This window comes from Castanea sativa, chromosome 3, assembly GCF_040712315.1.
Source record: "Castanea sativa cultivar Marrone di Chiusa Pesio chromosome 3, ASM4071231v1".
Taxonomy (NCBI): Eukaryota; Viridiplantae; Streptophyta; class Magnoliopsida; order Fagales; family Fagaceae; genus Castanea; species Castanea sativa.
Genome location: NC_134015.1, coordinates 40,258,106 through 40,328,757, shown reverse-complemented (window position 1 = coordinate 40,328,757; position 70,652 = coordinate 40,258,106). Strand labels below are relative to the sequence as shown.

The 70,652-nt window shown below is 36.6% G+C and overlaps 9 protein-coding genes and 1 non-coding gene across 11 annotated transcripts; 5 read left to right on the top strand and 5 right to left on the bottom strand.

Annotated features, from left to right (window-relative positions):
• Positions 1-7,494: 7,494 nt before the first annotated feature.
• LOC142627457 (uncharacterized) lies at positions 7,495-8,346 on the bottom strand. Its single transcript, XM_075801322.1, has one exon. It carries the CDS (start codon positions 7,979-7,981, stop codon positions 7,688-7,690), a length of 294 nt encoding a protein of 97 aa, XP_075657437.1. The 5' UTR covers positions 7,982-8,346; the 3' UTR covers positions 7,495-7,687.
• A 4,472-nt stretch (positions 8,347-12,818) lies between these two features.
• LOC142628947 (uncharacterized) lies at positions 12,819-13,403 on the top strand. The gene has a single exon (XM_075802967.1). It carries the CDS (start codon positions 12,819-12,821, stop codon positions 13,401-13,403), a length of 585 nt encoding a protein of 194 aa, XP_075659082.1.
• A 1,443-nt stretch (positions 13,404-14,846) lies between these two features.
• LOC142628945 (putative mitochondrial protein AtMg00310) lies at positions 14,847-15,401 on the top strand. Its single transcript, XM_075802966.1, has one exon. The coding sequence runs from the start codon at positions 14,847-14,849 to the stop codon at positions 15,399-15,401; it is 555 nt and encodes a 184-aa protein (XP_075659081.1).
• Positions 15,402-15,759: 358 nt separating this feature from the next.
• On the top strand, positions 15,760-16,708 carry LOC142628944 (uncharacterized). Its single transcript, XM_075802965.1, has 2 exons — positions 15,760-15,813; positions 15,968-16,708. The coding sequence occupies exons 1-2, from the start codon at positions 15,760-15,762 to the stop codon at positions 16,706-16,708; spliced, it is 795 nt and encodes a 264-aa protein (XP_075659080.1).
• A 9,240-nt stretch (positions 16,709-25,948) lies between these two features.
• On the bottom strand, positions 25,949-26,437 carry LOC142628943 (uncharacterized). The gene has a single exon (XM_075802964.1). It carries the CDS (start codon positions 26,435-26,437, stop codon positions 25,949-25,951), a length of 489 nt encoding a protein of 162 aa, XP_075659079.1.
• A 2,345-nt stretch (positions 26,438-28,782) lies between these two features.
• On the bottom strand, positions 28,783-29,538 carry LOC142628942 (uncharacterized). The gene is made up of 2 exons (XM_075802963.1): positions 29,137-29,538; positions 28,783-29,082 (listed from the first exon to the last, which is right to left on the bottom strand). The coding sequence occupies exons 1-2, from the start codon at positions 29,536-29,538 to the stop codon at positions 28,783-28,785; spliced, it is 702 nt and encodes a 233-aa protein (XP_075659078.1).
• A 4,368-nt stretch (positions 29,539-33,906) lies between these two features.
• TRNAL-AAG (transfer RNA leucine (anticodon AAG)) lies at positions 33,907-33,987 on the top strand. The gene has a single exon. It is a non-coding gene; the product is annotated as a tRNA-Leu (tRNA).
• A 605-nt stretch (positions 33,988-34,592) lies between these two features.
• LOC142627254 (DNA N(6)-methyladenine demethylase ALKBH1A) lies at positions 34,593-38,837 on the bottom strand. The gene is made up of 7 exons (XM_075801071.1): positions 38,574-38,837; positions 38,341-38,492; positions 37,268-37,626; positions 36,425-36,563; positions 36,262-36,328; positions 36,056-36,177; positions 34,593-35,170 (listed from the first exon to the last, which is right to left on the bottom strand). The coding sequence occupies exons 1-7, from the start codon at positions 38,678-38,680 to the stop codon at positions 35,031-35,033; spliced, it is 1,086 nt and encodes a 361-aa protein (XP_075657186.1). The 5' UTR covers positions 38,681-38,837; the 3' UTR covers positions 34,593-35,030.
• Positions 38,838-48,543: 9,706 nt separating this feature from the next.
• Positions 48,544-50,201, bottom strand: LOC142628941 (uncharacterized). Its single transcript, XM_075802962.1, has 3 exons — positions 49,763-50,201; positions 49,236-49,576; positions 48,544-49,131 (listed from the first exon to the last, which is right to left on the bottom strand). Exons 1-3 carry the CDS (start codon positions 50,199-50,201, stop codon positions 48,544-48,546), a joined length of 1,368 nt encoding a protein of 455 aa, XP_075659077.1.
• Positions 50,202-56,737: 6,536 nt separating this feature from the next.
• On the top strand, positions 56,738-65,452 carry LOC142627388 (uncharacterized). Of its 2 annotated transcripts, none has more exons than XM_075801235.1 (5): positions 56,738-57,078; positions 57,348-57,454; positions 58,030-58,143; positions 64,887-64,970; positions 65,201-65,452. In XM_075801235.1, exons 1-5 carry the CDS (start codon positions 56,817-56,819, stop codon positions 65,255-65,257), a joined length of 624 nt encoding a protein of 207 aa, XP_075657350.1. In that variant the 5' UTR covers positions 56,738-56,816; the 3' UTR covers positions 65,258-65,452. The 2 variants fall into 2 exon arrangements, with proteins under 2 accessions (XP_075657350.1, XP_075657351.1); XM_075801236.1 differs by having other exon boundaries at positions 56,739-57,078; positions 57,351-57,454.
• Positions 65,453-70,652: the final 5,200 nt, after the last annotated feature.

Below are 70,652 nucleotides of genomic sequence, written 5' to 3'. Positions count from 1 at the left end.
ATGCCTTCCCACCGAATAACACTTCCTATACTATGGTTGTAAATGTATTAAATGCCGTTCATAAATAACTTGATAATTTGAGCTTGACTCAATAAAAATATTTATTGAGTTATAGATTGACCCCAGTAGATCAATTACTCAAATTGATTAATTAGTCAAATTTCATGCAATTCAAATTAAGACATAATTAAATCACCAAACTAAATTAAGTGCATTGGAAATAAGTTTGACAAGGCAATTCGATCATAATGGGGAAAACCCTCGCAACCAAAACCCTACTGAGTGAATTTCAGGTCATCACTCTCAAAGAATCCACTAATAAGAAAAAGTGGTGACAAGTACAAGGAATCTTACCTTCAATAAAACCTACTGACTTGTATCAGTATTAGCTCCAATCTCCAATTGAACTTGATCTTGTAGAAAAATTCTTATTTGCACCAATCTCCCTATCTGTGACTGACTCTATAACAACCTTTTAATTGTTGTAGTTTTGCAAAGTTCTTCAATCCATGCTTGGATGAACCGGAAGTAGCTTAGTACAAAACCCTGGGCACACAAACATCACAGCAACTCTTGTTATGCGTGTTACTCTTTGTCTCTATGATGACAGGTGTAAAATATGTCTTTTATATGATATAGAACCCTAATGCATGAATTCCTAAAAAGCCAAGTTATCATAGGCTAAAAACATAACTTAACATTCAGTTTTCCCGAAGCTTGATAGATCAAGAGGTTTTGAGCTAGGTATCGAGGTTCATTAAATTTCAATAGATTAGCAAGTATTGAGACCTATAGAAGCAGTTTTTCTTGAGCAGTTTCTTGAGCAATCTTGTGTCTTGAAACATACCACTTGCTTACAACTTTAAGGTCTTCTTGAACATACTAGAAACTAAGACTCAATTACACATAAAGTGCGTTTTGTTGAAGCATATGCCAATTACATTGAAAACATGACCATCTCATTCATGTTTGTTTATAAACAAACCAAGCTTGAGCCTTAAGTTTAGATTTGTTTAATAAATGAGTTGAGCCCAAGCCAAAAAAAAAAGTTTATGAACAAGCTTATGAACAATAAGGCTCAATAAAATAAATAAATAAATAAAACAAAAAGCAAGTTGAGCTTAGGATTTATGAGATTAGTAATAAGATTGATATGGGATTGAAAAATAAACTAATATCTTACTAAGCCTTTAATTAATTAGGCATTGGGACCACATGTCTAAATCAAATTTGCTTGATATTATGCTTAATATGGGCTTGATAATGTGCTTATATTGTATCTTGAGCTCTACTTGACTAATAAATCAAGCCAAATTTAAGCTTTTGGACTATCTAACAAGCTCAAGCTCATACATAGTTTGTAGGCTTGGTTCAAGCTCAAGCTTGTTAGGAACTTAGAGGTTTCTAATGAGGATGGGTATGAATTGTGAGGGAATTGATGGGAATGGCGGGAAAATTGACTTAATTCAAGGTAGTCACCCTCCATAGAGAAAGAAAGAGATTAAGAGAGAGAGATGCACTAATACACTAAGAAATTAGTTTATTCTTCAATTCATATCTAACGTTGAATTATAATTTTGTATTTATAGGAGACTAGCTCTAATGTCATTGGCTCACATGGCTCAAAATAATTGGCTAGTTAATTCAACATGTACTCTATGAATTAAGTCATGTGTTAAATGTGCTACATGTGCTCAAATCCTAACTAACTTATCCTATTCTCAACCAACTACCAAACTAAAGAGATTACAAAAATTATTTCATATTACTAACAAAGCTAAGCTTGAAAATTTTATATTTATTGTCAAGATGAGCTTAAATATTGAAAACTTGACAAAGATCGACTCATTTATAGGCCTACCTCCTACTTTCCCATGCAACCAAGTTGTTTCATACCATCAAATTGTGCCATTTGCGGCCCCCATTTCAGCCAAAAGATAGAGTTTAGGTAGGAAACATTTGAGATGACAAGAACATGAAGTAAAATAGAAGAGAAATAAGGCAATTCCGGTGCAAGAAAAAACCTATTCAATTCATGCCTAACAAATTATGGTTTCATATTTAACAAAGTAATGATTTCATAGCTTTATTTCTCCTTGGTTATCTTGTCTTTGTTATGTGATGAAAATTTCATTCCGTTGTTGACTATTCTTGATGGTATTTCATTAATTCAAGTGGCTGCAACTTCAATTTTTTAGAGCCCTCAAGTAAATTTCGATTTGCATATGCTTCAAAACATGAATATGATTTTGGATGGGATTCTAGTCTTTATTTGAGCTCTCGGTGATGGATTCTCTACATGTTTTATTCTTTACAGCCATGGTATTTGAATTTCTCAAGTGTTCCTTGAATAATGTTTCAAATTCATTAACATGTTTCCAACTCGTTTCATTGGTTTGCCATGTAAGTGACAGGTTGTGAATTGAATGACCTTTGTAAGCTGTCTTTGTCATGTACATTGTTCCTGATGCTATGACCAGCACCTTAACCTCTTAGTATTGACCATCTTGAGTGTCTTTATCTATGCTAATGTAATCCTCAACAGCCTTAAGTCCTGTAAATGAGTCATTATAACAACTTTTGCTAGGATGTGGTGGTCATGGCTTTAGATTTCAATTGCATCATCCTGCTATGGCCTAAAACATGTGGTCACTTTATATCAAGCAAGTTCTTAAGGCCAAGTATGTTCTTTATGACCTATGGAATCCCTAAATAATGCATGTACCTTAAGATCAATGGACTGGTACAAATACGCTTAAAGTAACAATCTTGAAATTCAATTGTAGTCCTTGATTTTAATTGATGTTTTGAGGTTGATAGTTTACTGCCATATGGTTTTCCAGTCCTTAAATTTACATATTTGAGTATGTTAATGAATGCATGAAACTCAAGTAAAAAGGCTCCTTAAGGCCATATCATTTGGCCAATGAACAAAAGCTCATTTTTGGTATAATTTTTCAGTTTTGCTTTCCTAGACAAGTTGTAATTCCTAATGGATTCTTGGAATAATGAACTTGACTTTAATGTGTTTCTGATGTGCCCTTTTTGAATCTAAGAATCTCAATCTCAATGCATGCATTGTTGCTCCTAATCTCAAGTATATTGAGAATTGATTTTGGCTCTGTTTGATATGATATGATACGAATAAAAATATGATGGTTTCTCTTTGCTTATGTGTATTGTGTTGTTTGATGTAGGCTTGTCCCAGGTCGGTTTGGGTGATAGAAAATCTAACCCACCGCCAACCACTAGAAAACACAGTTTAGTTTGTTTTCAGGTCCGCTGGATAGCGTCGGTTTCGATTGAAACTGATGGAGCAGCACCAGAGACGAGAACTGGCCGGATCTCAACAAAATCTCGTCAAGATCAAGCCAGATCTCAACAGATCTCATCGAGAACTGGCTGGATCTCGTTGAGATCTGGCTGGATCTCGACAGATCTCATCGAGATTTGGCTGGATCTCACCGGATCTCGCCAGATTTGTGTCTGCGAGTGGTGGATCTCGGTCAAATCGGTTGGGTTTGGTTTTTCATGTGAAGACCCACCAACCGACCCGCTGGATTCAGTTTCTGGACATGTAGACCCACCATTGACTGTCGCCAGAGTCAAGTCGGACGATTTTCGATTCGGGCCAGGGCAATTTGGTCAGGTTGGCCCGGTGTGGGTCAGCTTGGACACCCTTTTTTTTATGTGTGAATGATATATTTTGGGAACTTTCTTGACGTGGAATTAGAATTTCCTTGATTTTGAGAGTTAAATTATGAGTGTATCTATAAATTTATACTAAAATATAGTTGATAATAATAAGTTTTGATCTTTTGAGAGTCTTATAAATTGACCACCATTTAGTAGATTGGATAAAATATCTTCAAACCAATTTAGAGCTAAACGTTATCCATCAACATATGTATCAGTGTTGTTACCCGGTCAGGCTAATTAAAAAATTGTTGACTAGGATGAGAAATTATTACACCACCGCTGGGGACCTAATAGTTTCTCTTAAAAGAGTTTTTAGACTGCAAATGTAAATATTATTGAACCACTTTGCATACTTTCCGCTGGATTTTTTTTTTTTTTTTGCCCTTTCTTTCTGTCTTGGCAATCAGACCAGCAAACCAAGTGCCCAGTTAAAGTTATATAATAATCTTGTCAATTGTGATTAACCCGAGCATAAGTGACTAATAGTCTAATATAAAGGAAAATAAAGAAGTGACTAGTAAATAAATATTGTAAAAATCAAACTCAATTTAGAGGAAAATTTATTCAATTCGCGATGATTTTTTTTTCTTCTTTTGTGCGTAAAAGGGAAATTTTATTGAAGGGAACTCAACTAACATACACGTAACAGAGTTTGAACAGCAAAGCAAGAGTGACTACTGACTAGACTCTTAATTTAAGGTACATACCAAACTGAAAAGAAATAAACACGCAACAAAATACTAACAATAGCTAACCAACAAGCTGGCCAGCCTGGCCAAGAGACTATAGACATAACCTTAAATTCGTGATGATTGATAAAATTGTATGTATACTTATAGTCACATAACATATAAGAAATTCTACCTCCACAACGATTTCACAATAATTTTACAACAAGTTTTGAATAGCAAACTATTAATGGTAAATAAAAAATTGAATTTAGTGTTGATCCCAAATAAAAATCAATAACATATTATCACCTAAGTGTTTTTGTGAAATTATTTTGGAACATGGCACTTCTCCATAATATATTTAATAAGTAATGTGACTTATTTAAATAATATTTGTATGGACCGAGAATAATAGGTCTACCCCCTGGACTGTGTCAGGCCCCACATCCATTGGGACAACTTCGACCCAACACAGGTCCATATAGCCAAGTAGTTAGAGAAGTAACCGAGTAGTTAGGGAAGTATTTAAGATATATCAAGAACAAGAGATAATGCTTTAGGGGAATCTACCTGCCTGGCAACAAAAACCTAGCATTAGGCACAAGTTACTAGGGGTCACCTCAACAGCAGGAAGTGGATCCCCCTACTCAGACACATGATACGATATGGAAGGACTCAATGACACGCCGAATATTCCCCCATCATGACTACCCTACTCAAAGAAGGGTATAAATAAGGAGGAAGGGATAAGAATAAGAGGTTGGAACAAAAAGAGGGGGGAAACACACAAGAGAGAGAAACTTGTCTTGGAGAGAAGTAAGTCTGGCTCGGACTTACCAAAGGGAGCTTAGTAGTTAGATAACCTCCATGGCCGAGCTGAAATTAAAGCAATTCAGTGATTAGGTGCCACCGTAGGATCATCACTGACATCGTCTACTTCCTCCTTGGACCTCCCATTGTCGGATAAGCACAACTCATGATACAAATAAATTTGGGGTTTGGGCACAATCAATCCGAGGTCATTGGGAACAGATCACCACAATATTATAATACACATAGAAGACCACATGATGGGTAAAAGAAAATTCGACTAAAGTTTAAACTAATTTAGATTTAAGCTTTGTCCGATTAATATTTGCTAGAGAAAGATGGGGAAAATAAAATAAAATAAAGCACCATTCAAACAATAGTCAAACAGAGCTGATTTATTTATTTTTTTAAAGCATTTTTTAAGTTTCGGTTTTCTTTTTCACCTCAAAGTGATTCCTACGTTTGACGTTTGAGGTCACTAAGGGTCCGTTTGGATACAGTTTATTGCTGAAAACTGAAAACTGAAAACTAAAAATACTGTACCAAAATAATTTTTAAATGTGTGAATAGTGCCGTGGGTCCCATTTTTAATTTTAAAAAATCTGAAAAGTGAAGTTTGTGGGTCCCGTGAACAGTACACAGAACCCACAAATGAGTTGAAAAGTCAGCAAAAGCGGGCTACTGTTCATGCACAGTGTATGAACAGTAGCCGCTGTCCCCCTGACCCGTGCATCAGCCGAAGAGAAAAAAAAAAAAAAAAAAATATGCAGAAATTTTTTATCAAAACGCAAACGCCAAGTTATCCAAACACACGCTAAGGCTGAGTTTGGATACGGATGAAAAATGAAAGCGTCTGCGTTCAGCGTTTTTTTTTTTTTTTTTTTTTTTTTTTGCCCTTCTGCTTCACGCGTTTCATAGGAGAAGCGGCTACTGTTCATGCTACTGTGCATGAACAGTAGCCGATTTTGTTGACTTTCAGCAAATTTGTGGGTCCCGTGTACTGTTCACGGGACCCACAAACTTCACTTTTCAGAATTTTTAAAATTAAAAATGGGATCCACGGCACTATTTACACATTTAAAAATTATTTTGATACAGTGTTTTCAGTTTTCAGTTTTCAATTTTCAGCAATAAGCTGTATCCAGCTGACATGCATTAGATACAACCACAGAAAGGTGGATTGCACACAAAAACACAAACAAAAACAAAAACTCAGTCAAGTGGATTCACTTGAGATCGGAGGCATACCATTGTGTATCTCGATCTTTAACAAATAACAATCATATACCGACATAAAACAAAAGGAAAAATAAATAAAAGTGAGACATATTACATAGATTCTGAAATTGGAGTTGAATTTAATATTCACGTGCCAACTATATCACATTTGGAGCCAAAAAACAAGAGGTAAACGCGAAAGTAAAATACCGATGAGAAAAATGTTTGATGACATCCGAATCCCATGACACATGACTGGTTACAGTCTCCTCAAACTAATTATTTTCTTGTTGCTCAGCTGAGTAAGTTCTTTCTGAAAAAATTACTTCTATGATGCTTACGCAAAGCCTTACACGCTAAGTTTTAGGTCCATTGCTCCAAAGAATTAGAGAGTTCTGGTGCATGAGTCAAAATTTCAATGTGGCACTAACAAAATTGCTTCAATTCTAAGTTTTGGGTTAACCAATTAAGCATAGCTTACTTTTGTGGTATTCACACTGAGTTGCCCTAAATAAACATTTCCGTACACAAAAAAGTTTCTGGAACAAACTGAATTTGAAAAGTACACGAAACTTCATGTTCATGAATCTATCTTTTCTCATTTTCTGGCCAGAAAATATCTATTTTCTATTTTTTATAATTAAAAAAAAAGCAGCATATTCGTATAATTGAGTGTTTGTTCCATTTTCTAAAAAATTTATTATTTTTTTAAAAATTATCCCCCTTTTCTATGTATGATAACAACCTTAAAATAAATTAAATAATTATTTGTTGACTTTTCTCATTTATTTTTACGTGAGATAAAGTTATTTTTCTTATTTAATTTTCCATAAAATTTAGTTTTTTTTTTTTTTTCCCAAAAAATTTAGGCGAAAACAACTTTATTTTTTATTCTACCAGACAGGAAAATGCTGCAAGCTTTTCTATTGAAACAAACAGCTAATCAAGATTTCAATTATAATATCTGCAAAGTAAGCAGCACTACATCATAGAACCAAAATCAACCTGAAGCAAATGGTAATTTTCGATTCAAATAACTCAATTAAGTGAACCAAGCTACAATAAGCAAGCAATTTGTCAATAACTAAACAGAAACTAGCTTATAAACTTATCCCACTTTATAAGAATTTCAATACCGTAAAGGTCATTACAATTAGTACCTATAATAATCTCCCATCTCTCTCTATCTCTCACTTAAAGTATCAAAGACTTTATATTACAATAATTTAATTTGAAGAAAAAATATATATAAGAGAGGACAAGCCTGAAGCCTATATTACACGAACCGATTAAGAAGGACGGTTCGGAGTCCGTACAGACAGTTGGGCCGGTAAGGGCCGACCCGTTCCGCTCCCACCACAGCTACTGCAAGCCATTCGACCCGACCCGGAACAAGTCCGACACCCAGTATCACCATCGGACCAACGGGAACAAAGGCACGAGACCCGACCCGTTCCGTTACAACTTGGGCACCTCGGAAATGGGCCAGCCATGGTCTTCTGGTCCATGACCGATTTGACCAGGGCCGCTCCGGCCAACACACCCAGACCCGTTGCCAGCTGAGTCAAAACGATCGGACTCATTTTCGATCTATTGGACCACGAACCAGAGTTTGAGAGAGAAGAAGAAGAAGAAGAGGCACAGAGATTTTTTTATTTTTTGGGTGGCGTTAAAATTGTTTATGTTTTTTTGGAGATTTAGTATGTTATTGTTTTTTTTTTTTATACGAGAAGGGAAATAAAAGTGGTATTGGAATTGAACACGTAGTCGGTTTGTGTTTGGTGGTTTTAAGAAGGTTGAGCGTAGGAGATTTTTGGAGTTTAGTGAAGATGTTTTTCCCTGGTGGGCTGTGTTTGTTGCTTCTACCTAGAGACTGTATACTTTTGTCTTTTGGATGTAGTAAGAATGGGTCTTTGCTTGCACTGTTGAATTTCTTTGTGTACTGTCATGTTGTTTATGCTATTGATACTCAACCAACCTTTGGAAATATCCCTTTGATTGAGTTATATTGTTCAACATTTTTCTCCAACTTAATTTGAAAGAGATCTTAGAATGGATACTCCCAAAAAATAAAGAAAATGAGTTATCTCAGAATGAGTTTTTATGAGTTTATTTTAATTGGTTACTTTTATTTAAAAATTCATTAAAAAGTTTACTTTTATATAAAAATAAATACTATAAAAGTATGATTATACCCACACACAAAAAAAAAAAAAAACACACACAAAAAAAAAACACATCCAATCAATCCAAAAAAAAAAATTATAAGATTAGTTGGACACATTTTTTGTCCAAATAATTGTTACAAGTTACAACAAATGGGAGAGAAAGAATTTGAACCTTAGCTATACGTTTGAATAAAGAACTTTAAGGCCAAATTTTTCTCCCCGACATAATTTTAAGGTTCTAACAAAAATATTTCTTTGATTGGATGAAGCATCGAAAGGAAATTAAAACTCAAGAGGAACTTATAGCTAGGATTGAATGGCTAAAAATTCCACCAACAAATCCTTCCCATCCATGTGTTATTTCTAAATTTCCTACAACATGTTTAGTCATGTGCTTTAATTTCTAGTCGAGAACCTAGCATCTTCTCTAATATACCCACCACAATCATCAACTAAGAGACCACAAAAGTTTAGAGCATTCACATCGAGAATGTAAAAACATACTTATTTTACATCCTCAAATAATACTTTATCAAATTTACCAAGCCATTTAACAATACACTCAATATCTCAATTTTTATTTTTACATACAACCCAATAAAATAATATAAATTACTCTTCTCTTTTTCCTCTCTATCTCTCTCTTAATTGTAAACCGAAAACCAATCACCACCAAATCACCACCACCACCATTGAACCACCGAACCAGCCAACCAAATCACAAATCAATTTTGAAACCAACCCACGACCCACAACCCATTCAAACTCGATGCAATCACCAAAACAACATCACCGACCAACAAAACACACCACCAACCATCAAAACAACACCATCAAAACTTTGAAACCAACCCAAAACTTACAATCCATTCAAACCCAAGCCTCAAAAATCCACGCCCACCAAAACCTAGAAATGATCCATCTTCAAGCCACCACCACTGTCACCTTCAAGCCTCCACCACACCAAACCACTACCTCCAAACCACTACCTCCAGCACTTCACCGTAACGGATTTGTATCCCACGCCACCACGCCACCACGACCCACCACCACCACCTTATAACCCACACCACCACCCTATGGCCCACCAACAACCCACAACCCATAAAACCCAAAATCGAAGTCAAAACCCACTACACCTCCACCATTGAAAATGCTAATCCGAAGCCACCCACCCAAGGCCAATCTACATCCACCCCAAACAGCCAACCAAAATCTTGAGTGAGAGAAAGGAAGAGAGGAGAGAGAGTGGGAGAAGGAGAGAAGAGAAAGAAAGAAGAGAGAGAGAGAGTTTGAAAGTGAGAGGAATAGAAAAGAGAGAGAGTTTGAGATTTTTATGAGTACAAAAAGAGAGTGATGAAAATATATCTATTTTTATGTTTACAACTCATGAATAGTAGGTTGTATAAACACAAACTTACTGTTCGTGATTGCTAAAATTTTTTAGCAACACACACCCAGGTAAAGCTCAATTTGAGCAAGTGGATTGCTAAAATAGCAATTGGGGTGGGGGGCGGTGGTTGTAATGCACTTAGCAACTTTATCCAATGTGAGACTCCCCAAACTCAACAACTCCATAGTTTCACTCAGCTTCAACATGTCACTAAATGATATGCTAGAGAACACAAAAATGAAAAATGTTGTTGACATGAACGATGTCATTATGGGAACCTCAAAGTCTTGCATCGATAGGCTACTGTAGCAATAGCTTGGACATCTTGGGGTGAGCTAGAAGCAATACATTAATGTCATGGGTCTAGGCCTCCCATTTTTGGGCTGACAAGGATCTAGCCAAATCAATCTCTCTCTCTCTCTCTCTCTCTCTCTCTCTCTCTCTCTCTCTCTCTCTCTCTCTCTCTCTCGTAGACCCCCAGTAAATTGAATTTTTTTAGCCAAGTGAATTTAAGCTTAAAATAGTTGAATCAATTCAAAATCTTATTTGAGCTTTCCCATAAAGATGAATAATAATGATATATCAATGTGGATGATTTTTTTAAGGGGTTGCTATGAAATTTAGGTGTAGATAAATAAATTTTCTATATTTTAATCTAAATAATGAAATTAATAATTGCAAGGATTTCAAATAACTACTACGTAACCCCTTTTATTCATAATTTTTTGCTTGGGTAATTATCAATTTCTTCATCCAAAGTCCAAACACATGATAATTCTCTTTATAAGAGAGATCACACAATACTACTAAACTATAAAACTCTTGAATCTTGATGCCAAAAAGAATCTTTAATTATTTGATAATACTAATCATATATATATAACTTTAATTTCTTAAATAGTACTCTAAGTTACATGAAGTAATTAGATACTAATAAACATTAATTTGCACAATCTATTTTATAGTCAGGTAAATATTAATTAAATTATTTGATAAAAAATTCACCACCCTCTTAATTATCACCTGTTCAAGAATAGTTCATTTATAGTGGGAGTTTAATTAGCTTATTTGCAATTGGCTGTTTAAAATTATATTTTATTTCACATTTAGGTAAAAAAGTTAACAACAAATAAGCTCAATACGGTGCAAGTCTTTTCTCTCCCATAGTTCAACCATAGGAGACCTCCCTTGGACTACTCTTCCCACGGAAGGCCATAGAATGGAACAAGGGATTATTGAAATCTTGTAGAGCCTACAACTCACGAAGGAAGAAGAAGAAGATATCACTATATCAACCATAGGTAGACAAGAGTTGTTTGAGGAATGTTCACTGAGCCTATTTAGGCAACTGCTTTCAGCTCGGCAACAAAATCTACGTGATCTCAAGTGTATGTTGAGAATGGCATGGAAGATGGGCTCAGATTTAAGAATTGTAGAGGTGGGGAATAACATCCTCCAATTCAAGTTCAGCTTAAGGTACCAAATGGAATGGGTAGAAAAAAGTGGGCCCTAGAATTTTGACAGCAACCTCCTTCTACTTTGTCGATGGAGAAAGGGCCTAACATTAGCCAACATTAGCTTCACTCATGCTCCTTTCTGGATTCAAGTATGGGGTTTACCATTTAAGAGTATGATTGAAGAAGTTGGGAGGGAGATTGGCAATAAAGTTGGTCAAACGATTGAGGTGGATAAGCAGTCTTGGCAAGATGGCCAAGCCAAGTTTATGAGAATAAAAGTAGACCTAGCCATTGACAAACCTCTAAGAAAAGGGGGCCATATTGCTAATGTGGAAGGGGAAAGGTCGTGGGTCACATTCAAGTACGAATGACTACCCACTTTTTGCTTTATCTATGGAATTATGGGGCATGACAACAAGCACTGCCAAGTGAATCCAGATCGGCAACATGCAAACCTTCAATATGGCGAATGGCTTAGAGCAGGGAGTGCAAACAAGGGAGGAATAGACAGAATAAGACCATCAATAAGCAAAAGCCATGAGTCCATTGAAGATAAGAGTACCAGGTAAAGGTCTAGGGTGGAGCCGGAGAGGATCCGAATCCCATTTCAAACCAAAGGCGATGAAACTGAAGTGCGAAAGGAAAGTCAAAACTTTGGAAGTGCAGATACGAAAAATGTTAGATACAACTGTGGATAATTCGAAAAGATGGGATAGTGGAGAAAAAGAAAAGCGAGAATCGAGGAAAGGAAATGAACTGTGTGAAGTAGAAAAGGAAACCAAACAGGAACCAGTCAGAGAATTGTTCAAAAGGAACGATAATGCCTTGTCAAGTGTGGGCCAAGCTCAAAAGCCCAGGGAAGAAACGCAGGAAGTCACTAGCTTAATTAAGAGTAAGTCAAAAACTGAAGAAAGTAAGGTAAGTGATATATCCCAAGTGGGCTTAGGAAAAGAAAAAAAAAAGGCCCAAGGTAGAGGAAAGTTGAAAAAGGTGGCAAGGGAAAAGAGAACGGCCCAAAATTTAAATATATTAGCCCAATCCCCTTTAGTGGACATGAAAAGAAGGGGAAAGACTTAAGGAATTCGAAAATGAAAATGAAAGGCCCTACAAACGTGCATGTGAAGTGCATACCCTTTGTGATAACCAAATTGATGTTTTATTGGCAGTGGCTACGATGCAGCACCGCCGGGAACAATGAGAGCCTTGAGCTAGAACTGTCGGGGGCTTGGGAACCTCCAGACAATTAACGCGCTGCATGAAATGAAGTAGCATTGGGATCCCGATGTAGTCTTCTTAATGGAGACGAAATTACATAAAAAAAGGCAAGGAATGTTCAAAAGAGAGGGTTGGGTTTGTCTTTGGTTTAATTGTTCCTAAGTCTGAGAATTGTGGAGGAATAACGATGCTGTGGAAGAAGGAGCTTAAATTGGAGATCATGGGATATACTGGAAATGTTATTGATGCAATCATAATTGATGAGTTATCTGAATTCAAGTGGAGAATTACTGGATTCTATGGGCAATCCGAAACGCATAAAAGGAAGGAGTCATGGGACCAATTAAAAGCACTGAATAGAAAGTTTCATCTACCATGGCTATGCCTTAGGGATTTTAATGAGATACTATCAGCAGATGAAAAAATTGGAGGAGTGCGAAGAACCCAAAAACAAATGGAAGGTTTCAGATCAGCAGTCAATACTTGTGGTTTCAAAGACTTGCATTTCACCGGCCCACGTTTCATTTGGTGTAATATGCAAGAAGGGGAGGACAGTGTTTACCTAAGGTTAGATAGAGCTCTTGCAACACAAAACTGGATTGATAACTACAAAGAAGTTAGAGTTCACCATATAGTGGATTCAACCTCTGATCATTTGGCTTTGTTAATTTCGGATTCCATTTCTCCCCAACCACCGAGGAAGCTTCAATTACACTTTAAGGCAATGTGGACAAAAAAGAAAGAATGCAGGGATATAATAGAAGCTGCTTAGAGAAACAGTACAAGCCAAAATACCCCTAGTGGTAGGGCGACGAGACTAAATCAGTGCGCAAAAGAACTTAATAAGTGGAATATATCTACATTTGGATGAGTCCTAAAGCAGATCTGAGTCAAAAGAGTAGCCCTCAGTGACATGGTAGCAAGAGATAGAGATAGGGGAATGGGAGGAGAAATCAATAAGTTAAGGAAAAAGATCAATGATCTCTTGGATAGTGAGGAAATAATGTGGCAACAAAGAGCTAAAGTTCAATGGTTTGGACTAGGAGATAAAAATACGAAGTATTTCCACTTCAAAGCATCAAAAAGGTAAAAGAATAATACAATCCTCGGCTTAAAGGATGAGGAGGGCAATTGGTGAAATTCCAAGGTTGGCATCGTAGGCATTGTTGTGTCATACTTCGAAAAGCTCTACGCCACTTCTTACCCAAGCAGAATAGCAGAAGTTATTACCACAATACCTACAAGGGTAACAAGTGAGATGAACCAGAGCCTTATCAAAGAATTCACAAAAGAGGAGGTTGAGGAAGCCCTCAAGCAAATGCACCACACAAAAGCTTCTGGACTAGATGGTATGTCAACTATTTTCTTTCAAAAATATTGGGATGTCGTGGGTAATGATGTTACATGCATGGTTTTGAATGTCCTAAATTCTAACATGTCTATGACTGAGATAAATAGGACTAATATTACCCTGATCCCAAAAATCAAAAACCCCACCAAAATGACAAACTTTAGACCTATAAGTCTAAGTAATGTCATCTATAAGCTCATATCTAAGGTCCTAGCTAATCGACTCAAATCCATTCTTCCTCATATCATCTCTGAAAATCAAAGTGCCTTCCTCTCTGAGCGGCTTATCATTGACAATGTGTTAGTCGCTTTTGAGCTTATGCACTATTTGGACCATAAAAGATATGGGAAAGAGTGTTTAATGGCTGTCAAGCTCAATATAAGCAAAGCATATGACAGGGTTGAGTGGGGTTTCATCAAGAAAGTGATGGAGCAATTGGGTTTTCATGAAAGATGGGTCAACCTTATAATGCATTGCATTACAACTGTAACTTACTCTGTCCTGACTAATGGAGTAGCCCACGGATGCATTGTCCCCTAAAGGGGGCTCTGGCAAGGAGATCCCCTATCATCTTACTTGTTTCTTCTTTGCGCAGATGGTTTCTCATCTCTTATATATGATGCAGCTAGAAACAATATGCTTAGTGGGGTCACCATAAATAGAGGCTGCCCCACGGTCACCCATCTATTCTTCGTCGATGACAGTCTTCTTTTCTACAAAGCAAGCATACAAGAATGTTAGGAGTTAAGGGCAATCCTTGATCTCTATAAAGCAGCTTCTAGACAAAAAATCAATGCAGATAAGTCCTCAATTTTCTTTAGCCATAACACTCTACTTGAGCTTAAAAATGAGTTGCTGGAAGTAATGGGACCAATGCAAGACTTAAAACATAACAAGTTCCTTGGGCTGCCTTCTATCATTGGTAAATCTAAATCAGCAGTGTTTGCAGACATAAAGGAAAGAGTTGCTAAGAAATTGTCTAGTTGGAAAGAAAAATTGATTTCCATGGGTGGAAGAGAAGTTCTCATAAAGGCAGTAGCTCAAGCCATACCCACCTACACCATGAGTTGTTTCTTACTTCCTAAGGGTCTTTGTGATGATATTGAAGGAATGATGAGAAGGTTTTGGTGGGGACAAAGAGATCAAGAATCAAAAATAGCATGGGTTAGTTGGCAGAAGCTATGCAAGTCTAAGCTAGAAGGAGGCATAGGTTTTAGGAACCTTCAAGCATTCAACCTTGCTATGCTAGCAAAGCAAGGTTGGCGACCACTCTCTAATCCTTATTCTCTAATTGCTCGAATTTACAAAGCAAGATACTACCCTCATGGTGATGTGCTCAATTCAAAGCCTCAATGCAACCCATCGTATGCTTGGCGTAGCATCTTTCAAGCCTTGGAAGCAATAAGAAAAGGCACCTGATGGAGAGTGGGAAATGGGCGACCAATCCACATATGGGAAGACAAATGGCTTCCCGCCCCCTCAACCTACAAGGTAATAACTCCCCCTAGGCCCTTCAATGATTTCCAATGGTCTCGATATTGATTGACTCTGAAACTAGAAGATGGAAATCTGATGTAATTAGAATTGTCTTCCTTCCTTTGGAGGTAAACACAATCCTTAATATTCCATTGAGTTATAACTTACCAGAAGATAAGCTCATATGGATTGGAAATAGGAAAGGGGAGTTCATGGTTAAGAGTGCCTATTATGTTGCTCTTAATCTGGTGGAAGCCGATGAAAGAGGAGAATGCTCATCTGGAGACTTGAGAACCCCCTTATGGAGGAAATTGTGGCATCTAAAGATTCTAGCAAAAATCAGAATCTTCGCTTGGTGAGCTTGCATGAATGGACTACCAACCAGATTGAATCTTAATAAAAGAGGGGTGAACATTAATCCCAAGTGCCCAATCTGTGAGAAAGAAACAGAAACCATCATCCATATATTCCTTCAATGTGATCTAGCTAAATAAGTCTGGAACAAGTAGGAAGGATGTCCTATAAACCTGACAGCAAGTCATTTTGACTTCACTGATATTGCCATGCAATTTCTGAATAACGGAGCTGTAGATGAGCTTGAAACTTTCTTTGTAACTTCTTGGGCGATATGGTATAATCGGAATCAAAAAGTTTTTGAGAATGCATGCCTTTCCCCTGACCAGGTATGGTATTCTGCTAACACAATCAGATCAAACTACAAAGAAGCTGATGCTCTATGCAGTCATTCCCAAAGTTATGAAGCAAGCAAATGGGAAGCTCCTCCCACGGGTGTATACAAAGTTAATGTGGATGGAGCTACATCAGGAGACGGACGATCCTTTGTGGCAGGAGTAGTGATAAGAAACAGCAAGGGAGAGTCTATAGCTGCACTCTGTAAGCCCCTTCCAAGGCAATTTTCAAGTCTGGAAATAGAAGTCCTTGCTCTTGAACATGAAATTCTTCTTGCGCAGGAAATGGAGCTCTCCCACGTAATCCTTGAATCAGATGCCCTCACAGTGGTCCAAGACATTCAAGCAAAGGAATTCAATGGCAACTTTGGCCATTTATATCAAGGCATTTTGTCCCTTTTTGAGTCTTTTAGCAACTGGAAAATCAGTCACTTGAAAAGGGAATACAACAAAGTAGCTCATGCCCTTGCTCAGTATGTGAAATGTAATGGTGTTGATCAAGGTTGGAAAAGCTGTAGCCCTCCAATGGTTCAGCATCTTATCCAACTTGACTACTCTTAGAACATTGTAATTCCTTCGTGCTTTGTTGTACACCTTTTCAATTTCAATGAAGATCTTTTCTTATCAAACAAATAAATAAATAAATAAGCTCAATGAATCTTTTTCTCAAAAAAAACAAAAAAAAAAACAAAAAAGCTCAATGATTTGCCCAATATGTGAGGGAAATAAGCAAAGAAGAGAATTAAAATTATAAATAACATAATAAGGTTAAAAATATTATAAAACAATTCTTTAAATATATATTTTATTTTTTAATAGCTATGATGGATTTCAACCTCATTTGTATTCCAAATTTAACACGAATCCAAATCTATTTTGTGCCATCCCGAGTTCCTAACATGCATGCATGTTTTTCAGTGTTATCCTATCAACCTCCTATCCAAATAACGGTATACAATATTTTATTTTATTTTATTTTATGAGAAATGTTAATAGATATCTTTAGAGTATTAGTTAATAATCTATTTAAAGAAAAATTTTATGAAAAAAGAAAAAAAGAAATTAATATTTTCACAGCTTCTTTCATTTCTTATAAAAATTGTATCAAAACTTTTTTAAAATAGAGGAAATTATTGTGTACTCCTGAAATACCATAAATGCGTACTCTCTTTTCTCACATAAATGGTGAGTTCCACTAATTAAATTTATGGTAGTACCCAAGATTTATGTGAGAAGAAAGAGTACACATTTATAATACTCTAAGAGTACCTAATAATTTTTCCTTAAATAAATGGCTAACTAATACTCTAACAAAGACATCCAACAATACTTTCCTTATTTTATTTATAACAAGGGAATACACTAATATATGTCATTTCTGCCGTCAGATTTAAATACAACATGTCGTTTATGCCGTCCGTTGAAACGTGTACTAGACGGTGTGGACTGTGGACTGTGGACTGTGGACTGTAGAATGTAGACCGTGTGGTACTTTCTTCGATTTCTTCGGCGTATTGTCGTTCTCACCGTTTTATGACTTTATCAACATCTTAACTTTCACATGCTTGATGCTTGACATGAAATCGTCTTTACTATCAACTATGCTTGCTTTTGGTGCTTCAAATCGTTTGTTCCCACGATTTAAAAATTTTGCATGCCTACGTTTGAGTTCTTTTCAGAATGTTTTAGAAAAGTACTCAATCAAGATTGAAAATTCAATTCACACGCATGGAATTGGAAGTAATCATCATGTGGTTCACGGTACAGTACCGTGTCTCCTAAAGATTTACGTGTTCTTTACTTAGAGTTAGGAACAGAGCTAAGATTTGAAATTAGAAGCGACTCTGTTGCTTGCTCTATGTTGTTACTCTAGCCACTAATTTTACTTACTAATTGTAAGTGCACAATTGCACCTAGCCCCAAAAACAGTTACGGGCTCAGGCCCAATGAAATTTTAAACAATATGACCAGAAATGAGCATTAAACCCGCGTTAGAATGTCAAGGATTAAACAACAAGTCAAAGATCAAACACTTGAAAACAATAAGAAATATTGTAAATCAACCCACTTCTGACGTAGTTCTAGAATGTTCTTATATTATCTCTTTCTCTTTTTCCTTTTTCTTTTTAGATTACAAAAAGGGGCCCCTTATCCCCGCTCCGTCGCTCCTTAAATACTCTTCTTTTCGACGTACACGCGTTGCCCCCACTCCCTTAGCCTAGATATTTCTTTTCTCGCACTTTGAATAAGAACCAAGTGTTTCTCTTCCAGCGTGTCACTTCCCCATTAACGCGGCCAGCAAGTGTGAAGGGTCTTTAATGCGGAGGTGGCACTTTATCTTTGGTATTTCTCGACATCGGCGCTTCTAGGACATTCATGGTTCCTCTTTAACCATCGGCTTGACCGTGTCATTCCCTAACCTTTACCATGAAGTCCCGGTTCTCCGACCGTCCGAAGGGAAATTCACCATTCGGCTAGATCCCTGGATCCTCGCGTACTGGGCCGACCCGTAAGATTAACAAGTTCTAAACCCAAGAGCAGGTCGGCCTTCCTTAGCATGGCCCAAAGACCCACATTCCCATCAGGGTCTTTTTACTCCCCACACTAATGATTTTTTTGTTTTTGTGTCTTTGTTGTTCACGTGCTCGATAAGGAAAGAATTATTAAAATTATTTTGTTTAAAACTTTTTAAAGGATAAGGTTGTTTATTTTGGATAAAATAGGATGATTGAGCTTAATTTTTTTTAGTTTTACTATTAGAAATTTTTGTTTTTTAGCTAATTTTTTTGGACTTGTATATTTTATTTTAAATTTAATCTATTAAATTTTTTTTTATTGCCTTTAAAAGGTAGAAAATGCAAAAACTACAAAAATTTTACAAATTGCAAATGTTATTGATAAATAAAAAGTGATGTAAGTATGCGAACCAATAAGGATTTGTTAACTTAACAATTTGTAAAAATGTTGTAAAAAAATTTGTGGCTATAATATTACTCTTAAAAAAATCGATGACATTGTTAAGGGGGTAAAGTATAATTTTATTGAACAAAATTATTAAAATTAGTACTTATTAATATACTAATTTTTTTTTTTTTAAATTAGGGGTCATTGCCCCAAGCCCATATCTAGCTCCGTCCCCAGCCTAGAGTCTACTATAGTAGTAGTTCGGTGCGTGAAACAACTTTTTTTTTTTTAATACATTTATTTCCTTCAAACATTATATAAAATGCTACTATTTTTAGATTTCTGATTTCTTCTCACCATCCAAAATTGAATGGATTTGAAATTTTTTTAGTAAGTGATCCAGTCAGCCCAATCATTAGTATTTTTATTTTTTTATTTTTTTTGCTGAATCATTAGTATGTTTAATTTGACAAATAATTATTTGACATGGTCATCCTAAGGACCCATTTGTAATTAACTTTTTGAGTCTTCCATCCTAGCTACTTGACTGGTAGTGGAAGGCAAATCTACGTACTTTCGCCACTGATTTTTCAAAAGCTTTCCATCATTTTCTTCCGCGCGCCGCCTATACCAAGTCTAATGCTATGACGCGATGTTGCCCCACAACCAGCCACTAAACGGCCTAGACTTTTACAATTAATGGTAGGTAAACGAGTTAATCAATTGTGTGATAAGAATATTATTATATTTGCAGTATTAGAGTATTACTATAAGTGTGTCTAAAATTTTTTGTTTATATTTGCAAAAACACTCATATTAAATTATTTATTATACACTATTCTCTTTTCTTGAAATAATAATTTTTTATTCTTTTTATTATTATTATTCCATCTACCCACATTAAAACACACACACTTCCTCTCTTTTTATTTTTTCTAAACAATACTCTCTCTCTCTCTCTAATGGTGCCATCCATTTTTGAAATTTCTCTCCTCTATCCATCATTTTTTCGGATATGTTTAAGTTGATATTCTTTCTTCTTCTTCCTTCTTATTCTGTAGAGTGAAGAGAGTTAGGGGAATAGAGAGAGTCAAGAGAAGAGAGAGTAAGGACGAGGGTAAGAGAGGAGAGAAAAAAAAAATTTAAATAATTAAATAGAAAGTTACAAAGAGCATCCACACCAATCCGCCTAAAATTTTCTGTCTATTTTGGCATAACAACTTACTCTTTCTATTTTACACAATTATTTTTCCAAAACATTCACATTAGACTATCTATTATGCACTCTAATTTATTTAAATAATATTTATTATTATTTTATTAATATCTATCTTTTAATTAATACATATTTATCTCATCTCAACCTCATCTCAATCGTCTCTCTATCTCTCTCTCAATTCTTATGTGCCTCTAGTACTCACTCAACTTTCTTCTTCTCTCATGTCTTAAACCAACACGTTTGGTACTTTCTAAACTCTCTTCCTCTGTCATATATCAAACCCAAAACTCACACAAGGCAGAAGATTCGACAGTAGAAGCAAGCAAATTCGACAGCAGAAGCAAGCAAATTCGACAACAGTTGCAAGGTAGATCTGGTGACAGCAACGACGGCAAATCCAGCTGATTTCCGTTGGGTTTTTCATATGGGTTTTATGTTGGATTTTTCATATAGGTTTTCTGTTAGATTCAGTTTTTATTAATTTTAAATTGGGTTTGGGATGATTTATCCAAAGGGTTTAGTTTGATTATGACTTAGGTTTTTCGGTGGGTTTGGATTGATTTTAAGTTGGGTTTTCTAATGGTTTGGTTTGATTTTCTGTTGATTTTGGGTCAATTTTGTGGTGGATTATCAACTATTGAAATGGGTTGCAGTGGTGCTGGGTTGGGGGTTGGGGGTTGGGTGTTTCTCCTCCTCTTATTTTCTTGTTCTTTTGCTGGGTTGCTGTGTCTGTTGGGAAAGAGAAGGAATCTAAATGGTAAGAGAGAAAAAAGAAAAATATATCATTATACACAACTACAATACTGTGGAAGCCCAGCCCAACCCAAAGTACTCAATGACCTTTGAGATTGGGCTCTCAATTTATTTGTTTAGAGTGGGTAAAGAATTTCATACAACGTGTGAGTCCTTTTGAGGTTAAGTTAACAGCCTAAATGAAGGAGTTTTCAACCTAGCTTGAATCTTATTCCCTCTCTTTGTCTATTTCCTAGGGAGTCTCGGGCTACATATTGAGCTTCCTTCCCACGGACTGTTTCTCTCTTCTTCTCTCTCATGTATCACACACTCTCTCTCTCCACCCAAATTTTCTAACTTCCTTCTCATACCATCTCTTCTTCTTTTTATAGCCTTCCCTTAATGGGTTTGTCATCATAAGTGGAAGTTTTTCCCAAAGAGGTGGACCCTATTTGACCTATATTCCTGATCGGATGGGTCTCGTTGCACATTTATGAATTCACTCCATTAGAACTTGTGCCAACCTCCAAATCTATGCTTGGCAGGCGACTATCCCTAAGGCATTATGTAACGTTCTAGGTGATGCCTTGGGTCAGTTTGTACTATACCATGCTCGGACCCTCCATCACTTGTTCGGTATGACTTGGTTGGGCCTGACCTACGTGGCCTAGGCCTTAGGCCAATATTTGATTTATGGATCGTACAGTGGTGGAGCACGTGGCTTTTAACCACGTGGTCGTGAGTTCGATTCCCATAAACAGTGCCAATTGTGGAAACTCAACTCAAAGTACTCAATGGTCTTTGAGATTGGGTTCTCAATTTATTTTTTTACAGTGGATAAAGAGTTTTCTACAATAGGTGAGTCCTTTTAAGGCTAAGTTTACAACCCAAATGAAGGATTTTCGACCCAACTTGAATCTTCTTTGGTCTCGAGACAAGGCCCTTGAACGATTACCTCCAGGACCTACCGATCCCTCTCCTGCATATAGCTCATCCATCTTGGGCAATGATAAACTAGCTCTGAATCTTTAGCTAAGTAGGAGATTCCCACAGAAAACGCCAATTGTGGATGCCAGCCCAAGGTACTCAGTGGCCTTTGAGATTGGGCTCACAATTTATTTTTTTAGAGTGGGTAAAGAGTTTCCTACAACAAGTGAGTCCCTTTGAGGCTAAGTTAATAGCCCAAATGAAGGAGTTTTCGACCCAACTTAAATCTTATTCCCCCTCTTTGTCTATTTCCAAGGGAGTCTCGGGCTATATACTGAGCTTCCTTCCTATTAATTGTTTCTCTCTTCTTCTCTTTCATGTATCACTCTTTTTCTCCCCCCCCCCCCCCAAAATTTTCCAACCCCTTTCTCATATCATCTCTTCCCCTTTTTATAGCCTTCCCTTAGTGGATTTGTCATCATGAGTGGCGGTTTTTCCTAAAGAGGTGGGCCCCCATTTTGATCTATATTCCTAATCAAATGGGACCTGTTGCACATTTCTAAATTGACTCCATTAGAACTTGTGCCAACCTCCAAATCTATGCTTGGCAGGCGGATATCCCCAAGGCATTATGTAATGTTCTCGGTGATGCTTTGGGTCAGTTTTTTCTATACCATGCTCAAACCCTCCATCACTTGTTTGGTATGACTTGGTTGGGCCTGACCTACATGGGCCTAGGCCTTGGGCTGATATTTGATTTATGGACCATACAATAACCGTATATATTTACACAGTTACTGTAACAAGTGTGTAAATATACACATTTTTACACCAACTGATGTTGGTAGTTCTGGAGAAAATTTATGTAAATTTTGACACTTTTTGTATTTTAGAGGCATTGGTGTGGATGTTTTAATCGTGTATATACTTACATGACTACTATAGCAATTTTGTATATGCATAGTATTATAGACCCATTGATGTGGGTAGTTTTTGAGAAAAAAAAAATGTAAAATTAACAACTATTTTTTTCTATTTTACACTAACTGATGCAATTGCTCTTATAGTGACTTTTATAATGATTGAAGCTCCCTACCACTTAATAGACGGGATAAATGACACAATCAATTTTTTGATACATATTATGTTTGTATCATATTGAATGTATTGGCCTATTGGCTATAAGCTAAGTCATTTAATAATCACTGTCCTTTAAGATCATTTGAGAAAAAATGAATTACTTTCCTCTCGGGGCACCTTACCCCTTCCCTATTAACGTGTTCTTGAGTTTTTCCCCCAACTTCCGTGAGTTTGTTTCATCATTTGTGTTCTTTGCTCATTATCATTGGGTGTACATTCTTATATAGTTTGACATCATTGGATGGACTCAACATCACTATGTGGATCAAGTGCCACTAAGACGTATTAAAAGCAATTCAAAGGATAGTCCCTTGTTAGGTAGTTTCTAGCATAACAGAAAAGGGATCTAGGCACTTAAGTATAGGACTAAGAAGGTGGACCTAGGCCATCTAGACATGTGATAAAAGATCCTACCATATATAAGCATCTTGGCCTAATCATGGACAAGGATCATGGCGTATACTTCCTATGATTAGGCATGGTGTGTTTAGGGAATAACATAGGGCAGTGTCTTGGAGGGATTATGGAGATAAGGATATGTAGCCTAATAGATATACACCTAATAAAAATCATTGGCACATAAAAAGGGAAAACTATTGTATACTCCCTCCCCTCTCACAAAGGGTGGGCCCCATCCTCTATGAAAGGGAGGGAGTATACTCTCGAAGTTTGCAATAACAACCCCCTAATAAGCCAATAAAAGAATGATCTATGTGTGGTGTGACACATGGTTTTTTAGATCTAATGACATCTGCCAGTAGATCTTTAAGAAGTGGACTTATGTTTCCAAACTGTTCATGCCTATAAATAGAAGTAAATTATTTTATCTTGGCAAGATTGAAGGAAAGAAAGAAGAAAAAAACATAAAATAATGATAAAAGGAGTTTTATCAGGAGGGAAAAAAAAACTTAGGGAATAAAGGTGAAAATGTTCATTAATCCCTGAGTAGACTTTGTGTCACACTAGACTTCTAGCCCAGCTTAATGCTTGAAGCTTAGTTCACATCTCACATTGGTCTTGTTTGGCTTTACTTGCCTTGTTTCTCTCCTCTACGCCATCCTCATGGAATGCCTTTACTAATTCATAATGCAACGCAGACATACTCTTTGTCTAGCAACATTCATTTATTGGGCCTTTCCAAATCTGTACCGGTATTCATTTGTTACTCACCACTTATTGTGCCCTTATGGTTCATGAGTAAAAGTTGTTTGATTGTCAATCAATCTGGCAAGATCTATAGACTTTTTTAGTAAATTGAGTCTTCGACTATGATTCTACTCCTTGCTATTTTTCTTCTCTCTTTAACTCTTCTTGTGATAATGGAAGCTCATTAGCATATCTCAATGGCGAACTATGCCTAATATTCTCCATTAATCATGGAGGTCCAATTTAATTTAAAGAAGGATAAAATCTACATACTTTGTGTCCCCTTCAGTCTATCTTCACCATAATTCAAAAGTCTTGTATGCTTGGTATGTACATACAACTCATTTTGCAACCTTTGTTTAACCTCATTCTAAGGACAAAATAGTCTTTCCACAATGTAAGGGCATAATTGTAATTTTGATCATTTGATCTTCCCATTCTTCATTTTAAAAAAATTTATAAGCTCTAATGATCAAAATGATATATCGTGTGCTTGAATAATACCATCAGATTAAAAGTTATAACCAAATATTTCAATAATTAATGCGCATCCTCACGATTTGATTGTCAATCAATCCGACAAGATCTGTAAACTTGTTTAGTAGATTGAGACTTCGAATATGCTTATGCTCCTTGCTATTTTTCTTCTCTCTTTAACTCTTCTTGTGTTAATGGAAGCTCATCAGTACATCTCAGTGACAAACTATGCCTAATATTCTCCATTAATCATGGAGGTCCAATTTAATTTAAAGAAGGATAAAATCTACATACTTTGTGTCCCCTTTAGTCTATCTTCACCATAATTCAAAAGTCTTGTATGCTTGGTATGTGCATACAACTCATTTTGCAACCTTTCCTTAAACTCATTCTAAGGACAAAATAGTCATTCCACAATGTAAGGGCATAATTGTAATTTTGATCATTTGATCTTCCCATTCTTCATTTTAAAAATTTTTATAAGCTCTAATGATCAAAATGATATATCGTGTGCTTGAATAATACCATCTGATTAAAAGTTGTAACCAAATATTTCAATAATTAATGCGCATCCTCACGATTTGATCGTCAATCAATCTGACAAGATCTGTAAACTTGTTTAGTAGATTAAGTCTTCGAATATGCTTGTGCTCCCTGCTATTTTTCTTCTCTCTTTAACTCTTCTTTTGTTAATGGAAGCTCATCAGCACATCTCAGTGAAAAACTATGCCTAATATTCTCCATTAATCATGGAGGTCCAATTTAATCTAAAGAAGGATAAAATCTACATACTTTGTGTCCCCTTCCGTCTATCTTCACCATAATTCGAAAGTTTTGTATGCTTGGTATGTGCATACAACTCATTTTGCAACCTTTGTTTAACCTCATTCTAAGGACAAAATAGTCATTCCACAATGTAAGGGCATAATTGTAATTTTGATCATTTGATCTTCCCATTCTTTGTTTTAAAAAATTTTATAAGCTCTAATGATCAAAATGATATATTGTGTGCTTGAATAATACCATCGGATTAAAAGTTATTACCAAATATTTCGATAATTAATATGCATCCTCACGATTATGATCATGTGTTATTATAATTAAATAAAAATTTTAATCACTAAAAAAATTAATTCTTATTTAATTATATGTCAAAGACATACTATTTTTTTAACAAAAATAATGATAGAGATGTGGGATATGAAGTCAAGTCCCTTTTTTTTTTGAAAAAAATTCCCACGGGGATAGAAAGCATATTATTGCAGCCTTAATAGATCATGCTTGTACACATCAAAAATGTCTGGTGGAACAAACTCCATCCAAACAAGAAAATGACACATGGCAGCCCTTCTAGCAAGCTTATGGGCAACACAGTTCCCTTCTCTATTAATATGCTTAATTGAAACATGGGAAAAGCTAGAAAACAAACATTTGATGTCTTGCAGTACATGACCCAAAAAAGAGTATTCCATGTGACCTCCACTAATAGAGTTAATAGTAATTTCAGAATCTCCTTCCACAATCACCTTGTCAAACCCGAGTTCCTTAGCAAAAACCAAAGCCCGGCGAGCCGCTAACACTTCCACCATCTCCACCGAAGCAAGCAATGGAATTTGTTGTGATAGAGTAGCCATACCTAATCCCTGTTCATTTTGATTATAATGTCGATGCCATCTAGTCCGTCTTGTGAGAAAACCGCACCGTTGAAGTTCGCCTTCACACAAGTTGCAGGGGGTGGCCGCCATCGCACTGCTCGAGCTATCCTGGGAATAGTTGCATGAGTAAGGCGGAGCTAATGGAACTCCTGAAGAGCACCACAAGCCAAGGAAGGGATTTGCCCAAGTGGCAACGCAAATTCACCAAGGCGGATCTTATTTTGTCTCAGCCAAATTTTAGAGATTATCCTAGCAAAAAGATCAAAAGAGGATTTGTCTAAAGAAGCACATTCAAGAACCTTGAAAACGTTGTAGCTGTTACCCATATCTGTCATTAACTTGCTAAAATGAATTTTCCAAGTATCCTTCAGTATCGGGCAAGACCATAAAGCATGCAAAGTATCCTCTGGATGTAACTTACATACTTGACACAGAGCTTCACTCAACATCTGCCTTCTGACCAAGTTAGCCCGTGTTGGTAGAGAATTGGTCCCAGCTCGCCATACAAGGGATTTAACCCAGTTTGGCACTCAAAGACTCCAAATAGACTTCCAGACAATCAAGTTTGCCCCACCATTTGATGCACCTGTTATATCCGACTCGTCTTGTTCCAACAAGAAGCAATATCCCAACTTGACCGAGAAGACCCCATCTCAAGTGTGAGGCCAGAAAGGAAGGTCATCCCGATTAAATAAACTTAGGGGGATGGCCTTGATCGTTGCTGCTTCAGGGGGTAGAAATAGCCTATCAATCTCTTTCTCCTTCCAGCACATGGCATCATGGTTCATCAAACTTGAAGCCAGAGCATCTACGTGACTTTCTGTTACAAGGGATATGACCTTGCCTTGCTAAAACCTATGCAGTCAGGCATCATGGAAAATACGAACCTTCGAACCATTCCCTATCCTCCACTTCAATCCTCGCCTAATGACATCTCTTCCCTTCAAAACACTTTTCCAAGCAAAATACCATTTATTTTCTTTGGCATTGAAAATTGACCCATGTGGGAAAAATTTTGATTTGAAGAACCTGAAGAATAGAGAGTCTTGATTTTGTAATAAACGCCAAATTTGCTTGGCTAACATGGAATCATTAAACTTTTAGAGCTCCCTAAAACCCATGCCTCCAAGAGATTTAGACCTACACATTGTACTCCATTTCACCCAATGAATACGTCTCCTAGTACCACGTTGACCCCACCAAAACTTCCTAATCATAGTCTCTACCTCATGACATAGAGTAAGTGGAAGCTTAAAACAACTCATAGAGTAAGTGGGGATAGCTTGTACCACAGCCTTTAAAAGAACTTCCCTACCAGCTTGGGATAGGAGTTTCTCTTTCCACCTTTGAAGCTTAGACTAAATCTGGTCTTTGATGTAGGCCAAACTTGCTTTTTTATTCCTACCCACAAAAGATGGTAAGTCTAAATACTTCTCATACTGCTTAATTTTAGGTACCCCTAGCAGGTCTTTAATGGAGTCTTGAACTGCATTATCATGTTTTTACTGACAAAACAGAGAGGTTTTGTCTCTATTAAGCTTTTTCCTAGAAGCTTCTTCATAAGCAGAGAGAAGATTTTGGATGTGTGAACATTCCTGGACCAAAGCTCTGCAGAAAAGTAAGTTATGATCTGCAAAAAATAAGTGGGTTAATCTAGAGCCATTCTTACAGATAGATATACCTCTAATATCACCGGAAGCAGCTACTTTAGTAAGTAAGCCATGTAAACCCTTAGTGTAGAGAAGGAAGAGGTAAGGAGATAGTGGATCCCTTGTCTCAGTCCTCTACTAGAGTGGATGGTTTGTGAAGGCTCCCCATTAATCAAAATGGAGTAAGAAACAGTAGTGATACATTCCGTCATAAGATCAACCCATTTATTATGAAACCCCATTTTTCTCAACAAACACACCAAAAAAGACCATTCAACTTGATCATAAGTCTTGCTCATGTTAAGCTTGAGAGCCATAAAACTTGTATTGCCATTTTGATGGTTTTTCATGTAATGTAAAGTTTCGAAAGCCATAAGGATATTATCTGTAATCACCCGGCCAGGTTGGAAAGCACTTTAGTTCTTAGAAACAATAGAGGGCAGCAAAGGTTTCAAACAATTAACTAGGACCTTTGAAATCAATTTATAAATTACATTGCAAAGGCTTATTGGCCTGAACTCGGATTAAACTGATTAAACTAAAGTGCCTTTGCAATATGACAGAAATTTAAACTGATTCCTAAGGAGTTCAGGCCAATAAGCTCCTTAGGAATCACTTTGAGAATGAGAGTAACATAAGTGTAATTAAACTCCTTAGGAATATGACAGAAATTTAAACAATCTAGGACTACTTTAGAAACATCATTACCAATCAAAGGCCTGAAGGATTCAAAGAAAAGAGGGGGCATACCATCTGGACCCAAAGCCTTAAGTGGGGCCATATCCTTCATTCATGATCAACCTCTTGTTTTGTGAATTCTCTTGTCAAATTGATATTCATATCCTCTGTGACCAAAGGCTGTATTACCTCCAAAATAGTATTAGCATCGGCAAGCCTTGCAGATGTAAATAGACTTCTGTAAAAGCCAACTATGATATCTGCAATTTGGGAGTTATCTGTGCACCAAGAGTTTGTATCATCAAGCAGTCCCACAATTCTGTTACGTCGAAATCTCTGAAAGGCTTTATTGTGGAAGAAGCTGGTATTACTATCACCGGACTTTAGATGCAAAGCCCGTGCCCGTTGCTGTCACATTAAGCTTTCCTTATCCAGCAAATCATTTACTTCCAATCTAAGTACTCTGACTGTCTCATAATCTGCCCCCAGTCCCGCCGCAAATTCTGCCCTCTCCAAGAGCTTGGATTTTTCCTCTATTAGTTTCTTCACACTGCCAATGGAGCATTTGCTCCACTCCATTAACTTATCACCACACAGTTTAATCTTCTCATGCACTGACGAAGAGGTTGAGAGTGGAAGAGGAGTCACCCACGTCGCCCTGACTGTGTCTCCGCAGCCACATTCCTTCAGCCACATGTGTTCAAACCTAAATGGTTTACACGGCTTGCCCACAATTCCTTCTAGTTTGATAACTATGGGGTAGTAATCAGATACATTGGATCGAAAGCACTGTACTCGTGTAGCTGGGTTCAGAGCAAACGAAGAGTGAGTAGCAAGAACTCGGTCAAGCCTCTCCAACACCATGTCGTCACCCCGCTTGCCTCTCCAAGTAAATTTTTTCCCCACATATCCTAGGTCCATAAAACCACGGGCATCCACGACCTTTCTAAACTCTCTATTGTTGTTTCGTTTCTTGGAGCCCCTTCTAACTTCTCATATGACAATAGGGTTTCATTGAAATCACCGGCACACATCCATGGAAAACTGTATTTCCAATGAAGATTTCGAAGTAATTCCCAAGTATCATGCTTTCGACAAGCATCTGACATCCCATATATACCAACAAACCTCCACGAATCATCCTTCCCTTTATTGACGCTAACGTCTATATGGTTGAGGGAAGATGACTCCACGTCAATCTGCGCTGAGTTCTTCCATAACAAAGCCAGTCCGCCTGCCTTTATCACTCTTGGAACAACCCACTTCTCATCAAATTGTAAATCATCACATAACTTCGTCAGCCTATCTTCATCTGCCTATGTCTCGACCAAGAACACAACAGCAGGATCTTGCGCTCGCATTATTGATGCAAGCTTATGAACTGTGCATTGGTTCCCAAGCCCCTGCATGTTCCAACATAACCAACTCATTGTTCTCGGCGGGGCTGTTGGACCGCCTCCACCGTTGTAAAGGGATGTGACTAAGAGACCACGGGTTTCTGTGTATGATGCTTTGCTTCTGGGTGGTCAAAAGAAGAAGCATCAATATGACGCTTTCCCAGATATGCGTTGTGAACAAAATCATCAGATGAGCTAAGGGGCCAAGTAATCTTAACCCACTTAGCTATGGTCTCACTCACCAGTCCTGACTTCATTATCTGGGCTTTTTGAAACTGGCCTAATGGGGATTTTATTAGGGTCTAGTTGTTCCTCAGCACCACCAAAGACAGCCCCATCATTTTGAATATCCTCATGCGTATTCAAATCCTTGGATATGAGCTCCGAATTTATGGGGTTGATCATTTCCTCATTACTATCCCATTTTATACTCTGGAAAATAGGCGTTGAAACCGGTTTGTTTGAATTCAAATCAGCATTAATATTTGCCAAGAAATCTACACCTTCCTTCTCAGACTGATCCAGTAGCTAGCATGAGCCTTTCATCTTTTGTCTCCGATTGGACTTCTTTGAGAAAACAGCCTTCTCTTTAATTTTCTGTTTCTGTGATTCAAAATAACCAGGCACATAGACAATGTTTTTGTTCAAAGAATAGAAAGGAAAGGCTCTAATACTAGAATCATACCTCCTATCCTTCGTTTTGAGAGTACCATTAGTTTGAATCCAGGCTTCGCAGTCCTTGTCGGCGTGATCTAAGCAGCCGCACCAGTAGCACAAGTTAGGTAGCCTCTCATATTTAAAGGCCACTCACGACTGTTCACCATGATCTAGGGTCACTACCCTACCACGACAAAGAGGTTGAGTAACATCCACTCTTACCCGTACCCTCATAAACCCTTGTCCTCCCAAGGCAGGTCCCCTTGGCATGCTAATCACCTCACCAATCATAGAACATAGCTCTTCTGTTGTAGCTTGGTTCATGTAGTTAATCGAGATGTCATGCACTTGGACCCAAAAAACCGATTCTTTAAAGGCCAAGTCACGCAAGGGAAGGGTTTTATTATAAAACTGGAGTACAATAACATGCTTATCAAAGCTCCAAGGTTCATTGTGTAAAACCCTATCAACATCGGTTTTATTATCAAAGATAAACAATAGCTTATGATCACTAAGGTTTTGGATCTGAAAACCATTCTTAGATCGCCAAATAGGATTGAAAGTGCGAGCTACTGCTTCCACATTCAGAGTTCTAGGCATGAAGAACTTCACCACAATCGAGAACTCCTGGGACTTATGTTGTGCCTGGAATTTGAACTCACCTCCTTCTCTATCTGAAAGGGATAGCTTGTTCCAACTATTTGTGATGTCCTCCATAGGAAAAACTATCAGAGCATACACACAAAGTGCTCACTATTTCCCAAAACCCTAAGAAACAAAGCCCTACAAGCCTTGGAAGTAAACTAGTTACTCCAAGGATCCAAACAATACTCACCCTTAATTCTACAGTCTAAGGCAAACAAGGTAGGAAACCCTAAAACCCTTAGAGCAGAGAAACCCTTCCTTAGACATTACCTTCCTTTCCAAGGACCTATCATAAGTCAAGTCCTTTATTCAATGACACAAAACTATATCAATTGAGTTAATTAAAACCCATAGGTATGTAAACATTCAAATTTTCAAAACAATATTTGATGAACTCATATTTTATTCGTTTCGTCCATCTTAATGGACGAATCCAAAACACACGAAGATAGCCGTTGTAGAATCAACGCTCTTATTCTTAAATGCCTTATGTTACTCAAAAGTAAAGACGATTATCAGTTAACCACTGAAGTGAAGATAGCTATAAAAGCCTAGGGACAGCAGAACCAAAGAGGTACACAATTTCCATGCTTTGAACTTCTAAATTACTCTCTCATTCAAGTGATTCCATTGAGCTTGATCTGACTTAGTGCCTGTTTGTTTCCACTTTCCCAGCCCAAAATGCGCGTTTTGAAACCGCCAGCCCAAAAAGCCCGTTTGGATAGGTTCAAAAAGCAACTTTTTGTTAAAAGTTGTGTTTTGGATTTGTGAAGAAAACCCGCATTTGCAAAAAGGAGCTAAAAGCTGCAATTGCAAAACGCGCACAAACACGTTTTCTCAAAACAAAAAGATTACCGTTGGTGGGTTTTTTTTTCCTAAATTGCTCATAGTTTTTTTTTTACTCAAAAATCACAATGGTAACAACAGAACATTCTTGATCTTTTCTCTCAAACATCTCTAAATTCAGTCTCAATCAAACATTCACAACAGCTACATTCACAACAATCATTTCTCTTTAACATCTCTAAACTCAAGCATAATCAAAATACAAACTCAAAAACACAATCTTAAAATTAATCAAATCATTCAACGGTGGAGCATGCAATCGCTTGTTCTTAATTTCTCTGTTTCTTATCATTGCTAGAGAGTGTTCAAGTAGAAATAGAAAACGTAAAAGAAAGAGAGAGCTAGAGAAAGAAAGAGAGAGCCAGAGAAAGGGAAAGGGGGATCCGAAATGCACTAGAAAAAGAAAAAAAAAGGGTAGATAGAGATGGGAGTGGGGTAGGTGTGTGGTGGAGAAAAAACCAAGAGGAAAAAAAAAACGTATGTGGTGGAGAACATGTCAATTGATAACTGTGATGTATCCATCAAAAAAATAAAATAAAAAATAACTGTGATTTTACATGGATGTAATTACAACTTATTTTTCATAACTATGATGTTATGGGGTATGTGGTGGAGAAAAAATTGTGGGTACTAGAACAACTCATTTAAAAGATAAGTGTTAATAAAATTTTATTTTACAAAGATTAATTTTAAATTAGTATTGTGAAAATATTGTAACATTTTATTATATTTCTAAACTTTTTAAGTTAGTGCTATTTTTCTTTAGAAAAAAAAGTACTATTGATAAAATATTTTTATAACAATTTCATAATAAAGTTTACATAGTAAGTTGTTATTAGTTCTCATCTAGACCTACTAGTGGCATTTTTTTTTCCTACCATTAACAACTTGTTATATAGACTTTATTGTGAAATTTTTGTGAAAATATTATGTCCATAACTTGCATTAAAAGAGGTAATTAAAACAAAAAATTCTTTTTATATAGATATTGTCATTTTTAGTAATTTACCCGTCAAACTGCCACTTTTATAAGTGCTAGCCAAACACTCAACTTTTTCAAAAAGCACTTTTTAACAGCTTTTACTAAACACTCATCCTTTTGAAAAAACACTTTTTCATATTGCACTTTTTGAAAACTCCACTTTTTCAAAAAACTCAGTTTCAAAAAGCTGAACCAAACTCACTCTTAGTCATCAAAGAGTTTTTAGCGAACACCATCGGTGTTCTCCATACTTGTTTTCTATCTTATTACATGTTTGTTCTAGACCACACGAATCTCATTGTCCACCCGTATTAACGAATGCTCACTTGACAATTTCTTACATAATGGATATCAATAAGTTTTTTTCAAAGAAAAAAATTATTAAATTATAACTAAACTTCAACAATAATAATTAAATTAAAAATCAATTTCTCCTTTCCCAATCGCATATTTCTTTGACAAGGTTCACCATAGAATGAAATCTATATACAACCTAGTTCATTCTCTTAATACATCTGCTAAGTGCTAAGAGATTATTATGACGAACCAAGTTTTGATTTGATTTTTCTTTTTCTCCCATTATTTGAACAGTATAGTATAGTTCTCGCTAAAGAGATCGTAGTCGCTAAAAAGTAAATAGACATTATTTGAAAAGTAAATATACATTATCGTTTTAAAATATACCAGAGCGGTTTGAACGCATTCGTGGAGGTGGCCGAGTTGGTCTAAGGCGCCAGATTAAGGTTCTGGTCCGAAAGGGCGTGGGTTCAAATCCCACTCTTCACAATACTTTTGCCATCAAAGTGAAAAATGCCACATATATAAGAAGCCTTAAGAAGAGCTAATTTCTTCGCCATTATTTGAATCCTACTCTGATTTTCCAAACTGCTTTTTTTCCTCTCGGTAAAATTACTGTGTATTCTGTTGAACAGAACTTCAATCTTACGGGAAAGTAAAAATGTATGACCTGTTTTACTTTCACAGATAATTATTCTTGAGGAAGTAGGTAACCACATGCAATCTTGTTTATTTTACCCAAGGGGTACTTCAAAGAAACATTAAAAACAGTTGATTTTCAAAGGAAAGAGATCTCTTTCTTTAACAGCTGGAAGAGAAACCATGAACATTGGAGAACTTACAAGTTACAAGGACTAATCAAAACAAGTCCAGATCAACTCCCTTTTCTATTTTTTGGTTTTGCGCCCACTCATCAATATGCTAATGCCGAAGCAACTCCTCAGGCTCAAAATTGTGACCCAAGATACAGTTGGGTATAGTGTGCCAACTGGGCTTTACACAAGCACTGCCACATTCTTAGAAAGGGATTATAAGAAAAGCATGAGATTTGACCCTTGACTCACTAATTACAGTTAACCAAGTTTAGATGTAAGTTGCTACAGAAATAATGCTATGCACTTATTAAAGTTGGTTTGATTAATATAATTATCCAAACCCAAAAAATTGATACATAAAATGATTAGGATGAGTGCAAAAATGAGTCACGATAAACTTATTAAATGATACAGCCTACGGCGAAATTTAACATGAGAACATCTCCAACTCCAATAAACTCAACAAGTCCTAATTGGCTAATTCCATTTTAGCTCTGTTTTAGGTTCAGAAACTCAGGCGGGCTTTGGCAGCCATTATGTCTTCCTGACCGCTTCTACTCCATTGTTTTCATTTGTTAGTTCTGGTATCTTCAGTACAAAATCAGGTGCATAAACTTCACAACTTCCCTACATCTTGTCCTCAAGTATCACTTGTCACCTCTCAAAATTCTATATTCTAGGGACAAAAATTTGGTGAAAGAAAGAGAAAAAACAAACTCAAAAGACTTGTCTGATATTTATGTTGATTCTTGAAGTTCGGATATATTCTAAGAAACAAAGATCATCTCCATGTGAGAATTGCAACTCTATGGGGGTGATTTCAGCATGTTCTTTATCTGTGAAGATCCGGGGCACACCTGTGACAAGAGAAAAGGTAGATGTCCAATGAGGCCTTTTAGAAGAAAATTGCGGGGAGTTAATAATCATAGAGCAGCTAGATTAACATACATTTTGAAACAAGATTCTCAATGCACCAATGAGATATAGCACAACTAACAATCCTATATAAACAACTTACTAATATAAAGAATTATAAAAGTGAGTTTTTAGAAGAGCAGTAAATGTGGCATGAGTATGCCACACAATGGAGTTTTTCCCAAAAAATTAACCGTATTGTTTTACTCTTTATATATATATAAGATAAAATTTCAACCAATGGTATTCGTTCCATGATAATTGCTCTTTATCATTAGGCCAAGACACTAATAGGAATTTGATGTAGGCAAGGTTTAAACCCTAGATCTTTTATTCAACGATAATAAACTTTACTAGTTGAGATAACTAGAACTCATAATAACTGTAATTGTTAGACTTGGCTGCAAATTACTGAGATAAAAAAGTTCTTGTCACTCATGAGCAGCTTTTTTCAGCCCTCTACATCCCTGAGATTTCCTTAGGAAATTTGATTTTCTTAAAAGGATACTCTGTAGATCAGTTGTGAATTTATAAATGATGAAATCATTGCTTTCGAACATGAAAGCAGCATAGGTTGTACAAGTAGAACACAGAAGCATAAGTTTTTTGCAATTATCAAATCCTAAATTGTTTCCTAAACTCTGATTTACCATCCACTAAAATATGCAGGTTTTTTTTTTTTTTTTTGTGGATAAGTCCCTGAAAATATGCTTTCTATTGAAGTTATATGAGAAAAGATTTGACGAACTTCAAAATGGATAAGAGAAACAAGTATCATCCACATGTACTCCAAACAAATAGTCTACTAGCTGAAAGTTTACCCTTACCGTGAAAGCATTCTCTTGCATCTCCAGCCATTAGAACAATATCACCACTCCGAAGAAACATTGCCAATGGAGGATCCTCTCTAGACTTTCCTCCCAAAAGAAAAATAGCTTTGCAGCCCAAACTGAGGAAATGTAAAAGATGAATTAGGACCTAACATGGTCTTGGCTCTTTTTTTTTTTAATAAGAGAGAGGCATAGAAAGATACCTCATGCTTACTATAGGTTTACTCCAATCTGCTTCCATGTCATCAAGGTGGCCCCCAAGTGTATCACCTGCATGGGAAAAAAAAGGATTACTATAATGAAAAAAAACAATTTAAACTTTCTCAAATCAAGATATAAATTTTTTTCTTCAGACTTAAAGAGTACCTATCCCAAAGTAGTTCACTATTGCAGCTTCTGGCTGGAATTGTTCCCCCTTAGGCATTGCTGGTGCTGCCATTCTTTTAGCCAGTTGACACAGAGCATCAGGAATCTTGTTATGTGGGAGAGATATATTATAGTTCCTCTACATAATGAACATAAATAGGTTTATAAATTCAATGAAAATAACCATGGTCCTTATTTTGTTCAATAGTTTGCCTGCACATGGTCCAAGCCATCATTCCATTAAAAAGATTTAGCTGTAAGCAAATGAATTTTGATTACTCAAACAGGATATGACTTTGACAAAATCCATATTCTATGTGCTTAGGACTTATGAGGTTAATATTGTCTCTCTATATTCAAATAAAATGTTTATTACAGTTTTACTAAATTATAAGTCTAGATGGAGCCATTAAACTCAGATCAGCAGATACAACATTGAAGCTTCACCACCTGAGCTAGATGCCATCTCATTGTGACAACTGCATATAATCATGAAACATGCATAGAATGAGGTGCATATTTTCTTATAGAGTTTATTTCAGCTTAATGTTATAACAAATTAACAGACATTCTATGCAAATGCACCATACAATTAAACTTTTGATTTAAGTACTGTCTAACTCGAGCACCTACATTTATGCATCAAGTATAATTATTCTACAGAAATTATATTGATCTATAATCTACTATACCAAATAACGTAGTATAAAGCATTATGGACATTGCAATGATAATTACTTAAAACAATGCAAAAGAAAATTGACCATAGAACAAACAAGTAAAAACATAGGTGGGTAAAACACGAAAATGGAAAAATAATATGAAAAATAGGTCAGCATGTACCTTCGACCAGTCAAATTGCAAGCCAAGGGTGCTCCAACGCAACTTCCGCAAAAGAACAGAGGCCAAAATTGATTTGCATGTATTTCCTCTTGAAGACACTGTATGTCCTTCATAGAATTCCCATCCATGGACATCTCCATTGCTGTCAGAAGGATTACATTTGGAGTCCAAACTAGTGGGACCATTCCCTTCTTCAACCAATACTTTCTTTTCTTTTGCAGCAATGAATAAGTCATTTATAGGACCATAAAATGCATTGTGATTCGTTCTGTTTGGAGGTTGAGGGAAGGTGGTTAAGCTCTCCCTTATCCATTGGCATTGTTCTTCTATGCTCAATGCTCCAGGAATAAAATAAAACCCTGCATTGCAAACGGCAAAGTATAATTTTTATGTACTACAACATGGGATGGACATTTTGCCATTAAAATAAGATTCCAGCCATTAAAACCTCTCTTAAAACCCAATAGATAGAAAACTATTTTACTTCAAAACAGCCACACACACACACACATATAGGATTAGGATCAAGTAACACTTGGTGTAAGTCTTTGCATGTAACACCAGTCCATAACTTTTTATAGAATTAATATTTTGAAAATCCAACCATAAGATTACAGAATTTCGTTGTTCTTAATATGCTCGCAAATTTCGTGCTAATTGGACGTTATTTATCATCTAATCCACAAGCTCATTTAAACATCTTGAAATTTAAACATTTTTATAACGAGTTGGTAATTGACCTCCAATCATCTTGATAATGTAACCCATAAGTGTATTCGCCAAAATACTCTTTCCATGAAATGCTATGCAGTGGTGTGTGTGTGTATATATATATATGTCTTACTGAAAAAGAATAACAAAGAAATTCTTATAATTGCAAACAATAGGAAATTAGTAATGTAGCCAAAGCTCTTATTGAACTGATTGTGAAGTATGAAGACATTTGATTTATAGCTGATTGATTTACTAGTCATTCAATTCCGTCGCCACCAAAAACATGAAAAATTTTGCAATTTGTATACTAAAATAATAATAAATAATTTTATAGCTCGGAATGAAGGAACTTATTATACCAGGGCGGTTTTCCAAGGAGAAAACTGGAAAATTGAAATCGCATTGAAGAGAGAGAATTCCAGGCGGAAGGTCACCGCTCTGATTGTAAGATTCTAGAATGGATTTGAAATCGAGGACCTCAGATAAATCCACTGGTTTTGGTTGTTTTTTCCTGAGAGAAAGTGGTCGCAAAGCTTAAAATAAGACATGTTTGCAAAGCAAATTGATGGAAGAGAGAGAGAGAATTGAGTACTTTTTGGAGGATTTGGAAGTGTCATCGTAGTATAGCTTGTACTTCTTCTCGGCTTTTCTGAAAGCGGTTCGCTCGGAGTCGTCGGGGACTTTCTCCGATCCATACATTTGACCCACGCCAATGAGTTCAATCGATATTTGGCGAGCAAGAAGATGGTGGGCGTATACAACTCCAACGGAAAATTGAATTCGGAGGGTTTGACTAGGGTTTCAATTTCATCAAGACGGAACGGTTCATTTTTATTTTAAGCGAGTTACACGTTTTCTTCCTAGGCTATCACCGGCTTACATTTAACTCTTTAAATTATTAGCTTAAAAAAAAAAACTCTTTAAATTATTAAAACACTCACACGTGTTTTTAGCAAGAGATTCTTATTTCAATTCTTGTCTCCTCCACTTTACCTTTTATTTAAATTCTCACATATTAGGTCTCACTTATTAAAAGATAGTTTCGGACCTTTCGGCCCACAAGACATGGCAAAATGGTCGGGTCGGATCAAGTCAGGTTGACCCATATTTTTCAAACAAGTTTTTTTTTTTTTTTTCAATTACAAAAACAAATCAATGACAACCTGTTTAGCGAAAATGAATAAAATCAATTAAGCAAATGAATTGCACTTAATGCCACTTGTTAATATCCTTCCAATTTTGACAGTTTTGAGCATGGCAAAAATTATTTATAGTCATAAATTTATGATGGAAAAAGTTTTCAATATTAATAGTTCACTGTCAAAATGCATATAATTACAAGTTTACATCTTCAAAAAGCGATAGATCTTAAAACAAACAAAACAAGTAAGTCAGCAAAGTAGCAAGTTATCGGTCTTCTTAAGTGCACATGTTCTTGTTGCATTTATAATAATAGTAAAGTTAGATTACTTAAAAAAATAAACTAAACTAAAAAATATTTTAAAAAAAACATAACATATTAAGTAAAGAAGAATAAGTAGACTACCTTGACCATTAAGCCATGATTTTGATTGTCTACCCTCCAACCTCAATCTTACATGTCTCTTGGATTTTATATAGAATTATATCTTTAAAAAAAATATAATAATACAAAAAAAAAAAAAGAGTTGCCTACATCTTTTTCACAACAAAATAAATATATATATATATATATATATATATATATATATATAAGGAAAATATTAATAGATGTCCTAAAAGTATTTATTAGTGAACTATTTTAGAAAAAATTTAATAAGAATAGAAAAAAAATATTTTTTTTTTTGATAACTTTTTCTATTTTTCATAAAAGTAGTGTCAAAACTTTCCTAAAATAGTTTGTTAACAATTTCTTTAAAAGTACCTATAAGGTCACAATTCACACCCGAACCCAACAGTATGAAGGGTGTAGGCTCAAAAAGCCCTATACAATGAAATTTGTAGAGTGTGATCTTGAAATCTAGGTTTTATGGATGTTGGATAACAAAAATGATGGGCTAGATCCACAATCTACATGCGACGAACTGATTATGTAATAGAAACTCTCCTCAGACGTAAGCCGAGGATCACTTGTATTGCTTTTCCTTGTCTTAAAATTGGATTACAATTAAAGGTGGTGTGTACAGTATTTTTCTCTTTCTTCTCTGATCCCCTTCCTTGAATGTCATTTCTTTCCTTTTATTTCATCCTCCTTCTTCCACATATGGCTCAGATCACCAATCTAGATACTTGTCCCATCCACCACCCTCTTGAAGTCTTCAAACAATGACTGTAAGGTTGATCACTACTGTTCAGTTGATCACTACTGTTCAGAGGTCATTTCTTCATTAATGCGGCCAGAAAGCTAGGTGCAGAGTCTTTAATGCGGTGATAGCAGCTTTCTCTAAGATATTTCCCATTCACTCTTTCTCTCTGTGTCCTTATGGAAAACATCTTCATCCACCAAACCTCCTAGAATGTCCTTATAAATGTCACGGCGTATAGTATAGTCTTCACTTCATATAGCCGTGGAAATGCCCTTCCTCGGACTATTTCCACCAACCTCCTTCCCAACAATTTGCTTATGGGCCTTTAAGTATAGTATCGTTACTACTCTTAAACCTTCCTCGGACAAATTAATCTCCTCGGATCAGGCCCAAGGCCAAGAACATATCCTGACCTTTTCACCTTCACAATAGCCCTTCGAAAATTCATTTTTCTCCCATCCGAGGAGAAAAGTGAAGTTTTGACTCAACATCACAGCCTTCGCACGCTTCTCAAACCGTTATACGTGAGAATGTCATTTCGCTTCTTTTGAAACTGCTCCTGATGCCTCGAAATCCATAACGTCCTTATTAATTGCTCCAAGTAACGCCCTGTCCTCCACGTCCAACGATGAGATGCATATCCAACGGTCCGGGTTTTCCCTCAAAATTTGAGCGGGATAACTTCCATTCAATGCCGCCTCCCATATATCAAAACGCCTAGGAAGTCGCGACTCAACTCATTACTCCAGAAATCAATCGAATCCTAAGACTCCCTCATTTTCTCTCCTCTCAAAAAGCTCGCGAAGAATAGTCTACTAATTTTTCCCGTAAGTTTTCACTCCTTTAAATTCTGTTTCTCCTCAGCTGTAGTCCTCGGCCACTAATTGTACCCATTCCCTTTCTAAATCTTCATTTTTACTCTAACCAAATGGGTAGATTCAAATGTCTAGTAGATACCGACACCGATATGGAGGGTTTTCGAGCCAAATATCGCATCCCTCAGGAAGTGAGTTTGAGATATTGCCCCTCAGAAGCCATAGCTGACGATAGGAAAGAAGGGAAAGTTGTCATTCCCATAATCACATTTTTGGAGAGTGGAATGACACTTCCCATGAGAAACATAACCAGTGAATATTTGCATAATCATAGATTATGCCCAGACCAATGTACACCTAACATGTTTAAAATATTAGGTTGTGTCAACGCTCTCAATGAGCAAATGGGTTTGAGACTCACATGGCACGACGTTGCCCATATGTATGAATGCCATAGACTTAAAGGCGTAGGGTATTACCTTAAGTCTAGGTCTAGCATTGTTAGGCTCATATCATGTCTTCCCAAATCTAATAAAGGCATAAAGGAAGACTACTTAATCGTCTCTGGGAAGTGGTACAACGATCCTCATTGTCCAGTCGAAGAGGGAAAACCAGGTGTGATTCCATAAGATTTAGGTCCCCTAGCCTAGGGTTTAGTTCCCCTGGCCTGGGGTTTAGTTCTCCTAACTTTATCATTTAGATCTATATTGTATCTTAGTTTCCTCTTTATTTGACGTTTATTGCTGATATAACCATATTTAGTTCCTCGGACATTTTTTCAGATAAACAGTACGTATCACCCCTTTTAAGCCTATCCAGCATTGCGGACCTCAATAGAGTTCTACGATCCAAGGTATTCGTGAGTGAAGACTTGCAGGTGAGGGCAGCCCATCTCATCATGGGATATGAACCACTATCGACTATCTTCCAAGATATTGGCAACGCGATCATCGTGGGTGACCAGAGATGTAGAAGGATAGACGTCTCAAAACTGGAGTTCCTTGCTCCACACGACTTGCCGGACGACCCTTCTGTCATCCTATACGTACGCCCAATAAAAGCAGTCCCTCCTTCGATTCAACCTGAGGCAACAGCCATCTGAGAAGAGCCCACATCTCCTCGCCTATCCCTTGAAGAGGAAATAGATCAGTTCCAACTCGAGGAAGCAGAGAAACCTTCAAAGGGCTACGTTGCCAACCTCTCCGACGAAGAAAACGAATTAACCGAGGGCTCTGGTATCAAGGGTTTCATAGTTGCGCATGTTGATAGCAGTGACGAGGAGGAAGAAGAAATGTCTCTACAACTAGGGAATAGCTTAAAGGACATTCTCGCCAAAAGGGGTAAGCAAGCCAACGTGAAAGGCTCTTCGGGATCTCAACCTCCTGCTAATCTCCCACCCCCTCCCCCTCCTCCAAGCTCCTTTATTCTGGCTCCCAACCTTAACAAGAAGAAAAGAGTGGAAGAGGTTGAAGAAGAGGAGTTGGCCCAAAAGAAGAAGCAAAAGCAACAAAAGGCGGGAAAGGGCCAAATTAGAGCCTCCTCTGTGGAAAGCAGGGATAGCCATGAACTGGCTGAGGTGCACTAAGCTCAAACCCACTGGTCACCTTCGATGGAGTTGGATGGGGCTCCCATTCCCCGCCACTCTTCTATAAGAGAATTTCAAAAAGGGCATGCCCACTATCTAGCTAAGGCCCTGGAACAGCCCATCTTGCTACCCAAGGACTTGGAAGCCTTGATGGGGATGAGGCAACCAAATCTCTTCCTGTCTCTGAAAAGGGACTTGGCTTTGGTATGTACCATTTTATTACTCTAACACTACTATTTACTTTCTGTTTACCCCTTTAAGCATACACACACCTTTATGTTACACTTGTCATAATGCACCTGTCTGTTATCCTTACGTAGGCCATTCAAGAAGTTTTTGTAGTGGAGAAGTGGATTGAAGACGCTCGGAACAATGCTAAGGTTGAGGCCAGCATCAGGGTCGAAATTGAAAAAGCTCTGAGCTTGGCCGAGCAGGAGAGAAAAGAGCTTACTGACAAACTGATGGAAGAGGGACAGAAGAGAAGAAGCGCCGAGGCTGGACTAAAGACAGCCGAGACGCAGGCAGAGATGCTGCACAAGCAGCTTCTTGACAAAGGACAAGAGCTAGCCATTGCCCAAAAAGATATTCTGCGCTTGAAGGGTGAGTTAGCTTAGGCCCAAGGGGCGGCCCGCACTATCAAGGAGGCTATGGATGCTGCTTCACTGGCTTCCTTCAATAAGGGGGTTGAAGAGACTGAGGCTCAACTGGTCGAAGAACTGGCTGAGGTGTGTAGGGAGTATTGCCAGCAGGTGTGGGCAAAAGCCCTTAATGTTGCAGGAGTCCCTGCTACCTCAGAGTGGATAAAGGCTAAAAACATGTGGATTCCCCTAGACATCCATGTGATTGAAGCCATACCTCCTTCTCCAACTGCCCCCGAGTCAGCACCTCCTACCCAACCTTCAACTATCCAGGGCTTTCTTTCACTCGCTAAAGCGTCTACAGGCTCTGACCAGGCTATGGTCCAGGATGAGAAGACCGAAAAGGGTCTGAACAAGAAGGCTGACCAGGGTGATCCTTCACTTGGGGCGAAAGACAAAGGAAAGCAAATCATGACCCTACCCGAGACCAAATCGGCCAATGCTCCCCTAATCATCAAGGAAGTGGCTCTTAAATCCAAAGAAACTGAGTCAAAAGGGGTGGAGGATAAAACAAAGGAAGTTGAGACAAAGTCCAAAGAGGACCCCCCATTAAAAACCAAGACATGAACTGCCTAGGACTCTCTCTCAACTTTTTGCCTAACTTCCAGATAGCTCTTCTTTATCATAAACTTATTATCGTTATTATGTCCTGTGTTTTTTTATTTCCAATGTAATCACGTACAATTATAACGACAAGTTTGAGATTTTGATCTTTAGTTCTTTACAGCTTTTATTTACTGGGAATGTTTAACTCTTCATCTTAACACAATTTGTATACATAACATTAATGACTTGGTATGTAAATGAACTAGGTAGGTCTCAACAATGCATTAGGTAATAACAGTAATCTTTCATGGAAGCAATTTCATTTCATGGACCTATGATTTCAGTAGATAACCTATATGTTGGGATTATACTATTTAAGGTGCAACAACAAACAGTTAAGTACATAAGAATGTACCTGAACCCAAAACAAGAGAAATATGGTCTGAGGCTAGATCTTACGTGAAACTTAGGCACAAAAGTAAATCATCAATCTCACCAAGGTATGTGGTCCGAGAGCTAAAACATGGCAATAGCTCTGTTTGATGCTTAAAAATGAACTGAAATGTTAATTTTCCCAAAGTAGATGGTCCGAGGACCAGACGTAATTAAGGTTCTGTTTTGCACTTAATAAAAATATCAATTTTCACAAGGTATATGGTCCGAGGATCCAGGCATGACCAAGTTTCTGTTTGATACTTAGAAAAATGAACTGAAATGTTAATTTCCCCAAAGTAGATGGTCCGAGGGCCAGACGTAACTAAGGTTCCGTTTAACACTTAATAAAAATATCAATTTCCACAAGGTATGTGGTCTGAGGATTCAAGCATGACCAAGTTTCTGTTTGATACTTAGAACAATGAACTGAAATGTTAATTTCCCCAAAGTAGATGGTTTGAGAACCAGACGTAACTAAGGTTCTATTTAACACTAATAAAAATATCAATTTCCACAAGGTATGTGGTCCAAGGATCCAAAAATGACCAAATTTCTGTTTGATACTTAGAAAAATGAACTGAAATGTTAATTTCCCCAAAGTAGATGATCCGAGGATCAGACATAACTAAGATTCTGTTTAATATTTAATAAAAATATCGATTTTCACAAGGAATGTGGTCTGAGGATCTAGGCATGACCAAGTTTCTGTTTGATACTTAGAAAAATGAACTGAAAATCAACGCAACACAATATCAACATAAATAAGATGGCAGACATGCCTTTCATTAATAATAATACCTTTGTAGGTTATTTACATTCCATGGACGTAATACAACCTTTTCATCTAAGTCTGCAAGATAATACGCCCTATGCCAGCTACTGAAGTAATACGATAAGGACCCTCCCAGTTAGGTCTCAATTTTCCTTATGCTGGGTTTTTGGCAGTACCTAAGACCTTCCTTAACACCAAATCTCCAGGGGCAAGTGGCCTTAACTTCACATGGGAATCGTATCCCTATTTGAGTTTATGCTGATAATAAGCTAGCTGAACCAAGGCATTCTTTCGCCGTTCCTCAACTAGGTCTAGTCTTTTGTCCAGTAAGTTGTCGTTATTACTTGGGATGAAAGAGCTCATTCTTAGTGTCAGAAACCTAGTTTCTAAAGGGATCATAGCCTCGGCCCCATAAGTCATAGAGAAGGGTGTTGCTCTAGTGGATCTTCGAGGTGTAGTTCGATATGTCCACAAAACATGTGGCAATTCTTCCATCCATCTCCCCTTGACATCATCCAGCCTTTTCTTGAGTCCACTGACTATAACTTTATTGACTGCCTCGACCTGCCCATTCCCTTGCAGATAAACTAGAGTGGAATATCTATTCGTAATGCCTAGATCACAACAGTACCTCTTAAAGGCCTTACTATCAAATTGCAAGCCATTATTTGAAATAAGAGTATGAGGGATTCCGAACCTAGTGACAATGTTTTTCCAAACAAATTTCTTTGCATCCACATCTCTAATGTTTGACAATGACTCAGCCTCAACCCATTTAGTGAAGTAATTTGTCCCCACAAGCAACCACTTCCTATTCCCTACGGCCTTTGGGAAAGACCCTACAATATCCAATCCCCATTAAGCAAATGGCCAATGACTAGACAAAGGATTAAGGGCACCACCTGGCTGATAGATGTTGGGAGCAAATCTCTGACATTAGTCACACTTCTTTGCATAATCTTGGGTCTCTCTCTGCATATTGGGCAACCAATATCCCTGAGTAAGAGCTCTATGAGCTAAAGACCTTCCTCTTGTGTGACTTCCACAAATCCTTTCATGCAACTCCTCCAAAAGTAATTTCGTTACTTCAGGATGTATACACAGCAAATATGGTCTTGAAAAGGAGCGTTTGTAGAACTTTTAATCCTTGGATAGCCAAAACTGAGGTGCTTTTTTACGTACTTTATCTGCTTCAGATTCTCCTCGGGCAAGACATCATTTTTAAGGAAAGATACTATAGGATCCATCCAACTAGGTCCCACCCTTATTTGATGAACAAGAATGTTGTCATTATTCATACCAGAGGACTTACATAAGTCTTCAATAAGAATAACCCAAGGTAGGCTTTGTGCCGAGGACGTTGCAAGGGTGGCCAAGGAATCAATATGGGTATTCATACTTTGGGAAACATGAAACAAAGTAAAAGATTCAAACTTTGATTGTAAATACCTGACCCGGGCTAGGTATTCTTGCATTCTTGGATCTCTAGCCTCTAACTTCCCTTCTACGTGGCCCACCACCAGTTATGAATCTGAGAACATTTACAATGTTTTTCCACCCATTTTGTGAACCATATCCATCCCTATTAGTAGCGCTTCATATTCTGCCTCATTTTTTGTAGTCAATAACCCCAATCTCAAGGATTTCTCAAAAGTAAACCCCTCAAGAGACACCAGAACTAACCCCACACCAGATCCTCTTTGGTTTACTGCTCCATCAACATACACTCTCCACACCAAAGGTTCTTTACACGAGATCATGCCAACTGATTTTTCATCCATGGCCAAGCCTTTAACATTCTCTTCTAATGAGGGCTCCGCAAACTCCGCCACCAAATCAGCAAAGACCTGGCCCTTTATGGAAATGTGAGGCATATACTTGATATCAAAAGCTCCCAGGATGGTACCCCACTTGGCAATCCTCCTTGTGTAATCAGTGCTTCGAAGTACAGTTTAAGAGGAAGTTGAGTTAAAACAACAACCGTATGAGATTGGAAATAATGGGAAAGCTTACATGTAGCATGCACTACCGCTAGGACAACCTTTTCCAAAGGTAGATAATGCACCTCAACCTCATGTAAGGATTTGCTCACGTAATAAACTGGTCTCTGCACACTATTATCAACCCAAATCAAAACCAAACTGACAACATAATTAGCCACGGCAATATATGCAAACAGTACTTCATCAACTTCTGGGCGAGACATAATGGGTGGTCGCGAAAGATAATCCTTAAGTTGTTGAAAAGCTAAAGCGCACACTTTGGTCCATTCAAATCCTTTCCACTTATTCAGTAACTGGAACAAAGGTCTGCACCTATTTGCAGATCGAGAGATGAACCGATTGAGAGCAACAGTCATCCCAGTTAACCTTTGAACCTCCTTAGGATTCCGAGGTGGCTGTAAGTTATTGATTGCTTTGACCTGTGCAGGATTGACCTCAATTCCCCGATGAGTTACCATATAACCTAGAAACTTTCCAGATCCCACACCAAAAGAGCACTTGGAAGCATTGAGACGTAACTGATACTTCCTTAGTATTTGAAAAGTATCGTTCAGATCTTCCCCATACATGGAGACTGTTTTACTTTTCACCACCATGTCATCCACATACACTTCAATAGTCCTCCCCAACTGTGGTTCAAACATCATGGTCATCATCCTTTGATAGGTAGTCTTTGCATTTTTCAAACCAAAAGGCATTACCTTATAATGATAATTCCCCGTAGGAGTAACAAAGGCTGTCTTCTCCTGATCATCCAAAGCCAAATGTATTTGGTGGTAACCTTGGAAAGCATCCAAGAAACTCATCCGAGGATGCCCAACTGTAGCATCCACTAACTGGTCTATACGAGGCATTGGAAATGAATCTTTAGGACAAACCTTGTTCAAATCTGTAAAATCTACACACACTTTCCACTTCCCATTCTTCTTCTTTACTACCACTGTATGAGCCAACCATTCTGGATAAAACACTTCTTTAATAGCACCAGCCTTTTTGAGCTTCAGCACTTCTTCCTTGACAACCTCGGAGTGCTCCTTAGAGAAACGTCGAGGTGGTTGCCTCCTCAGAACAACAGCCGGATTGAAGTTTAATTGATGACAAATGAAACTCGGATCAACCCTAGGGGCTTCATAAGCATCTCATGCAAATACATCTACATTCTCTCTTAAAAACATAACCAGCTCCATTTTCTCCTGAAGTGGCAACTGAACTCCCATTTGAAAGAACTTTTCAGGGTCATCACTTATAAGAAACCTCTCTAACTCCTCACACGTAGCTTCCTCTACTGCCGCCACATTGGGCGCAGTCAGAGACATTAATTGCTATGAGCCCCCCGTAGCCGAGGCCGAGGACTCTGGCCTAGGCTGATGCAGAATTGCAGCTGCTATACACTATCTAGCCATAGATTGGCTCCCAATAATTTCCTCGATCAGACCTCCAGACGGGAACTTCACCTTGACATGTAGAGTTGAGGAAACAGCACCTAGAGCATGCAGCCAAGCTTTGCCACAATGGCCGTGTAGGGAGAATAAGTGTCTACCACAATGAAATCTACATCTACAAATTCTAGACCTGATTGTACAGGTAACCGAATCTGCCCTTTTGGTATGACAACTTTCCCTTCAAAGCTTATTAGTGGCGAATTGTAAGCTGTAAGATCCTCGAGTTTTAAGTTGAGCCCCCTGAACAAGTCAGGGTACATAATATTTGCACCACTACCCTGGTCAACCATTACCCTTCTCATGTCATAGCCCCCTATTCTTAACGTAACAACCAAAGCATCGTCATGCGGTTGGATAGTCCCAATCTTGTCTTCTTCCGAGAAACCTAAAATAGGTGGAGTATTCCCTTTAATCCTCTTCGGCTCAGAGTTAGACTCCTCGGCAAGAGTTCGTGACACAAACATCACTCTGGTAAGACAAGAACCAGTCCTGCCAAGAGCAGCAAGAATAACATTGATTGTTCCTAGAGGAGGCCTTGATGAATTGTTCCCTTGGTTCACTGAACCTGAATGGCCTCCTTGCCCATTGGGATGATACAAAAATTGCTTCAACCTTCCCTCCTTAACAAACTACTCCAAATGATTCCACAAAGTCTTGCAATCCTCAGTGGTATGACCTTTGTCCTGATGATAGTGGCAATGGAGATTCTGATTACGCCTCATAGGATCCCCACCATCTTGTTAGGCCATTTGAAGTATGGTTCATTCCGGATTTTCTCCAACACCTGATGCATTGGTTCTCGGAATACAATGTTAACCACCTGTGGAATAGCAGGAAGGGATTGCCCAGCAAAATCTCTTCGAGGCCTGTTATTGTTGTATTTGTCCAACCTGAAATCTCTCCTCTCCTGAGGGATAACCTTCACTTTCCCCTTACCCTGCTGTTGATCCTCCTCAACTTGTTTGTACTCATCAATTCGGTCCATGAGCCGACGTACACTCCTTACAGGCTTCTTAGTCAGAGATTTTCGTAAGTCATGCTTAATAGGGAGGCCAACCTTGAAAGTCTGTATCGCTACATCATCAAAATCACCATCAATCTCATTAAACATCTCCTAGTACCTGTCAAAGTATGTTCTCAGGGTTTCCCCTTCTTTTATGGCCATGGACAATAATGAATCAAGAGGCCGAGGAACTCTACTGCAGGTGATGAAGCGGGACCCAAATGCCCTAGTGAGTTCCATGAAGGAATCAATAGAACCTGCCTTCAACCCATTAAACCATCTCATCGCAACAAGTCCCCAGCTAGAAGGAAAGACTTTGCACGTTAAAGTTTCATTTTTAGAGTGTACTGCCATCTTTTGATTGAAATGACTCACATGTTTCACATGGTCTATTCGACCATTATAAATGGTGAACGTGGGTTGAGTGAACCACCGTGGAAGCTTCCCCTTCTCCACCCTATGCATGAAAGGTAACTTAGAAATTTGGTGTAACGCCCTACTCTTGGCATCATTTCCTAAGCCCTTAGAGGAAGATTCCCTGCCCTGATGACCATGAAGATGATCAGGAGGAGCTCTTGACCTGGACCTGTAGCCACTGCCCTGGCTATCTTCAAAAGAAGGGTCAGAAAAAGAGGGCGTTCGCATTCGCCTCTCGCAGCGCAACTTCTTCTTCAAATGGTTAATCTCCTTCTGCATGACTTTTGCATGTTCCTCGTGAGGGATTCTGTTTCCATCTCGTGAACGACTCCCATCAGTGTGCTCTGCATGCACACTACCTTCTCGATCTCATTCCTGCTCAAGATGCCGGGAGTGATCCTTATGCTAGGACCCCATAGACTCTGCATGATGTGGACCTAAAGCCTGCCATAATGTTCCAATTCCTAAAACACAAGATTCCCCACAAATGGCGCCAATTGAAAGGTTACAATTCGCATCCGAATCCAACAGTATGAAGGGTGCAGGCCCAAAAAGCCCTATACAATGAAATTTGTAGAGTGTGAGCTTGAAGTCTAGGTTTTATGGATGTTGGATAACAAAAATGATGGGCTAGATCCACAATCTACGTGCGACGAACTAATTATGTAATAGAAACTCTCCTCGGACGTAAGCCGAGGATCACTTGTATTGCTTTTCCTTGTCTTAAAATTAGATTACAATTGAAGGTGGTGTGTACAATATGCTTGAATGCCTTTCCTTTCCTTTTATATCATCCTCCTTCTTCCACGTATGACTCAGATCACCAATCTAGATACTTGTCCTATCCACCACCTTCTTGAAGTCTTCAAACAATAGCTGTAAGGCTGATCACTACTGTTCAGAGGTCATTTTTTCATTAATGCGGCCAGAAGGTAGGTGCAGAGTCTTTAATGCAGTGGTAGCAGCTTTCTCTAAGATATTTCTCATTCACACTTTCTCTCTGTGTCCTTATGGAACACATCTTCATCCACCAAACCTCCTAGAATGTCCTTATAAACGTCACGACGTATAGTATAGTCTTCACTTCATATAGCTGAGGAAATGCCCTTCCTCGAACTATTTCCACCAACCTCCTTCGCAATAGTTTGCTTATAGGCCTTTCAGTACAGTATCGTTACTACTCTTAAACCTTTCTCAGACAAATTAATCTCCTCGGATCAGGCCCAAGGCCCAAGAACATATCCTGACCTTTTCACCCTAACAGTACCCACTAACATGACCTAGAAAAAAAAAAAAAAAAAACCACAAAAAGTGTTCATTATCCAACAAACCCCATAAAAGAAAATTTTTAGATACAAATTGATTCCACTATTAGCATCTATGGCCACTATGGACTACAACTAGTATTGAATGAGATTTTTTTTTTTTAATGGTTGTCTTGACAGCCTTGAGCCTTGTGTTGTCTTGTCTAAGTTGTCTCTCATGTCACTCATGTTCGTGATTTGTGATGAAGCTCAAATAGTCTTCAGCAAAAAAAAAAAAAAAAAAAACTCAAATAATCATTCTTTCATGTCAACAATAGTTTTACTTGTTTATAAATTTATATCTATAATATATTAACTATTAGTTTTGTGCTTTATGCACCTAGTATCATAATGTAGTTTAAATATTTTTTAACAAATTTTTTTTAACGGGTAGGGTCGGGTTGACCCGTAAAAAAATTGGGCCACGGGTCAACCCGTTTTTGCTTTGGGTCAAAAAAATAGGGTCCGAGTCAGGTATTTTTCGGGTCGGGTGGGGTTAGAAAAATTCTGACTCGTATTGCCATGTCTACAAGTGAGCGGGAGTGTTAGAAGTATTGATTTAATAATTAAATTTACCATATCCTAATAACTTAGACTTTTGAAAAAATTGGTAATTTAACATGGTATCGTATTAGAGTATGAGATCCTAAATTTAAAATTTAAAATGATATCAGTATGTTAAATTCCCACATGTTAGGCCCCTACTTATTAAGGGAGAGTTTAGGGCTACATGTGAGGGAGAGTGTTAAATTCACAATTTCTTAATTGTTTGAACTTTTGGACAATCAATAATTTAACAAATAAAACTCTACATTTTATTTAAGACTAGCTTGAAACCCTATGTATATGCATAGATACACTTAAAAATATACAATAAGATGCATAACATAATTTCTATATATATAATTTAAATACTATTAATAATAGTTTTTATATTTTGTTAACTCTTTAAAAAAATTTGTAAGGATATTATTAGGTATAGAATGTAAATTGTCAATTTTTTTTTTTAAATTATTGTGAAGCACTTTTTTTCTTTCTTTTTTTTACGACTCATTTATTCTAGGCTCTTTGATTTTTGTACTTAATAACTCACTTGGATGAATATTTATGATGTCGTCCCACATTTGATTCTAAAATTAAGAAATAAAACTCTTTAAAAATAAATAATTTAGGACATATGGTGCAAAATTGGAACTCTAATTTGGAATTCCAATTTGAGTTTCTCTCAGCTTCATTTATTATTATATATAGATTTGTTCATAAATCAATTTGATAGTCATTGAACAAAAATGGTAGAAAGAGAAATATCAATCTAAAAAGAAAATGTTTTTGTTTAAAGTGATAATGTGATTGCTAAAAATGAAAGTTGATTACCTACATGAAACACAGTTTTTTTAATAGTTTTCCATTTTTTACTACTTTGTTACCATCCAAAACAATAAAAATGTCTAATAAGAAAAAAAAATGAATAATAGATATGGGTATTGTCTTTGAATCGGAACAATTTCCTAATTTTTGGACTTCAATTGACAAAACTAAAATTTTGGTACCTAACTTGAAATAGAGTATAGTTGAGGCTCTTTTTATGATAAGAGGGTGATGGAGAGAAGGAATCTAATGATTTAAAGGAAGCCCAAGGTACTTGGAGTCGATGAGAGTTTTCTTCAAGTATAATATTTGTTACGATTCCTATCTTTATATAGGTAAAGTTTTCATCTAGTACTCTTGTGTACTAGACAAAATAGTGGATTGACACATGATCGTTTAAGACTTATGTCATGCTTGTATTTCCTTTGATGCATAAAGCATTGAAGGTAAATCGTGCCATCCTCATATTCAACCACCACCATAAAAATCATTCATATGTAAAAATAAAAACTAATTTTACAAAAATCATTTTACTTAGGGAGAACTATAACAATTTTTTTTGAGTTAAAAAAAAGATAATTTTAAAATTTTAAACAAATTTGTAAACCTGGGGAATTAAATTGGCAATAATAACCTTTTTGAACCAAATTAAAATTATTTTTAGGCATCAAGAGTTTTGTAACTCAACTAGTGTTTTATAGTATTTCTAAGGAGACATCTAATCTAGGGTTGAAATTAAACATGGCAAAATGGTTCAGAATTTGCTGACCCAACCGACTTGACCTAAAAAATACCCGACCCAAACCCGATTTTTTTGACTTGACGCCAAGCGGGTTGACATGTGACCTGATCTGTTTTTTTTCAGGTCAACCCGACTCGACCTATGACAGAACCTATTTAATTTTTTTTTGGAAAAAATAATAAAATTGAGACTATTGGTTTAATTGTTTGTTGTGAGTTTTAAGGAAACAATTGATACATTTACATAACTACATGCGAATGAATTGAAAGATGAATGGTTGAGGTATTCTGTAATGAGTAAAGACTTTTAGATATCAAATAACATAGTACATACTAAGATAATTTGGTATAGTAGAGTTAAAAACATATAATTAAAATTATAGAAATGTATGGGAAACATTCATAAGTGTTGATAGACCAAAAACGTATTGACCCCTTGTGATGGATTAAGTTGATTAATTAGCCAAGTTATTAATTAATCAAATTAACATGCAAAACGTGTGGTAGCATAAACAAATCACCAATTAAGCTAAGTATGCAGCGAAAATTAAATGACACGGTGATTTATTTACGAATGGGGAAAATCTACACGGCAAAAACCCCACCAAGTGATTTTAAGGTCACCACTCCTGAAATTCCACTATTATCACAACAAGCGGTTAAAAGTAAAGGAATCCCAAGTACCTTACCAACTTACAGTTGAACCCTTACCCCAATACCCAATTGGACTTGTTCTGTAGTGACAATTCTCGTTTCAATGCACGGCTCCCAAGTACGTGACTAACCAATTGTGCGGATCCCAATACGCGACTTCAATCACCAACTAGAGAAGATTGTTGGCTGCAAAATTCTTCAATTCATCCACACGATGAAGATTAAGAAGATGCTTGGTTACAAAACCCTACGGTGCACATTACATAGCAACTTCTTCACAAGAGAGATGAACTAGGGCAAGAACTTTGTCTCTAGTCATAATTTGCTTGAACAAGGATTTCTCAATACTTGTGTAACTTGTGAACACTTTGACGGCCCTTAAAATAATCCTGATGCGAACCTCAATCGACACGCTTTGAGACCCAACAAAAATATTGGAATATTTACCTAGGAAAGCTAAAATTCAGATTTATGATAAAAACCCTGACCCAACGTTTATAATCGAAACGCAAACCAAAGGTATAAGTTGACCTTGACCCAATGATTATAAAGAATCACAAACCAAAGGTATAAAGTTTGAACGCCACAAGGAAGAATCCTTGATAAGTTCATAGTTCTTGAAGAACCAAAAGAGAGCAAAGCCTCACCTTTTCTGATTTCTATTCAATAATATTATGAAAAACGTTTACAGACTTCAAAGCCTATTTAAGGGCTCCATAAAACTTGACAGACAAGAAAATATATTATAAAATAACTCCTAATTGATACCTTACCATATCAGAAATCAAATTTGACCTAAAAAGCATTAAATGCACCTAAAAACAAGGAAAATACCTAAAAAACGTACTAAATAATAAAACCCTAAATAAAAGTTGATTTGGTTTGAAATTAGCAGATCCAAAATAGGAAAAAATCTGTCTTAACTGATATAGAGCTGGAAAATCAATCCGCCATTAATTCATGCCATAAATCACTCGCAATTAAGCCAGATCAGGCCTAAATAGCTTGAATTAAATTTATTACGTTTTCAGCTTCGTTTGGGCCAAGCTTGGAATGTTCTGCGTTAAAATCAGCCCAAATCTCTTGAATCAGCCCATTAAGTGCTTCTTTGATCTTCTTGGATCTTGCTCTTGTAATAGGCCCAACTGGAACATGCAATGGATCCTTGAATGCTTGTTGATTCTCATCAAATCCTTTTATATGTCTAGGGTTAGGAGAAAAGAAGGCCCAAAGACACATCCACAGATTGGAATCAAAATAGAACTCAAAATTTGTTTTTCTTAAACCTCGATAGATAGAGGTGTCGAGATTGCTGTCGAGCAGCTGTCGAGCCATGGGGCTGGAACAGCTTTTTAAATCTCGACACCTGCTAGCTGTCGAGCTTTAATGAACTTGCACTTTTCAGCTTGTTTCTTGAACAAACTTAATGACTTCAACACTTGATCTTGAAACACAGTTTCTTGAAACATAAAACTCATCCTAAATCTACCCAAATACAAGTAAAGTATATTTTGTCAAAGGATTAGCCAATTATATAAAATAATGACATATGTTCTAAACAAGTGAAACACATATGTTTTAACAAGTGTGAAAAGAGTGAAGGCAAAGTCTCAATGAAATTAGCATAAATTATTAATGCTTAGGCCTATTTTTTACCAATTCATGTCCAAAATAAATGACTTTTCAAAATAAATTATGATATTTTCTAGAGTATGTATTACTTAATAATGACATGACATTTATAAAAGAGACCATGTATAAATAAACAAACAATCAAACTTTAATGTATATTCTCAAATTTAAATAGAGTGTCAATCATAATTGATAATAGATTAGAAAATTAGTTTTCAAGATTATAAATTTCTTATATGTATTTATTTTTTTTCAAATTTATTATTCAATAAAGCATTTGTAATTTTGTTTTATATTTGAGGATGTTGATATTGTATAGAAATAAAACTTGCGTATTTGTTTTACTTATCCTTTGTGCTATTTTGTTTTGGTTAGTAATGTTAATATTTGTATAACTTTAAAATTATTGAACAAGTATTAATTTGTTTAGCTAATCTTATTCTTGATATAAGTGGTGAATTCTAAGTAATACATTTTAGATACAATAATTTGTTGTGTGACTTTCCAAATGACAAATAAATGGTCTTTTTTTTATAAAAAAAATTTTATATGAAAAATACGGGTCAACCCGACTCGCAACATGATTGACCGACCCATTTCTAATTTGCTTAAAATGGTCCCTTTTTTAACCGAACTCAATTTTTTTTTGAGAAGGCTTCAACTTATGTCCGTTCCTGATGATAGCTTTTTATCATTAGACTAAGACACCAATCAGTTTTTGGTGTAGGCGGAGATTGAATCTAAAATCTCTTATACAACCATTAAAGATTTTACTAGTTGAGTTAACTGGAACCCACAACTGAACCCAATTGATGGTTAGTTGAAATGTTCTCTATTGTATTATAAAAAAAATAAAAAGTGCGTTATAAAAAAAAAATCCTTTGGATTATAGGAAAAGTGATTCGAGCGCTCCCATCCTTTATCGCCACTTTTTTAGGATGTAGGAAAAGACAACAAAGCCAACATTTTTTTTCGATGGTGCCTAGCCTTTGAGACATTTCACCATTTTAAGACCCCAATTACCTCGAACTTATAGCAAGGCGCTCATACAGCTGAGAAAAAATCCGTCTTACTTTTAAAAGACATTTCAGGCAAAATTGAGAGAAAGATCTATACATATAAAGCCCAACCCAAAAAAAAAAAAAGCCTCCGAGGCCGAGACATTCTTTTCTCTCTATCAAAAAAGAAACCAGAAATGGCGTGCAGGACTGCTTTGCGTTTTGTATTCTTAGCGGAACCGTGGCGACCCGTTTATCTCAATCGGAGCACCGCGTGCGCTTCTATCAGGACCCGTGGATCTTCTTCTACTCTCAGTCTCAGGTTGAGCAGCAAATTCAGGACCCGGGATTTTCACACGGCGAGACGAACTCAACTCAATTGCTCTCACAACGAAACACCGTCATCATCATCGGACGACCAGAACCCTCCTCAAGAAGCTGTTCTCAAAGCTATTTCAGGTTCTCCTAATGTCTAAACCATTCTCTTTATCTAACCCTGCTGTGTTTTTTTTTTTTTTTTTTTTTGGTTTTGTTGGGATTATGTTATGGTCATTATTTATTGCCCAAATAGAGACAACCTCGTATATTTTATTTAATTTTTGATTTTCTAAGGTTGCTCTGTTATATGTTGCACGTGTTTCTTTAATTAAGTGATGGTTCTATCTTTATATATTTAGTTTAGTTATATATACATATTGATAAAAGTAATGTTGGGTTGGTATTGGAAGCAGAGTTGTCTAAGACAGAAGGAAGAGTTGGACAAACCACAAATGTGGTGATTGGTGGCACCGTGACTGACGATTCAACCAATGAATGGCTTACTTTGGATCAGAAGGTATCAAACTCCCCCTTCCTTCAAGTTATTCCCACCTTTTCTGTTATGGAATAACTCTAATTTCTTTTTCACTTTCCCCTGTGGTTTGGCAAAGAATTTGAACCCAGCTCAAAGCGTCTAAGATACTATATATACCTTAAAAGAAAAAGAATCTAACCTTTGCGTATTGTTTATGTTAGAAAATTCACAATTTTGTAATAACTTAAGCTTTACTCTACCTCCCATTTAAAATGTTAAAAATCCCATGTGTTGGCCCCAATTATTAGGAGAGTTTAGGCAGACATGTGCGGGGAAGTTAGAATTATGGTTAAATGATTAAATTCACCGTTTTCTAATAGCTTAAGTTTTAAATTTATAGAAAAATGCTTTTTAGTTTTTAAAGTATAGATAAATTTATTTAAATGAATGAACTGTGGCACAAAGCTTCAATTCTATAACATTATTTTTTACTGGTAAGGCATATGTATATTAGTATATTACAATCGTGGTCTAGAAAGAGTGGTCTACTTGTGGTTAATTTTGATTACAATGCTAGAGTGCTTATGAAAGTAATGGTGGTATTGTTACTTTACCAGGTGAATTCATACCCAACAGTTAGAGGGTTTACAGCAATTGGAACTGGTGGTGATGATTTTGTGCAAGCTATGGTTGTCGCTGTTGAATCTGTAATTCAACAACCAATCCCTGAGGTAGTTATACTTTGCCTTTTCGTGTGAATCAATTTGTTCAAAATGTCTAAAAGTTAATGCATGGATTTATCTTAGCATTTAATACATTGTGATTTAATTGAATGAAAAATTTTTGTGGTTCACAGGGTTAGTTTATGTTTATAATAAATTTTGTGCTACCTTTTGTCCATCAAATTTATTTTATAGGATTTAGATTAGAGAAAATTTTAGATTTTTAATGACTGAATATTTTTAGATTTGCATGTGTCCAAGAATTTCTGGGGGATCAAATTCTCGCTATTACATTTTGCATCAGTGCTAATAATTATACTATTAGCTAATAAAATATTTTGGAGACGAAGTTCAGTTAGAGGCAGATGAACAATGATTATGGCAAAAATGAATCTTTAAGAATATTGAATTCGGGCACATTCTAAGTATCTAGTTGACAGTATTAGCAGATGGTTATTGTCACCCAAACAAAATAGATGCCATAATGGTGAGGAATTTATTCTGGATCAGCAATTATGGGGCTGTAAATGACCTGACATGTTTATGAATAGCTTGGAAAGAAGCTTGCTTATTTTTATTTATTTAAGCTTGATTATTCCACATGCCAATCTCAAATATAGTAATGTGTTTCTATACAAGTCCGAAAGTATGAGTCTCAAGTTGAATATATATTTGTGTATTGTTTGTTTGTATGTATACAAGTATAAAATAAGTTTGCAAATAAGTTCATAAATCTTTAATTTCTTGATAATATAAGTAGTCCATTTCATACTAAAAATTATATATGATTCTCATTCTAGCAACAAGAATTGAAAATTTTAATTTTTATAAGTTCAAATGAAATTTATGTAATTATTTTAAATAATATGATCTCCACTATAATTTAGTCATTAATCTTTAGTATAGATCTGTGAAGAGTTAAAAAAAAAATCAACCCCGTTTGGAGGGGAAATGTATATAATTTTAAAATAATATTCTTTCCACCCCCTTAGGTGGTTTAAACAGCAAGGAATGGACTTGTTTGGGAATTTTAAGGAGGAGAAAATGGAATGGGTAGGATGGAAAACACCCATTCCTCCATTTTCCCTCTAAAACCCAATAATTTTTTCCTCAAAAATGAGGTGGAATCGGAGAGAAATGAATTTTGTTAATGAAAATTGAACCTAAGTTCCCATAATGGCCATTAAAATTTGTTAAAATCCTTTATTACCCCTGTACCTACATCCCCTTTTTTTTTCAACACAAGGTCACTTTCCTCATCCATCTCACGCTGCACATCCACTCTTTCTAACACCCAATCAATTCTAGCTTGTACGTGCTTCTCTCAAATGCATATTGCAAAGCTTAAGTATGGGAAAATGTGAAGAAAGTAACCTAATGAATTACCATGGGATCAAAAAGTGTAGAGCAATTAGCTTCATTGAAGTTTACGTTTGTGTTTATGATTTGGTTGATGAGAAGAGACATGAATTTCAAGTAGAATATACTCCATAATTGATCAATTAACAGATCATTTGAAGTATGTAGGGTATTCATGCAATATTCAAGTGCGTATTTAGACGTAGAGGAAATCTAGTGCGTTAGTTATATATACAAGTTGGTGAAATCAACCATTCTTGTACGTATAAATTATTTATATTTGTATAGAAAATCATATAATAATGACATGAGTTTTGACATCTTGGATCAGTTTAGGAACTATTTGAAACTTTTACAATAATGCTCAGCAAAAGAAATGTATCATAACTCGATAGTTAGGGGAGAGCGGATTTGAACCCAAGACATTTCTATTGGAAACATCAGGAGGTGCCAGTAAAGCTACAAGGCTCACGCAAAAGAAAAAGAAATGTTTCATAACATTATTTAAGTTTTTGTCTTGTAACTCTTCCATATCCTATGCAACTGCACAAGCAACCATTTTGTTTTAGGTGTTTAGGAAAATTAAATGACTAACACATAGAAAGGGAATACTTATAAAAGAGGGGTATAATAGTAATTTTCACTAAAAAAGATTCATTTCCATTCATTTCTTTTAAAATATTTAGACAAGATAGCTTAATTTCATTTTATTCCTTTATAATATACTCATTCTATTCCATTCCATTTGTACCATTCCTTTATGAACTCCCAAACAAGATTCATAAGTGGTTGTTAATGGAGTTGAAGTTACTAAATTCTGAGGAGTTGGTATCAATTTATGCCTAATTGCTCCATTAGTCATGGTATTTACTTTCTATGATGAAAATAAGTCAATCAAGTAGCTCGTGAACAAGCTCAAGCTTGTTCTACAAAAAATGATCAAAGTCTAAACATGTAATCTAGCTTGGTGATAGCTCAAGCTTGGCTTGTGCTCAAAATAAAATTAAATGAACAAATCATAAGCTTTTAAACGTTTAGCTTGGCTCAAATATTGCCATAATCAGCACTATGTGTTTGAGTCGAATCAGCCAAATCATGAACTTCCTTGCTTTTGTATATCTTGAGTAAGGTCAGTGGGAGAGTTGACAACTTGTTGCCTCATTGTGAATTTGTTAAGGAGCTGTGGTCCCTCGTATTTGTTTGTTTGGGGTGCAATGGGTGATGCTTGGTAGGGAGATAGAGCTGTTGGAGTGTTGGAATGGGGACTTTGTCAAAGGGGCTTCAGGTGTACTTTGGAGGGCTATCCCATTGTTATGATCCTAGTGTCCCACATAGATTAAGTGTAAGCTTAACCATGAGTATATGAGCTCTTGGACACCCTTCTCTTCCAAGCTGGTTTTCAAGGGTGAGTTCTACCCATAGATATGTATCATTTGGTATTAAAGCCAACCCCCACGTTGAGTAATCGGATGTAGCTAATTGAGTGTGGGACCAAATGAGTTATGGCTTTGTGGCTGAATCTTGGAGGGGGCAAGCTAGAAGCTGTCATAATTGCTCATCTTAGCAAGGAGATGAGGCCTAAAGACCTACGATTGATACCTGATGAACTTTTCATCCAAGAAAAGGTGAAGGGGTGGTTGGGAAGTATCATGCATGGTTCCCCCCCCCCCCCCCCCTTTCCTTCGATCCCACCCAGTAAGATATGGCTCAGCCAAAAAACTTGAGCACCCCACTCAGACAGTGCTTTGAACGTGAAAGTGTGCAATTTCGCTCCCTTCTCCCATAGATTAAAATAATTGATAGGTGGGTGGAGCTGCCAAAAAGAGAAAGGGCTACCATCAGGTCAGTGTCAATAGAGTGAGTTATCATGGATGTCGGCTGCGGAGCGTGATGATATGTTATGATCCTAGTGTCCTACATAGATTAATTGTTAGCTTAACTATGCGTATATAAGCTCTTGGGAACTCTCCCCGTGCAAGCTGGTTTTCAAGGATGAGTTCTACCCTTGAGTTTGTATCACCCATTTTGTCTTGTGTGGACTATTTGGAGTGAACGGAATAAGTGAGCTTTTGAGGACTCAAAACAGTGCATGATAGAGCTGAAGTTGATTTTTTTTTTTTTTTGGTATCCTGTTGGATTGGAAGACTGTACTTCCATGTCATTCCTATTCCTCTTTCTTAGATTTTCTTGATTACTGTAACGGAGCTTGGGGATGTTGAGGATGACATTTAGCACACAGCTTGTGTATTGATAGGCATCTTCCTTGTTTTGCAGTCTAACAAAACTTTTTCTCACTTATCACAAAGGGATAATGTTGTGTTACAACCTGATGTGTCTAATAAGATTTGATAGATGCAAACAGCTAACTATGGTATACCTAACGTATGACTGCAAACTGAAAGATCAAAGTTAGAAACAAGAAATGAAAACTTAAATTAGCAGTTTTGGACTATGGGGCTTTCTATGGGGTGGCCTGGGGGATGAGCCCAAATTTCATCTTGTTAATTAGACTACGGATTGTACTCCACTTTCTTTAGGTGGTTTGGGGATTAGGAACTTCAGAACCTTTAATGTAGCTTTATTAGGGAAGTGGTTATGGAGATTTGGGCAAGAAAGGGATGCTCTATGGCAACAAGTGATAGAGGTGAAGTATGGTTGTGATTGGGGTGGTTGGTGTTCTAGCTCGTACTCTGGTCCATATAGTTTGTGGAAAAATATTAGAAGGGGGTGGCCTTCTTTATCTCGGTTTATTTTGTATGAAATTGGAGATGGATTTAAAGTGCAGTTTTGGCTAGATTGATGGTGTGAAACATCTTCTTTTGCAGATTGCTATCCTGAAATATATAGGATTTGTCGAAACAAAGAGGCGAGTGTGGCTGATCTAATGAGGTACACCAATGGAGTCTTTCATTGGGAGATACATTTTTGTAGGGATGTACATAATCGGGAATTGGAAGCTTTCTGGAGCTTCATAAATACCATTTATAGCACTCTTGTAAGGGGGATTGAGGAGGATAAGAGATGTTGGCTACCTTTTAAGAGTAAGGGGTTTATGGTTAGTGCGTACTACCATTTTCTAGTTGGCCATAGTGAGCAGTTTTTCTCTTGGAAAAGCATTTGGAAGCAAAAGATTCCTTCTAGAGTGACTTTCTTTGTATGGACTGCTACCTTGGGGAAATGTCTGACAATTGACAGTTTAAGGAAAAGAAAGGTATGCATTTTGGATTGGTGTTATATGTGCAAGTGTAATAGTGAAACTATTGACCATCTATTCCTTCATTGTCCAGTTGCTCTGGAGTTGTGGGATATGATTTTTGGTTTATTTGGAGTTTGTTGGGTTATGCCAATGTTTGTTGTTGAGCTTCTTGCTTGCTGGCAAGGTCGATTTGGTCGTCATCGTAATGGAGATATATGGATGGTTGTTCCTCATTGTTTGATGTGGTGTATTTGGAAGGAAAGAAATAGTAAGTGTTTTGAAGACAATGAGCGTTCTATGCCTGATCTCAAGTTTTTGTATTTCAGAACCTTATTGGATTGGTTCTCAATGTGGAGAAACCAACCATTTTCTTCAATTTTGGATTTACTTGATTTATGTAATTTTTGTATTTGATATGTTACACCCCTGTATACTCCCTGTGTACCTAGATGTCTCTTTTTTTTTTTTTCTTTTTTTTATATCAATAAATCTTTATAACTTATCCAAAAAAAAAAAGTTTTGGCTTTGTGTGTGATATTTACTGTCATAGTTTTCCCCTTGACTTTTTGTGTGGGCACTAAAGAGAAGTTGAAGTGTTATAAGCTTCCATGAATTTAGAAAACCTTGGGTGGAGTATTTAATGATTAAGGTGGTAGGTTCTTGGAATAGTATTTGAGGAGTTCTGATTTGTTAATATATAATAGTACAAACCTTTTTGATGGGGCGTCTGCTTGTATTAGAGCAGCTGTAGGCCAGAGAACGCAATAGGTCAATACCAATTCAAGTTTCAAATTAGATGGTTTTGATTTATTAGACTTTAAGTTTGAGAAGGCTAATAGAAAAATGAAATGCTAATGGGATGTCACCTGATTGATTTTAAATGATGAGTCAGATGGAAAAAAAAAAGAAAAAAAAAGTGGAGTTGGCATGCTCACTAGTTCAGATGGGTTGATGGTTGACTTCAATGGTCAAGGCATTCCCAAAAAACCACATCTATTATGTCTACAATGTGTAAAGAGAAAATTGATGCCAAAAGAGTTTTTAGTCCAAAGGCTGCTGCTCCCATGACGATAATGATATAGGCTTCAAGCATTTTGGGCAACACTTAGCCATCAAAAAACTAGACTGCACATTTTATTGGCCCAACATTAAGAAACTTGGTCAAGCAAATTATTATTTGTCAAGTGACATTGCTGAGCATTGAGCAAGGATGTTGAAATCTATTGATAACTGTGTCAATGAAGATAGGTCTAGAAATGCTCAATGCAAATGAGGACTATGAATACCTGCAACTTATGATAAGGAGGGGGTATCAATCAATATGTTTTATGGCCGTACAAAAAAATTGAGTAACAGCTCTAAAGCTACCAAGAGTCGCCAACAAGAAGAACGTTGTTCCAGTTGGAGAATATTAAAGGGAGAGCAGGAAGACTGAGAATAGCATGGATTATATTGGGAAAGATTTGCAACCTGTGCTAATGTTAGGATTGGATTTGTAATGCCATAGCAAGCAGTTTGTCCAACCTTATAAACAGGATAGAAAGAAACCTAGCCTACAATCTAAGGAATTATGTTATTACTTATCAAAAAAAAAAAAAAAACATAATCCAAGGAATTATGCTGCCATGGATTCTCTTTAACCTCCTTATTAAGTTTGTTTCATGGTGCAGTTAAGAATAGGATACATCCATATAATCATTCTTTATGATCATGCCTTAATCTATGGGTGAGAAGTTGACTATGGTAGTGACCCCGTTCTGAGAAAATCTTTTAGCTTTGTCTCAAGATAAATGAGGTTTATAATATTATGGTTATTACATTGGATGTGTAGGGGTTTTGGTTTTCTTACTTTGGTCTTTAGCCCTTAGGCTTAATGAGAAATCTGACTCTTGACGTAGAGATGTTCTTTTAAAAATAATTTTAGGGTTCCAAACCCAATGGTGGCAACTAAACCAAATCAGCTTTGTGCATGATGAACTTTTTACTTTTGCATCAATTTAGTTGCTGATGAAAACAAGTTCCATGTCTTGTTCTGTGAAAATCATGCTCATTTAAAAATAATATTAATCATTCTTGAATTATAATTGCTGATTTATTTTTTTGACAGCTAAACTTTTATCAGGAGCTAAACAGATTAACAAAATGGAGTATATTGGTATCAATACTAATCTAATCAACATCCTCATGTTTTCAACAGGGTCGTGTGAGGCAGAAAGTGTCATCAAGAGGAAAATATGTATCTGTGAACATTGGACCCATTCAAGTAGTTTCCAGTGAGCAGGTTTCTCTCTCTCTCTCTCTCTCTCTCTCAAATATGCTCACACGTTAACATTCAAACTTGAAATCAATGAAATTTCTTACCTCTTTATAATCTACTAAATCCTCATGGGGCAGACAAGGAGTGAAGATAATTAGGTGACTTAAAAGGGAAATAAAAAGGACAAGTAGGTGAATTACTGTGGTTTATATATTGTCTTGGAGTTTGTTAACATGAAAATTGTTGTACTCCAGGTCCAAGCTGTATACAATGCCATGAAGAGAGATGAACGGATGAAGTACTTTTTGTAGTGTTTTTATCATTCTAATTTTTTATAGATTGCTGATCATCTAGAGCTGCATATTGTCCCATTCTATTCACCTCAGTTTCTCTTGCTCTCTTTCCATGTTAACCTGGCTTATGTTCTTTGATTAACCCATGATATCATAGTAGGCAAGGAAATAATAGTTCAAAATTATTTCAATTAAATTATTCTTACCTATCAATATATATATATATATATATATAGTTCAAAATTAATCTACTGTATATGCTCAAGATTTAATTGTTATTGATTTGTAACAAAAAAGTAGAGCACTGTGTAAAGCTTGTGAAAGAGTTCCATTGCCTTCTGCCTATGGTTGTAAGAGGCTCTGGGCATGGATAGCTTGGCAAGAAATGTTAGGGTGCATTGAAAGAGAGGATATTAGTTTTGTCTGTTTGTCAACGCAAAATATTTTCAGGTGAGAATGCTAAAAGGGAAATGACTTATTTTCTTGTGTTTGGTTGTGATCTTGAAATATTTTCCATTGTTTGGCTCATGTAAAAAATTATTAAATATTCCTGTATAAACAGCTTTTGTTCACAAAATAAATATTATGTAAAGCAACTACAAAATCAACCTAAAATTCATTCGCTAATTCAAGACATAAAACAATAATTATAAATAAATAAATAAAAACCATAAACCATGTGCTGATTAATAAACAAAAGCATGCAAATCTCATTAGTGTGAGAGGGGGGGAAATTAAGAATACAAAAGTGTGAACAGCCCTAGTAGTAGAAGTGCAACTGAGCTCGTTGACACCACATTCTAATCTTCATGGTGATACATGTCAACCCTCGCTCATAGAAGTATGGATGAACCAATTGAGCACGTCCGCTTAACCAATGCCTTGAAGCCCTATGGATTTATGCGAGGTTTTATTAGGCTTTTTTTTTTACCCTTCTTGAATATTTAGATTGGAACTTGGTATTATGAAAATTGATTGATTTATAACCGTCCCAAGATGACAAAATCACATCGTCTTTCACCTATATATGCCCCCTTCAAACCTACTAATCTTGTTACCAATAACTCAAATTGATAAATACACCGGAAAAACCGCGTTAAGTTTTTTCCCCCCATTGCTGACAACCGTTGAATGCACCAATAGAAACTACCACCACTGACCTTGGCTATCTGAGCTTTGCAGAGTGACAACGGTTCTAATTTTGGCGAAATTGATCTCATTGGTGCGGTGCAAAAAAAGCCTCCAAAAGCCTACCGACCACGTTGATGCACACCTCTACCATTCATGTTCATCAGTCTTCTAGTTTAATTTGTTATATTTATGAAATTACAGGGTATAATTTTTCACTTTTGAAATAATATAAGGCATACTTTATAATACTCTCAAAAGTATAAGATTAACATGTAATTTACCTTCCTTTTTTTCTTTTTTTTTTTCATTTTTTTCATTTTTTCAGGAAGGGAAGTTGTGAAAAGGGGAAAATGTTATGTGCTTCCTAAAAGCATAACATTTTAGACTTCATTTGGGCGATTTCTAGTTATCTATGGAAAAAGGTTTCTTTGTTAACCATGATTTCTAGCTACACCAAATATAGGAAAATATGATGTTTTCCCTCAAAATAAACAATTTAAGAGTTAACTTTTCCGCTCATTTTCAAAATTTAATTAACAGTAACATGTCCAAACTTTGTCTTGTGGCAAATGGCAACTGGTAACTGCTGTCGTGCTGTTATTGCCTATATTCAATACACTTGAAACGATGACTGGAAAAGAAGAACAAGATCAACTCTCATATTCCAGAAGAAAACACAATGGCAATAAGTCAATAACAATAATATTCATAATCAATTTTCCGATCATTGTAGATGGTGAATCTGGGTAAAAGGTGGTCAGGCATGAGGATTATGCATTGGTGGTCAGGCATGAAGATTATGCATTGTTGAGCACCTTCAGCACACTCTTTATATTTTTGTATTGTTTGGAGAGTAAACAGTAGCTTTTACATTTTACCTACCTACTTTTTCAAATACATTTTTTAACAAACCTTCTATCATTTTTGCTATCCATTACCCCAAAAATCAAACATTTTTTTGCAAAAAGCAAAGACAACATGTAAAAGAAAGCACTCTCTCTAAACAGAATCAGAATTTCATTGAATGAATTAGAATGACTATACAATGGACTCTAATATACTTATATACAATCATGTACAAGAGTAAACAATAACTAACTCCCTAACTAACTCTCTTGATTTCAAGGGAGAAACTGTTACAAATGAAGCTACCTAGCTATGACACGTGTAAGTCATCCCACTTGGGTACATTTCTTGTATTGAATGTATAATCTGATCATGATATGGAATAGACTCTATTAAATCCTCTAAGTCTCCACTTCTTAGTATCGTATCTCTGTTCTGCTTGTGATCCTCTGTTGCATTATGCCCTGCATCCAAATGTAGTGTTGTATGCTTCTATGGTGCAGCACAGGATGCACTCTGGTGCTTCATTACACAATGAGATGCACACACTTGCTGCTTCTCTTGCAATTGCATACTAACACTCTGCTTGGAAGCCTATTGCTGTGAAATACTTTCATCTGACTTATGATTTCCTAACACAACACATTGTCACTCAAAAAGCAAAGACCACACATTTATTTCTATTGCATTAGAGAGAGAGAGAGAGAGGGCATCACTGAGAGACAGAGATTGGCGTTCGCTCGGAGGACCTAGGTCGGCAAAGATCAGCATTCACCATTCACTTCACCCCATGTTTGGACTATGTCTCCTCTTGACAGAGAGAAATGATTTAGGTTGACTTAGCTTCTGTGAATGTTGAATAAAAATTGAATATTTTAATCAGTTGGTTGAATTTTTTATTCCAATTAATTCTTTTACTAATAAATAGTAGGTCATTAGACTAAAAGAGTTATTGTTCATTAGCAAACAATTTTTTGCTAATAAACAGTAATTTAGAGAGTCAGTTGGAGCAAATTTTGTGGGTTCTATTGTACTGCCTGCGACATTAATATGTAAATAAGCAAGGTCGCTATTGGTTAGTTGCACACTTGCACTACAGTATGCACAACATACAGCTCCTGCGATTGTTAGGATTGCTTACAAACCAAGCTGCCTTGCAAGCCTTCAACAATTATATAAGCTGGGTTTAATAATACAAACTTGTTTGCTTTACAAGCCGACTTTGATTTTGGAGAAAGAGAGATGTTGGTGCGCTCTGTTGTTTCCTTGCTAGGCAAACTCAGGGAATGGCTTTCTTTTGTTTTGTCTATGCCTTTTGTATTTGCTTAAATGTGAGAACAAAAGGTGATTATTTGGAAAAGACTGACTTATTTATTTAAAGGTAATTTTTATCTTAAATAAGATGGCAGTAGATAAGGGCAATCAAACTTTGTTGACATTTACTTGAAAGATTAAATGATATGACCGATTTCAAGTTTGCAATATCGAATTTTCTTGAAAGTTGTGCTCTGAAACCTGCTTTAGAGCATTTGCATTAGTTCATGCAAAAAAAATTTCTATTCTACACGAAAAAACTTACTTTTTCTATTTTACACACCTACTTTTACAAAATACTCACATCAGTCTGTCTATTATACACATTTATTCAAATAAAATATTCATTTCTTTCACACTTTCATCTCTCTCACAGACCCAACACAACCCGCACAGCCACCGTCATCAACCATCGTCTCTCTCAAGATCGACGCCTCCGGCCTCCAATCACACAGGAATCCCAAAGAAAACCAGTAAAAAAAAACCAAAAAATCCAAAGATTGATGAGATGAGATAATATGAGAGCTGCTCCTCGGCATCTAAGTCTTCGTCTTCGTCAACGTGGTGGCCTAATTTCTACTCCTCGACGCTCAGAACAAAGCCTCAGGTTTCTTCGTCGGAGAACTTTGTTCGTGTTGTAGGCGACGGACTCATTCGGCACTTGGCTTGCTTGATCTTGTAGGCGACGGACTCGATTTGCTCCTCGGCGATCGGTGGAAGCTAGAGCAGGCCAGATTGATGAGATGAGAGAAAGGGAGAGCTGTGCGCCTGAGTCTGATGAAATGAGAGAGAGGGAGCTGAGAGTCAGTACAAAGAGGAGAGAGAAAAAACTATTAAGAAACTAAATACACCTGCTACAGTACCCGTGTAAATTTACACGGTACTGTAGCAACGTGCATTTTATAGATGAGTTTACTGCCACTGATGTGGGTGTTTTTTTTGCACAAAATGTGTAAAATTAGTGACTTTTTTTTTTCATTTTACACATTTATGCACATTTATGCACCCACTGATGTGGATGCTCCAATGATTTTCATGAATTGTGTTAGGACTTTTAGTATTCGTTAATTTTATGACAAAATAATTTATAATTTGAATTTTGTATTTTGCAATACATATGGGGTAAATTAAGGCTGAAGCTTTTGATTACTGTGCAAGACTAAAGACCTCAATCGAGCGAGATCTAGAACTCGGTCATGTGAGAAAGAAGATTAAAACACAAAGTTTCGATACACTCTTGATAGACTTTAAATTAACTAAGACCCTATTTTGAAAATTTTAGAGTTTTCCTTTCAGTGCTGTTTTTATCGCCACCTTAAGCCTAAAACCTACTTAAATTTTAAACCTTATTTCAACTCTAATCACAAGAGAGAAGACAGCCACACTAAACCTTGAAAAAGCTAGAGAGAGCCTTCTTTTGTCTTCCAACCTCTCCCATTAAATATCTTTGAGAGGTTGAATATTTCAAACACAGATCACCATACTTTTGTCAAACTTACTATTGAAACCATAGAGACGACATCACATCTTCAAGAAATCTTGGAGTGATTGGAGATTAGTTTTGTGATCAGTTGATCGACTTGCAACAATGGGTAACTTTGAAGGCTTAAGGTCGACTTCCTTTGATATTTTTAGATATGAAGTCTCGAGTGGACATGGACCTTATCTAGATCACACACGCGTCCTGTCTTGTCCTCTATTTTCCAAACTTTTTGTTCTTGAGTTTTTAAAGCCATTTGTGACCATTTGTCTTGGCTTGTTGTGCTTAACCTCTTTTATTGGCTAATCTATTATTTTATTATTATTTGACCAAAATAATGTATTATTTAAGACATAATAAATAAAAATTTCCATTAGTTCTTATCACTTTCTCAAACGCAAGAGTTATGTTCTGTGTCTTCCTCAAGTGTCCTTGCTCTTACATAGACTTCTCTTGTTCTCAGAATTTTTTCTTGGTTGATTAAAAGAAAATGCTTTATGGAAGGTTATTTTTGAACCTTAATGTGTGGAGGTGCGTCCAACACAAAGGTTGACGTCATAACACGATCCTAGTGTGTTGTTTGGCCTGAGAATTGTTTTGTACTAAGTTCTTCTCTGGGTAGTACTAATCAACCTTTAAAGA

What these genes read in the sequence shown, in the direction of transcription:
- LOC142627457 (XM_075801322.1), bottom strand. Translation starts at nt 7,981, where the DNA reads ATGAGTCCGATCGTTTTGACTCAGCTGGCAACGGGTCTGGGTGTGTTG.
- LOC142628947 (XM_075802967.1), top strand. Translation starts at nt 12,819, where the DNA reads ATGCTGTGGAAGAAGGAGCTTAAATTGGAGATCATGGGATATACTGGA.
- LOC142628945 (XM_075802966.1), top strand. Translation starts at nt 14,847, where the DNA reads ATGGGACCAATGCAAGACTTAAAACATAACAAGTTCCTTGGGCTGCCT.
- LOC142628944 (XM_075802965.1), top strand. Translation starts at nt 15,760, where the DNA reads ATGGAGGAAATTGTGGCATCTAAAGATTCTAGCAAAAATCAGAATCTT. An exon ending in AAAATCAGAATCTTCGCTTG is followed by an intron (nt 15,814 to 15,967) that starts GTGAGCTTGCAT and finishes TGGAACAAGTAG; the next exon opens with GAAGGATGTCCTATAAACCT.
- LOC142628943 (XM_075802964.1), bottom strand. Translation starts at nt 26,437, where the DNA reads ATGGCGGCCACCCCCTGCAACTTGTGTGAAGGCGAACTTCAACGGTGC.
- LOC142628942 (XM_075802963.1), bottom strand. Translation starts at nt 29,538, where the DNA reads ATGGTGTTGGAGAGGCTTGACCGAGTTCTTGCTACTCACTCTTCGTTT. An exon ending in CAGATTATGAGACAGTCAGA is followed by an intron (nt 29,083 to 29,136) that starts GTACTTAGATTG and finishes TTAATGTGACAG; the next exon opens with CAACGGGCACGGGCTTTGCA.
- LOC142627254 (XM_075801071.1), bottom strand. Translation starts at nt 38,680, where the DNA reads ATGTATGGATCGGAGAAAGTCCCCGACGACTCCGAGCGAACCGCTTTC. An exon ending in ACTTCCAAATCCTCCAAAAA is followed by an intron (nt 38,493 to 38,573) that starts GTACTCAATTCT and finishes ACTTTCTCTCAG; the next exon opens with GAAAAAACAACCAAAACCAG. An exon ending in AGTGAACTACTTTGGGATAG is followed by an intron (nt 36,329 to 36,424) that starts GTACTCTTTAAG and finishes TTTCCCATGCAG; the next exon opens with GTGATACACTTGGGGGCCAC.
- LOC142628941 (XM_075802962.1), bottom strand. Translation starts at nt 50,201, where the DNA reads ATGCAGAAGGAGATTAACCATTTGAAGAAGAAGTTGCGCTGCGAGAGG. An exon ending in GTTTAATGGGTTGAAGGCAG is followed by an intron (nt 49,577 to 49,762) that starts GTTCTATTGATT and finishes TTGATGATGTAG; the next exon opens with CGATACAGACTTTCAAGGTT. An exon ending in TCAAATGGCCTAACAAGATG is followed by an intron (nt 49,132 to 49,235) that starts GTGGGGATCCTA and finishes CATTTGGAGTAG; the next exon opens with TTTGTTAAGGAGGGAAGGTT.
- LOC142627388 (XM_075801235.1), top strand. Translation starts at nt 56,817, where the DNA reads ATGGCGTGCAGGACTGCTTTGCGTTTTGTATTCTTAGCGGAACCGTGG. An exon ending in TGTTCTCAAAGCTATTTCAG is followed by an intron (nt 57,079 to 57,347) that starts GTTCTCCTAATG and finishes TGGTATTGGAAG; the next exon opens with CAGAGTTGTCTAAGACAGAA. An exon ending in GGCTTACTTTGGATCAGAAG is followed by an intron (nt 57,455 to 58,029) that starts GTATCAAACTCC and finishes TTACTTTACCAG; the next exon opens with GTGAATTCATACCCAACAGT.